General features: G+C 32.8%; 5 protein-coding genes and 1 pseudogene across 6 annotated transcripts in view; 2 read left to right on the plus strand and 4 right to left on the minus strand.

The window, feature by feature from the left end:
* Window positions 1–3,185: 3,185 nt before the first annotated feature.
* On the minus strand, window positions 3,186–9,825 carry LOC21388803 (KH domain-containing protein At4g18375). Of its 2 annotated transcripts, none has more exons than XM_024164001.1 (8): window positions 9,726–9,825; window positions 8,798–9,447; window positions 7,784–8,278; window positions 6,795–7,034; window positions 6,426–6,692; window positions 4,831–4,886; window positions 4,631–4,727; window positions 3,186–3,735 (listed from the first exon to the last, which is right to left on the minus strand). In XM_024164001.1, the coding sequence occupies exons 2-8, from the start codon at window positions 9,410–9,412 to the stop codon at window positions 3,604–3,606; spliced, it is 1,902 nt and encodes a 633-aa protein (XP_024019769.1). In that variant the 5' UTR covers window positions 9,413–9,447; window positions 9,726–9,825; the 3' UTR covers window positions 3,186–3,603. The 2 variants fall into 2 exon arrangements, with proteins under 2 accessions (XP_024019769.1, XP_010093903.1); XM_010095601.2 differs by having other exon boundaries at window positions 9,607–9,825.
* Window positions 9,826–23,881: 14,056 nt separating this feature from the next.
* LOC21388804 lies at window positions 23,882–26,075 on the minus strand (annotated as a pseudogene).
* A 5,570-nt stretch (window positions 26,076–31,645) lies between these two features.
* Window positions 31,646–32,476, plus strand: LOC21388806. Its single transcript, XM_010095604.2, has 2 exons — window positions 31,646–31,933; window positions 32,028–32,476. Exon 2 carries the CDS (start codon window positions 32,040–32,042, stop codon window positions 32,352–32,354), a length of 315 nt encoding a protein of 104 aa, XP_010093906.1. The 5' UTR covers window positions 31,646–31,933; window positions 32,028–32,039; the 3' UTR covers window positions 32,355–32,476.
* A 3,987-nt stretch (window positions 32,477–36,463) lies between these two features.
* On the plus strand, window positions 36,464–41,842 carry LOC21388808 (disease resistance protein RPS6). Its single transcript, XM_010095606.2, has 6 exons — window positions 36,464–36,936; window positions 37,396–38,503; window positions 38,681–38,980; window positions 39,086–40,276; window positions 40,351–41,287; window positions 41,531–41,842. The coding sequence occupies exons 1-6, from the start codon at window positions 36,464–36,466 to the stop codon at window positions 41,710–41,712; spliced, it is 4,191 nt and encodes a 1,396-aa protein (XP_010093908.1). The 3' UTR covers window positions 41,713–41,842.
* Window positions 41,843–44,061: 2,219 nt separating this feature from the next.
* On the minus strand, window positions 44,062–54,122 carry LOC21388810 (protease Do-like 5, chloroplastic). Its single transcript, XM_024164004.1, has 8 exons — window positions 53,776–54,122; window positions 52,450–52,599; window positions 52,152–52,214; window positions 51,911–52,000; window positions 51,366–51,488; window positions 51,196–51,283; window positions 44,572–44,646; window positions 44,062–44,235 (listed from the first exon to the last, which is right to left on the minus strand). The coding sequence occupies exons 1-8, from the start codon at window positions 54,046–54,048 to the stop codon at window positions 44,129–44,131; spliced, it is 969 nt and encodes a 322-aa protein (XP_024019772.1). The 5' UTR covers window positions 54,049–54,122; the 3' UTR covers window positions 44,062–44,128.
* A 17,919-nt stretch (window positions 54,123–72,041) lies between these two features.
* The window catches only part of LOC21388811, an 872-nt gene continuing 824 nt past the window's right edge, over window positions 72,042–72,089 (minus strand). Inside the window, exon 1 of the mRNA XM_010095609.2 lies at window positions 72,042–72,089. This exon is cut by the window's right edge and continues 824 nt beyond it. Coding sequence (XP_010093911.1) covers window positions 72,042–72,089 — 48 coding nt within the window.

The following is a 72,089-nucleotide window of genomic DNA, read 5'->3' on the forward strand; positions in this document are numbered from 1 at the left end:
CAAAGTTTAGCTCCATAAGATTACTAGTATTCATTAAAAAAAAAAAAAAAAAAAAAAAAGAATAGAAATGAATATGGTCCATTTTGATAAGTACGGAATTATTTTACTTTATCCTGTTCGTAGGGACTAAGGATAAGGTTGAGTACACGTATGAAATAAATTATAAATCCACAAGAGAACCAAACAGACAAGGGCTAGTTGCTGATCCCGCCGACTCCTTGAAGCAACAGAAACCCGCTTTTTCTTTTTTTCTTCTTTTTTTTTCTCCCTGGTATTTAGGGCCTAACAATTTTTCAGTATATGTCAGTTTGGCCAACATCTTTCCCGTCGGTTTTCAGGTCATATTTAGACTGAACAGAGCAATTTAGCCATAATATATAATGGATGGGATAATAAAAGGTTCTACTTTCTAGGCAGTACGCACAAACTTTCTCCTACTCTAATTCAGGCAAAAACGTTTGTGGACAGTCTCAGTCTCAGACTGTGACTCAGCCATTGCAGCTTTCCGCGTGCAAGTCATGTGATGCCTCGTGTGTGGACAAGTGCGAGCAAAGTGGCATTTTAAAATAAACTATTTTCTTTTGAATAGTTTTGGTGGCGCGCACATAAAAATAATTTTCTTTTTTCTCTAGATAAGAATATATTAAGACATGTTTAGTTCACTGATTTAAATTTTTAATTCGAATTGAGATGTAATTTTATATGATAATTTTTTACTGTAACAAAAAAAATTAAATGTGACTGTTTCTAAAAAAATTTTATACTGTAATAAAACTCAAATTCTAAACTCGAATCGATAAAATAAACGAGTCTTAATATTATTTAGTATTATTATGTTCATTCGAACAATAGTCCAATTAGATTAAACACATAATATCTCATTTGACATGATGATGATTATCATTCCAAATTCCACTTAATATCTTCTCTACAATACGCGGCACCGCTAGTTTTTGGACAATTATTTCTCTTCAGACTCCGGTACTTGTGCAAAAAATAAAAATAAAAATAAAAAAATAAATCGCTGCTTGAGCATTTGTTAATTGTTACTAATTACCATACTTGGCACAGGCACAAAGCATAAATCTCAACTGGGGCATCTGACCAAAGAACATATGCTGCTGGTAAATTACTTGCATAAAACAGAGAAGAAAATAAACTCCTTTTGCCTGGTTGTTTCCTAATTAAATAAATGTCTAATCCTTTGTGACATAATTGGTCAAAATCCATCCAGCAATCAGTAATACAAATTAGAATATTACTACCATCCATTAGCAAAACATAAAAGAAAAAGTCTTTACTATTTTCTTTTCTTCTTAAAGAACATATATAATTTGAGATAGAAATATCAAACATCAAAAGAGAGAGTTACCGTCTTAATCTCTGTTTTTCAATATATATTCGTAAAATTAACTTTTGTCAACTCATAATAAAATTCATGTACAAGTACAGGTTACACATAAACCAAGTAGAAGATGCTGCTATGTTAGATCATTTCACAGCTCCAACACCCCCCAAAAGAATAAAGAATAATCAACTATTCAACAGAAGCATATAGATCTTAAGGGTTTCTGTTTCAACACATGAAACTCGAATCAAATCATTGAACATACAGTGAATAGCTCGTACGATGTTCAATGCTGCTATAGATACCATGTGCGATTAAATCAACACATAATCCTATTGATCGCTGAACGATACTAACTGGTTGACCTTGCTACTACTGCAAATGGCTGGAATGCATGAAATCATGAAGAGTATACGCACAAGTTACTGGGAGAGGGAGGCTCGAGGAGAATAAAGGGAGGAAAAGAAACCTAACTAGCCAGGATCGAATAGAGGACACGTGGTAGAGAATTTGTATTCAACCAATATTATCTCTTCACTGTAAATAAGAAGCAGAAGAGAACTGAGAGTGAAGATGGTAAAAGAAGAATTATATTTTGGGTCAAGATACGAAGGTGCAAGCTGATTCAGTTGGTAAAGTCTAGCTACCGTATAAAAGCGTACAATTGGATCAAAAACTTCACCGGGATTGAGGAGGGTATCTAAGAAGAATACTAGTGCACAGGATTAAGTAGGGATTGGGTAGGGTATATAACCTATAAACACTTAAAAATTAGAAGTTTCAATGCGGTATATAACCTATAAACACTTAAAAATTAGAAGTTTCAATGCGGTAAGCACATAAGTGCCAGGTAAGCACATAAGCGCCAGGTGCGCGGATTCGTTCTGCCATCAAAATTTCAGGGTAAAAAGGAATTTTACGAGGAAATGACTCGATGGTTTTGAAAAAAACAAAACTGATGTCGTGGTTGTACTATAATAATTAGCTCTAACTATTAATTACACGTGTACTATTAAAGGATGCGATAGAATCACATTAAATATTTTGAATGCACAGATAATATTACTGTGCACCATCTATCGCCACAATTACTCATATCTAATCTAGCTGCAATAGGACTTGAAATCAAATACTGAGCTGTGATTGGGGTGCCTAATTGCTTAAGGGTCAAGATAGACAAAGCATATGATTCTTAGCTGCTGAATTTCATTCATCGGTGCCTATGTGATCAGGAAGTCAGTCTATCAGTAAAAGAGCTCTTCAAATAACTACCAAGGTTAGAGTATTGAGGAGATAAGTTGATGGAGGCACTATACAAATAACTACAAGGTTAGAGTATTGAGGAGATAAGTTGATGGAGGCACTATACAAATAACTACAAGGTTAGATTTTCACAAACGGGGCAATGCTTAATTCTGTTAGAAGAATGTTGTGAGATTTATAGCAATAAATGTTGCAGTTGGAATTCAAAGGTAAAATCAGATAAATATCTGTAGATGTAATTCCATGATTCAATTTTGTAATGATGTTTACTGCATGCAGAATAACATCATTACTCGGAATCAAGATAGAGGATACATAAATTTAGCCAAAAAATGACGGGTTATAGAATAAAGAGGCACGCATGGAGACGAACTACATGTTCCATTATAGGTCATAAAATTGCAAAAGATGATTTTCCCCTCGTTTTGAGCTGCACTGAAATTTTAAGTCAAGGAGATTCGCAAAAGAAGAGATCATAACCAATTGCATAGCACTTATACCATAATAGAGAAGATGCCTCTAGCAAGAAGCCGAAAGCAACACGATGAATGGACAGAGAAGTAGCACACAAATTATAAGATTTGACAAAATTATGGTCAATATTGAACTAATTTCTCCGGCACGAACGTCAAATCAGAGTATGCTAGCGTTGGAAATCTGAAGACCTACACTAGACAAGAAAACGAGCAGAAAAGCAAATATGCAAGGAAAGAAAGAACCCACTAAGTTCCTAAGTTCGATGGTATTGCAGATTAGAATAAGACAAAAGACAGAATCCTATACCCCATAAACATAAAATAGTAGTGAATCCTCCAGCATGATCTTGACGGTTGCCGCTATGGAAGGGTCAGGAGAAGCTCGATAAATATTTCTATAAAAGATTCCCTCTCCCAGAACCAAAACCTAAGGGAGCTATGGAGAGGAAACATGAGAGGGAATTGACCAGAATTTAACTTTTCACCTTCACAACACCAAGAAGCATCCTTAAAACTTTATGTGGCCATCATAAACGCCTGAATCAGGCTCTCTGCTGTACGCTTTTGTTCCGGTGTTCCAGATATATGAGCAATACGGTCTCCCCGAGAAGTTTTAGACTCAGAAATTTCTACCACTGCTCCAGAGATCTGAGATAGGAACAATTATGCATGAGAAATCCCTTTGAATCAAACCATTTGTTACATATTCAGAAAGGACAGAGTTAACTTTCAAATTTTAATCAACACAAAAGGAATTGAAATACATTTCAGATCCAAATGTAAAACCCCTAGAACTCGCTTAAGCTGGGTGAATAAACAAAATTTTCTTCCCTATGTAATAGCAAAACAAACACATGCCTACAATCATTGGAAAACAAAAAAGTGTCACAAGGACCAGAAAAGTAACAGAACGTAGCATACATTGGATAAAGCCTCAGTACAAGTACTTTATATAAGTCAAGCAACTTTACTTCAAAGTTCAAGAAAAATTATGAACTTCTCCCTCCTAAAAGTAGGAATTTCATAAGTTTGTATAGCAAATTTCATATGCAGTGACAGAGCCACGTTATATCCAGTGGAAATTTCAGTTTTTAATTTTTGTCTCTACATTTATAAATGTTTCAATTAAATCCTCATTTTACTCCCTTTAAATTTCCAATTGAAAAAGTGTCCCAAAGAAATTTTATACTTTTCAACTTTTACATTCAAATTTTATAAAATTGTGAATTGAACTATCATTTGCCCCACTGGAATGTTCTAAAGAAATTTATGTATATCCTTATTGTTCCAAACTAAAACCCTAATTATACCACGATATTTCTCAAAAGTTAAATCTAGCCATAACTTTTTGGGACCTTAAAAAGTTCAATTAAACTTTGATATATTTGGGAAAACAAAAAAAAGTGCCACGACTAAAATAAATTCCTGGCTCTCCTAGAATGGGTTCAATAAAGTTCAAAACACGATTTCAGACCACTGATAAAGCATAAACCCACAAACATAGAGAGAAATAGTACAGAATTACATTGAAGGATGGACACACCTTTCGAATGTTAGCTAAATTTGCCCCTCCTTTGCCCATAACTTTACCCACTGCATTAGCAGGGATCAGCATCTCAAGTGAAGAAGAAGGTGCCAACCTGCATGGCAGCATGGTATAAGAAAGCAGTCTCCAATTGATAGTAATAAAGCCAAAGGATATTATAAAACACCAGCCAGATCTTAAAAAGTGATAATACTGACCCTCCATAAAACTTGGATGAATAGGAAGACGTTGAGCCATAGCCATTTTCTCCCAGCTATCCAGAAAAAAATAAATAAATAAATAAAAGTAAATAAAAATGGGAACGAAAAAGGAAGCTTGATACTATCAGTGTCAAGAAGGAAACACACCATAATTGTTAGGGAAAACAAGGCAAATAAATTTCAAGCAGACAGAGGATAAGGCAGTCACATATCAAACATCACGCTGATCAAAATCAAAACCTTAAAGGCAACCGGAAAGAATGACATAAAATCTCTCTTCTCATCTTAAGTCCACAAAAATTCCAAGAAAATCACCATTATCGTGAATAAAAACAAATTTTCAAGTAATACTATTTTTTGATAAAATAAAAAGGGATCTTGGAGTCCGGAATTTTCTCTCTTTCTTTTTTTTTTTTTTTTTGAAACAGAAATTATGGGATCTTATTATTGACAAGAATTATGTAGAAAAGAAAAAGAGGAACAGGTTCCCTCACAAAAGTAGGAAAGTTATAAAAAGGAGCCACAATCCCTGACAAGATCGGAAAACAAAAGGCTACTAAGACCCTTCTCTGGATAGATCAATAAAGCAACACAAAATTAAATCTATCCCATATGAAAACACACTCCTCCTCAAGACTCTCAAAGATTCTACGGTTTCTTTCCATCCAGACTCCCAACAAGATTGCAAAAACAGCAACCTTCCCAACAAAGCTCCTTACAACTCCTAGGAATAACCCATTCAATTCCCAATTCTCTCAGCAAGAGAATTGAGAATTGAGGAGTCCGGATTTTCTTGAATATACAAGGCAACCGACAAATCAGGCCCTCAGTTACTTAAAGGTACAGTACAGAACAAATTTTAATCCACAAAGCAGTCTGTGCTAACCAAAATAATCACTAGCTAAGCATACAAAAGACTGAACAAAACACTACAAAATAAAAATCAATAATCTCTTCGTACCTTAGCACAAAGACAAACAAACACAACTAATAAAGGCTCATCAAGCAAAATTAAAGAGTTATGGACAAAGGTAGAACCAAACAACAAATAAAAAATTTGATGCCTTTGAAAGAAAGTTGCAATAAACCCAACTACCCCTTGTGCAGACACATCGCAGATAATCAAAGCCATGAGTTGAACGCACCACAGCAAAAATCTAGCTCAAGTAAGTTTTCCGCTCACAATTGGGAAAAATCTGTAGATCGTCTCACAAAAGGAATGAAAAAACAATCCTTATCGATCAATCTACTGCTTTCAAATCTATATTAACTGAACAACTTTGGCTAATTTGATTTGATGGATAGGTAAACTGGTGGCTCTTTACATTGTTCAAGCAAGATTGGTCAGGTTAGCCAACTTTTTTGTAGGTTAAAAATCTGCTTATGAGACTTTCTTATTGCCTCTACAATCAGGAAAATTTGGTTAATTTTCTGTTTTATGTCCTCTAGCCTCAATAATAGATCCTATTTAGAATGAGAATTTTGAAGCAACAACAACAATGATGGTGATTATTCTAAATTACAACAAAAGGATAGTAGTGATTTAGTTATGATTTCAAAAAACTGCAAAGCTTGTCCAAATATCTACATACCGACAAAGATCCATATCCATAGAGGCTGCTCGATGAAATCATGCCCAAGCCACTTCCACTTTCAGTCCTCTGATCATAACCTAAAGGAGCCACCTGGGAAACAGAAGGCAATACTGATGGCACTGAAAGACTAGTGCCACCTGAATATAGAGATTCAGTAGCGGCAGTGGGGTTACCCACACCATCTCTATCTCTCAATACATCATCTCGGAGCCTTAAAACAATCTGAATAAGTGCATCGTTTACATTACCAACTTCTCCTGATAACTGGACAAAAAAAAAAAAAGAAGTTAAATTACAAATGCAGTCAATGAGGTGAACAAAACCAAAATAAAAGGAAATGTTATTTTTTTTATTCTAAAAACACACCTCAACAAGTTCATCATTGATATCAGCACATCTAGGCTTATCACCCTTTGAGATACGCACATCAGCTTTTGTTCTCTTACGAATTTCGTTGATAATTGAACCACTTTTTCCAATGATACATCCGATAACTTTAGATGGAACAAGAAGTCGGATAGAAACTGTCTCATCATCTTCGTCATTTATCTTCCCTTGAAGCAATAAAACAGCTTCAACGGCCATAGACTTCAGGTCATCTGCTGACTATGAAACAAAATATATATATATATATATATACACACATTTTTTTGACAAAGAAACAAGGGAAAGATTATTAATGAATGGGAGAAAGATATATATGTATTATCAATGTCTACTATTACACTAAACATGCATGCAATATATTGATGCAGTGTCTCTCAGAATTGTAGTGGATGTACTACTACTAAATCATCTACAATTCAAGAGGTCCAAGTGCTATTTAATTATCGTTTTTCACGTTCTTAATGAAAGCACAGTAAAATATCCATTTGTTCAACAAAACAATTCACAAGATATTATGAATGTCGTTTTGGATCCGCAGATGATTCTCATATTGTCTATCTTCAAAAGACTTATAACCACGTAATTATAAGGCTCCAACTATTATCAAGCTAATTTTTTTTTTTTTTTTAAGAAATTCAAACAAGCAGGAAGAGGTGTGGAAGTGAGGCGGGATGGAAAATAACCACTTGTTTGTTTCATAGGTTTGAACAAAAAGTTATGGTTCAAACCTTTTTTTTTCTACAGTGTTTTCTCTCATAAGATTAAACAAATTTGAATTTATGTTCAAGCCTATGAACCAAATGGAAGCAACTGCACCAAAGTGCAACTTAGGTGAAGAAAGGGAGAGGATTCTATCACAGCCAAGGGCACAGGATCCCCTATCCCAACTTGTGCAGATATCCATTTAATAGGAAAAAAAATAATCTTATATGTGAAATGGACACAGCAGTTCTGAAGGGAGGCAATACCTCAGTTGAAGTTATGGTAATGATGCACTCATCACGACCATCCTTTGTATCGTCAACCTCAACACGAGCACCACTGGCCTGCCTTATACTTTTAATGGTACTCCCACCCTTGCCAATTACACGTCCAATCTTGTCAAAAGGACACAAAACCCTCACAACTAACTCCTCAGACCGAGAGGCGGCACTAAAGCCAGACACTACAGGAAGAGCAGATGAATAAAGAGACCATGTATTTCCAGCATCTGCATAACCCTGAATATCCGGTAAATGCGTAGTGCCTAAAATCGGAGGATAAGACCTAGGGGTGAGAATAGAATCTGTACTTCGATATATCCCACTTGGTGGATAAACTGGAACATCTGATGGGATAATTATGCTTGGCGGGGCTTCTGGCACAGTTGTCTCAAGAGATATCTCTTCCTTTGGAGAGAACTTGTACATAATTGAAGAAATTGCAAATAAGGCTTTTCTCACTCCATCTGATTCACCAGTAATCTGTTCATTAAAAAGCACAAATATAAATTACATTTCACGCACAACATACATTAAGGACTACAAAAAGTGGACATCAAACAAACATCAGTTTTATATTGTTGGTAGTTAAAAAGAAATGTATAGTAAGACTGACAAATATTTCAAGGCATAACCAAATCCTTCTGTTCAACAAATGTAACAATCCACATTATGTACCAATACAAAGTAAATTATCAAAAAATCAAGCTTTCTTCCATTTTGTATCCGAGCCACAATTTCATTTCAAATATGCACTGCTACAGTTTGTCCACATTAATATCCACAAAAAATATCAATATCTGCAACTAAGAACTAAATATCAAACACTAAAAAAGGATCAAAGTACCAAACTTATCCCAGTTTTATTTTTATAAAAAGAATTTTTGACATTTTATAATAGTTCTCCATCAATACCTACATTTTCGTGCTTAATAGGCATCAAAATCCCAAAAGAACTAAGTCAAACACTAAAAAAAAAATTGTTTCACAAAAGGTACTTACTTGAACAAAATTGTCAAACTCCATTGCACATGAATGCGTGGGGTCGCTAGGATCCTTGGAGCTAACTTTAATGCTCGTCCTCATCTTGCTTCTCAATCTCTTAATCGTCGCCCCGGCCTTACCAATCACATTCGCAGACTGGCTCGTCGGAACAAGAATCTGACATTCCTCCGCCTTATCCTTATCCCTATCCCTATCCCTCCGCTTCCTATCCGAATCCCCAACCGTAGCCACCGCATTTGCAATGGCGACATGGACTTTGAGAAGCGCGTCTTGCGCAGCGCAGAGAGGCCTCCGCTCACTGAACTCGTCCTCAATTTCAACCTCGTCCTTCTCCCTAACGTAGCAGTAGATCGTCAAAACCCGGTGGTTCGCACCGGGAAACGGATCGACGACCTTAATCTTTGCCCTAGTCTCTTGCCTAATGGAATTTATCACCTTCCCGCTCTTTCCAATGACACTTCCTATAACTCCGACTGGGCACAGAATCCGATACACAATCAGCTCCTGGCTTTGCCTTTCGTCTCTGCTATCGCTCGTTCGCCGCCTCTGGTTCTTGCCTTCGCCGTCATGGTGGTCTCTCTGCAACCGAAATCGCTTCCCAGTTTCCCCCATTACAGCAAAATTTCGAGCTTTTTTTTCCGCAGTTCCTGATAACGAGAAAGGCTGTTAAAGAACAATCAAAGAGAAACGTGTTGCTTGTAGAAAAAACGATTGAACGTGGAGTTTTCTTTGGAATTGGGGAAAGGATTTTACAGAGACGTGAAATTGAAGAGGCAAAGAAAGTGAAACTCAGTTGGAAGGCAAACCTTTTGGGCGAGTTCCGAGTTTTTTTTTTTCTTTTTGATAATTTGCAAGTTCCGAGTTGTTGTCGATTTAGATTATACAAAAGCCGATAATGAGAATGTAAATATTCAAGAAGACAAACCTCTTACTCGCAGAAACCCTAGAGAGAGAAAGAAAGAGAGAGAGAGGTTATGGAAACGAAAAGAGAGCAAGAGCGCCTTTGGATTATGCAGTAGGGTTAGAAATCGATGTAACGCAGCAGTCGGTAGTGCTACTAGATTCTTACCCGTGGAAATTCTTTTTTTTTTAATTTATTTTTTGTATGTTAAACCATATTACCTTATCCGGAGAGTGGAAAATGAATAATGAAAAAGAAGTAATAAAAATAATGATCTAACTATGCAGCGAAAATAAAAATAGCCAAAGATTTTTATAAAGCTGTTGCAACCCATCCACTTACTTCATTTTTTTTATTTTATTTCATTTTTATTTTTTGTAAATTTCTTTTATTTTTTTATTTTTTGTGTGTATTTTAAAAATGTATTGTTCCTCATTTTATTCTTATGAGAGTAATTTTCTTCACATGTGCTTCTATTTTATTTTTTATTGGTTAAAATAATTTTCTTTAAATGTGTCCTTACTTAAATTTTTAGTCAATCGTTATTTTTTATATATTCATTTCTAAGATAAATTTAAAAATTCTTAAATAGTTGTATAAATGAGTTTTGTATTATTTAATAAATAATAAACTTTTCAGGTGTCTCTTACATAACAATCTACACTTTTAAAATTAGTAAAAATAAATACAAATTATCTTTTCATTTGCCCTTTTATTCCTCCACTTTTATTAGTATTGTTGTACGGAGAGAGGATGTTTGGTAGAGGAATTCGTTTCCTGATTCGAATCATGATTCTTGATTTGTTATAGTATTTTCTCTCATAAAAAATACACGTAAATCGAAAATGGTTCGAATCACATGGTTTGAATCTTGCAACCAAACGTCCTCTCAATAAAAGGCTTAAAAGTCACTGAGAAGCTCATTAAAGCCTAAAGATAGCTCAGCCCTAATGTCACGTCATCAACTCAACAGCCAAGTGTCGAGACTTCGAGATACATTTACGAGTACGAGACTTCAATATCATTTACGAAGTTGAGATTACAAAAAAGAAAGAATATGCCGGGATTATTCTAAAAGTAATTATTTGTATTTTAAATATATAAATTTTAAATAAGAAAATAACTATTATTGTTGTTATCACGATCTTTTGAGAAATATCCCAAAAGATGAGGGATTATCTTTATGGAAACATCCAGAGGCGGTATTTGCAGTATAAATGGGGGCTTATGAGTCCGAAAAGTCTCTTAATTTCATTCGGAGAATTAATGTTTGTAATTTTTTTTAATATAGTGAATTTTTCTCCTCCTATTTATGGTGTGGATGTCACTATAATTCTATGTGTCATTGTTTATGTTGCTTTGATTTGTTCTTATAGCATTTATTTAGCCATAAATCGCATTAATTAGCTAAGAGGAATCGTAAATTTCTTGTTAACGAAGTCAACAAGTATTAATATTATTATTATTTGAGAAAAAAAAAAAAGACAAAAACCTCTTGAAATAGACACTCTTTGATATTGGGTTAAAATAGATCCATTAATTTCATGTACATTGCAGAGCGAGGCAAAACGATTTTGTATCGGTGACTTGATAAAGGAGGCATGGAAAAACAATGGTCACGTATCAACAGAAGAACTCAGACAAATAGATGTTTGTGAGCGTGAAGAATATAAAAAATTTACAGAATAATAATTGGGTTAAGTTTGTAAGTCAAAACAGAATATATTATCAAAAAAATTAACCGAAAATCATTAAAATATCACATGACTAAAATATCAAATAGGGATATCTCCAACATTACATGTGCCTTATTATTCAGAAGTAGGCATTTCTGTAATATTAGACATAAGTGAGTATTGTTTAGATGTAAGGCTATGAAAGTAAGTATTTTGTGTAATTAGTCAAAATTTTAAAAGGTAATCTATAAAACTACCACCGATAAGTTACTAGATGCCGCTAGAAGGCAATCTCTGGTCACAGACACTCATAAATGCGAAAGAGATTAGAGCTGTTAAATATAAAACTACATAGAGGACAATACTCATGGGAGATGAGGTGCGTCATATTGAAGAAAGCGGAAGTACTGATTTTTTATCTTAAAAGTGGAAATTTTAAAGCGTTGTGGACATTGTCATAAATTTCACCGAAATTTCAGAAATTTCAGTCGTACTTAAGGTCCGTTTAGTTTGTTAATTTGAGTTGATATGTAACTTTATGTGAGAGCTTTTTATTATAGCAAAAAAGTTAGATGCGACTGTTTCTGAAAGCTTTTTACTGTAACAAAACTCAAATTCTAAACTCGAATCGGCGAAATGAACGAGGCCTTAATATTTTGAAGATCTCGAAATTTTTTCACCACAAAACTTGGGATAATATAGGGAAAATATCGGCGAATATCGGTCAAGATATCAATATCAGTATGCATATAGTGTAATTTGGGTAAAATTTTGAGAGATTTTCTATAAGTTTCGGAAATAGGAATATGAGCTGTTTAAAAAAAAAATTTAACTTTTCTTATCATATCAATCAATAAATCTTTGCGTCACATGTTTATAACTACTAGGGGCGCGTGCATTTCTTGCCTTTTTTAAATATGAAAATCTTACCTTTCTTATAAAATTTAATTGTATTTATTTATTATTCTCCTAAAGTTGAGTTTAGAAAAAAAAAATAGCAGAGAACTTATTTATAATTATAAAGGAAAAAGTTAGGCAATAAATTATTTATGAGACACATATAAAAAATTTTGAGTTAAATTCATAAATAGTCCCTGGACTTTTTTCTCTTTCTATAATTAGTTCATGTAGTCAATTTTTTTTATGAACAGTCTCTGAACTCTAAAAGTATTTCATAAATAGTTCATCTGTTAAATTTTGGATGGAAACCTTTAACTTTGTCTCATAAAAGGTCCCTAAATTATTTTCTCTCTTTAAAAATAATTTTTATGTTAAAGAGAAACAATAACTATAATAAAAATCAAAATTACAAATCTTTCTCAAACTTCAAAACCCACTAACCCAATATATATATATATATATATTCCATAAGATATAGAAAAATAAAATAAAAAATCTAGATTTTTCAAATTCCCTCCCCCTCAAGATTTTTGTTGTCAGATCTGCCAACTGTCTCCTAACCTCGTGCTCGTCAGCCCCTCCCCTGCCATATGCTCGTCACCTCTATTGTTTCTCTTCCCTACCCTTGTCGCACACATGCGATCCATCGCCGCCGCTCCTTCCTTCTCCAGCCTCATTCGACTCTGGCGAGGCTTTTGGATTCGAACTCAAGAGGGTTACACATTTTGGAATGACACTTTTCGGCTTTATTGACGGCGGTTTGACCGGTGCTCAAGGCTTGAATGTTTGCTGCAGATATAGGCTTACCTTTTTTGCTCTTTAAATATTTTGTGTGTTTTTACACTAAGGAGAAATTTATGTGTTGTTGATCTTTTAAATTTAATTTCTTTATATTCATATTTTTAGTGGAGAATTTTAGATTTAATTTCTTTAGATTCATATTTTTGGTAGAGAAGATGACAACCTGTGTTGTTGTTATTTAGAGATTTTTATTTATTTTTATTTTTTATTGTTTTAGTTCTTTTTCTAATTTTATAAATTTTAAGATAATATGTTTTTTTTTTTTAAGTTTTGGGATTAAAATGACTACAAGGAAAATAATTTCGGATGAGGAGGAAAAAAAATGAAGGGCCAAATAATGTAAATAGAAAAGAAGGAGGGTAAAAAACTAAAGAATAAAATGAAAAGCAAGGAAATAAAGGGGGGAGGGAGGAAATTCGTTGAAAACGAATTGTTTTTTATATATACATTGATAATTATTAATTGCGTACATACAAAGAAAAATATATTTGAGATGATTTCATTAGGAAAAAAAATTAGACGAGGACATATATGAGAATGAATCATTTTAACATGATAATTAGGGAAAAATTATTTATGAGGATCATATTGAAAAAATAAGAAGAAAATAAAATGTAGTTGGAGAAAATGATAAGAATGAAAAAAGGGAGAAAGTAACAAAAACAATCTCTTGAGCAAAGTCAAATTAAACACAGTAAAAATAATTTAACAAAGTGGACATTAAAATGCACAAGATATTAGAGAGGTGAAAGCAACAAAAAAAGATGACGTTTGTTTTTTATATTTGGTAATGATTTAAATTATGATTCATGGTTCTCTATAGTATTTTCTCTCATAAAAAATACACATAAAATAAAAATAATTTTAAATTATGATTCTAAATACATAAATCAAACGTCATCGTAGTATAAAAATGAGGAGAAAAAATATGAAAAACCAAAAGATGTAAATAGAAAAGAAGCGGGGACAAAAAACTAAAACAAAAGGCTAAAAGGTATTAAAAAACGGAAAGAGGATATCCGTATAAAAATGGATTATTTTTCTTAAAAAAATGATTTTTTAATATATATGTTGAAGATATTTATTAGGTACGGTCACGGAGCAATCAATTTGAGCTGGTTTCATTAAAAAATGTTTAAATAAAGACATATATGTGAAAAAAAATTATTTTAAAAGGACAATTAGGGAAAAAAATTATTTTAAGAGGATAATTAGGAAACAAATATTTATGAGAATCACTTTTAAAAAAAGGGAAAAAATGATATAAGAATAGAAAACATGGACAAAAAACAAAAATAAAAGTCAAAAAAATTAGTTCACCAAGACAAATAGAGAAAAAATATTTATAAATGTCACACTTGAAGTAATAGAAAAATATATAGTGTGAAAAAATAATAAGATTTTATAAGAATAAAAGGAAAAATAAAAATGAGTGACTAATAAAGCAAAATAAGAAGGTCTCAAAAAAAAGAAAAGAAGAAAGGCTCGTTCATTTAATTAATTTTAAATTTTTATAATTAAAATTTTTTTAAAAATATCACATTTAATTTTTTATATTACAATTAATTTTTTTTAAAAAAATATAACACTTTAATTTAAATTAAAAACTCAATTCGAATGAGGTCGAAGAAAAAGGCGGGAAAAGAAAAAACAAAAAAAAAGGCAATAGTGCACTGCACCAAAATCGAAAAGAAGTAGAGGGGAAAGAGAGCGAATAGGGAAAAGAAAAGGAAAAAAATGCAAAAATAAAAATAAAAATATGAGTGCACTGCAGCAAGTGCAGTGCACGAAAACCAAAAAGGAGGGAGAGAGAGTGTGAGAGTGTGAGAGTGTGAGAGAGCGAATAGAAGAAAAAAACCAGGACCAAACGTTTCGTATTGTGAGAGGGCCAGGACGAAATGTTTCGTCAATAACGAAACGCTATAGCAGCATTTTGTGACTTTTAGATATGTTAATGATATTTCACAATATACAAATAATGTCATGTCTTGTTTGAATTAGATAAAATCTCAACCACGCTTGAGTGTTATATAACATTTTTTTAGTATTAAAAAGTATAACATATTTATGTATCTTTATTTATGTAAAATTTATTTATGTATGTATCTTTTTAATGTTTGTTAAAGTACTAAAAATATATTTAAATGTAAATTTTTGTAATTCTCTTAATTTTTTCTAGTATTACTGATATCGATATTTTCTCTAAAATTACAGTAAAGTTGGAGTAGTCGTGAATAGCTATATATATATATATATATTGCTGCACGTACAGAAGGATTAATGTAAAGGAAGCCATGCATATTTATAAGAAAAATATAAAGAGGCAAACTAATTAAACATCAGACATCCCACTCAGACTCATCTTGAGTCAGACGATCATCGAATAATCAAAAGTTTAAAATGATGGAAAGAAAATTTAAATTTCCTTTACAATGTCTTAAGCTTTTTTTTTAAATGAAACATTAGCCTTTGTTGATCATTATGCAATATCCAGTACCTTATTTCTTTCTTTCTTTTGTTAGTTTTTTTTTTTTTTTTTAAAGAAAAAAAGGGACTTTCAAGGTTTTTCAAGAATGCAAGAAAGCATTAAGAGATATCGGTATGCCAGAAAGCATTAATAGATATATTTTTAAGAATGCAAGAAAGCATTAACAAATATATTTTTAAGACGTTGGACATACAATTGTGTACGGGTATATGTGTACATACGTGTGGATTACGCATATATTGTAAGTAAATATATGCATACATAAATGAGATTTTAATGGTATATATAGTCCCTTTTCCTTGCCTTAAAGAATGGGGCATGGAATTGTATTATCTGTGTTTATTATTCCCGAGTTTGTTATCAAGTAGTTTACTATGAGCACAAACAAAAGTCTTGGACTCATTTAGTCGCGAAGTCTACAATTTTTACCGCCCATAGTTGGTCAAAGACATCGCTAAAAGTCTAATAAGGGCGCTAAAGTTGCTTTTTTACTGCCAATTTTTTGTTTACATGACGTTTAGTTTATGAATTTAGATTCATGATTTAAAATTATTCTTATTTTATAAATATTTTTTGTGAAAAAAAATATTATAACGAGTCACAAATTATAATTTAAATCATGACATAAATCTCATTTTTAAACGTCCTCTTAATCACGACACGGTTGTTGACCAATAACTAAAAATGTTTCTAGCACGTACGAAATTTACCCCACTTATAATTTTTTTTACTGGATTTGACATTTAGTGTCGTCACTAAAAGTGGGGCCCACTATATGAGAATGTCGGTTTTCATTTTTTTTTCAATAAAAACTACGGAGGCTGTTGATTATTACTGTTAAACAGGAAGATTCAGTTGCATTCAAATATAGTTAAATTTTAAGTTTAGAAAATATATAAACTTAAAAAAAGCGCAATTTGCACTGCAACTAAGACCTAAGTACAAGGCTGCACCGTTTTGTTAACACATAACAGAAATAATATGACTATGATTTTGGACTAGACTACTCAAAACTAATAGATCATGGAGTATCCTCCTAATCCCAAATATGTTTATCACTCCAAAAAAAAAATTCATAGCTGATCAGTCTCTCCTTCAGCACTCAAACACGAACTTCTTGTGGAATGTAGAAATATATTACCAAATCTTCCTTGTTTATAAACTTGTAACTGAGAAGAGCTGTTCTAAGACCTCCTTTACCACTACAAAGTGTGTGAGAAGCACTGGCGATAGTCAGTAATTGAATTCCTCAGCTGCTTTTCAACTAAACTTGCAAAGACTAGCTTGCTTCCTGATCTCTCAATCATGTCAATTACTCACACCGGGGGTTGTTAAGAAGTAAGAACTGAGAGGGACATTGCCTTCCTAACTAAGTGAGCCTACTGGAGCGGGATAGTGATCAGAGCCTATCCAAGTGTGAAGATGCTTCCCTCCTGCTCCGGCTGCTAAAAACAGCGGCGTCGGAGTTTTCTCCGATCACTACTACTTTGCTTGATTTAGATCTCTGTGATTGCTCCGAGAAATGGGGTTTCTATCTTTAAATGTAGTCCTGTATATGAACTCACTATTTTCTTAATTTCTGCCCACTTTGCTTACGTACTTTGGTGGTATCTTGCAAAGAGTTCTTATATGTTGATAATCAATTGGCTGAGGAACTCATCTCTTTTATGTAAAGATTCTAATTAATGTGAAAATCATATGAAGAATACAAATAGAACATGAAGTGAAGAACTAATCAGTTCTAACCAAGAACTCTCAGTTGTATTGTGTTAGTGATGCGGAACAAAGTCAAATCTCCAAACCTATTTTAGGTAGGGATAAAAACAAATAAATTCGGATTGATTCTTATTTAGTTTTCTTATTTAATTTCAGGAAAGTTTCTTGATTGTATGAATTTAGTTTTGTTTATTTAGGCTCCGTTCATTTCGCCGATTCGAGTTTAGAATTCGAGTTTTGCTACAATAAAAAGATCTTACAAACAGTCACATCTAATTTTTTTGCTACAGTAAAAAGTTATCACATAAAATTACATCTCAATTCAAATCAACGAACTAAATGGGCCCTTAATTTCCTGTTTAGCCTATAAATTGACTACATGTTACAGACAATGCAGACTATAAATGAATATTGAATTGCATTTCTCTGATTGTTTCACCTTTCCTCCAATTTCTACCCTTTTTCCCCCTAATTCTTTCTTTTTTCCTCTTTGAAAGCAAAATGGACTTTATTAATCAATTGCAATATCAGTAAGAACAAAAGAGCCAATAAAATCTGGCAAAAGAATCCAAACAAAGTCCCTAACTTGTGAATACGCAAAATTAGCCAAAAAGTGGGCTACTAAATTCCCTTGTCCGGGAATGTCGCAAACAGAGCCACTGTTGGGAATTAACCCCAGAAACCTTCAAACTCCAATTACCAATCAAGAACTCGATTTCCAGAGGAAAACCCAAATCACAAATTGCACAGAGAAAAGAAAATCACAATCAAGAACAGAGAAGAGAAAAAAACAATACACACACAATTTACCGAAGTTCGGCCAAAAGAACTTTGACCTACGTCCCCATTGAGAAGCAGCTTGCTCGATGGCTTCTTCACTATGATCGCAAGAATGGTTACAACAGATTACAAGAACTTTCTCTCTCTAAGTTCTCTCTCTCTCTCTCTCCAGTTACAGCAAAAAACAGGATAATGAATACATAGAATATCTAGAGAGTTCTTCTCGAATATCTCTTGTACATATATACATATATTAACCGGTTGTGCTATTATACAACACACCACACAGTAGACCCTTTGTAACTGCCACATTATCATGCTTGACCATTTTGAAGCCGCGTGGATTACTTGGGCAATTAATCAACAATTCTCCACCTTGTCCAAGTAATCTGAGAAACAGATATATAGCTGCTGCTCGATCACCCCTTTATCAGGGGTCATCCTGAGTCAATGTGAAGTAAGTTCAAGCAATGCTTGAACTTTGGTGATGCCAGTGCCTTAGTGATCATATCAGCTGGGTTTTCTTCAGTGGTGACCTTTTCCAACTGAATCTCACCATTTGACAAGATGTCCCGAATGAAATACAGCCTTACATCTATGTGCTTAGTCCTCTTGTGGTAGACCTGGTTCCTGCACAGATGAAGGGCACTCTGGCTATCACAGAAAATCTTCACACTATCTTGAGCCATTCCCAGTTCTTCAACAAATCCCTTTAACCATATAGCTTCTTTGGTTGCCTATGTCACAGCAATGAATTCAGCCTCTGTGGTTGAAAGAGCTACCACGTGCTGTAGATTTGCTTTCCAGCTAATTGTACAGCCATAGAATTGGAATGTATAGCCTATAAGTGACCTCCTGTTGTCCAAGTTTCCAGCATAATCTGAATCCACGAACCCAGATACTCCCTGTTTGTTCTTGCCATTTCTTCCATAGTGCAGGCCCACCTCTGATGTTCCTCTGAGGTATCTCAGAACCCATTTCACTGCTTCCCAGTGATCCTTGTCCGGATTAGACATGAATCTGCTGACTAAGCTTACTGAGTAAGCTAGATCAAGTCTTGCACAAACCATTGAGTACATTAAGCTTCCCACGGCATTGGAGTATGGCACCTTTTTCATATAGTTTTCTTCTTGCTCCGATGTTGGACAATTTGCTGATGATAATCTAAAATGCTGAGCCATAGGAGTAAGAACTGGTTTTGAGTCTGCCATGTTAAACCTTTCCAATACTTTCTTAATGTATCCCTTTTGTGAAAGGAATAATGTGCCTTCCTTCCTATTTCTGGTTATCTCCATACCTAGAATCTTTCTGGCTGGTCCTAGGTCCTTCATGTCGAATTCTCCCTTCAAAAGTCCCTTGACCTTTTGAATTTCTTCCATGTCCTGACAAGCTATTAACATATCATCTACGTATAGAAGTAAGTACATATATGTACCTGATTTCCCCTTCTTGAAGTAGACACAGTGGTCATGTTTGCTTATGCCGAATTTACTTGATAACATGAATTCATCAAAGCGCTTATACCATTGTCTTGGCGATTGCTTCAACCCGTACAATGATTTCTTGAGGAGACACACCTTGTCTTCATTTTTCTGTGCTATAAAACCTTGAGGTTGCTGCATGTATATTGTTTCTTCGAGCTCTCCATGTAGAAAATCAGTTTTAACGTCTAACTGCTCCAACTCTAAATCGAAGTGAGCTGTAAGAGCTAACAAAAATCTTATTGAACAATGTTTTACCACAGGTGAGAAGACTTCATTGTAGTTTATTCCTTCACGCTGTGTAAAACCCTTGGCCACTAACCTGGCCTTATACCTAGCTTGTTCCACTCCCTCGATACCTTATTTCTTCTTGAATACCCACTTACATCCCGAATATTTTGCTTTGCCGGTTTCTCCACCAAACCCAAGTGTTGTTCTTATGTAGTGATTCAAGTTCATCCTTCATAGCACTGATCCATTTATCTGACTCCTTGCCTTTTACTGCTTCATAATAGTTGGTAGGTTCTAAGTCAGCCATGCCTTCGGCAACACTATGGGCATAATGGGTGAGATCGGCATAACCAAATCTTTCAGGGGGTTTGGTTTGCCTTCTCACTCGGTCTCTTACAAGTGTATAGTCAGATAGAGGGTCTGGTTCTTCCACTTGATGTCCCTGTGTCTGTTTTTCTTCAACTTCGTTGTCGGCTGAGCTTTGTGGCTCCACCTCCAGTCCTAATCTTTCTTGAGGGCTGTGTTCCTCTGTGTTCGTTGTATTGAGTGTCTTGGCATTATACATTTCAGCTTCATTGAATACAATGTCTCTGTTGATTATTTCCTTCTTATATCCCGGTTTATTGCACCACAACCTGTAGCCTTTAACTCCATGTGGATACCCTAGAAACATGAATTTGACTGCCCTTGGATCCAGCTTTCCTTGCTTGCTGTGAGCATAAGCTGTGTAGCCAAATACTCTTAAGTGATCCAGCTTAGGAGGGTGGCCTGTCCATTTTTCCTGAGGAGTCTTATTGCCAATTACTCGGGAGGGACTCCTGTTGATTACATAGGTTGCTGTCTGTACCGCCTCTGCCCAAAAATTTTTTGGTAAGGATGCATTTGACAGCATGCATCTCACCCTCTCCATGATAGTCCTATTCATCCGTTCAGCCACTCCATTTTGTTGCGGAGTGTCTCTCACACTGTGGTGTCTATCAATTCCTTCTTTCCTGCAAAACAGATTAAATTCTTCTGCAACAAACTCAAGACCATTGTCAGTTCTAATTTTCTTTACTTTCTTTCCTAATTGGTTCTCTGTTAAGACCTTCCATTCTTTAAATTTATTAAAAGCATCATTTTTATTTTTGAGAATATAAGTCCAAACTTTTCTACTAAAATCATCAATGATAGAAAGATAATATCTAGAACCATTATGAGAAGATACTGTAGAAAGACCCCACAAATCAGAATGAATATAATCTAAAGGAGCTTTAGTGCAATGAATACCTGTATTGAACCTTACCCTGCATTTCTTACCATATATGCAGTGTTTGCACATGCCCAACTTTGAGATTTTGGCCCCGTTGAGTAGTCCCTGTCTGTGCAACTCTTCTAGGCCTTTTTCACTGATGTGAGCAAGTCTCATGTGCCACAATTTAGTTACTGATGATGAATCTTGTGATGCAGCAGCTGCTTCACCTACGACAATTTTGCCTTCCAGGATGTATAGGCCATTCTTGAGAATCCCTTTCATAACTATGAGAGATCCCTTAATGACTTTGAGTACTCCTTTCTCAGATTTGAAACCGAAACCCTGAGCATCCAACATCCCCAATGATATCAGATTTCTCTTTAATTCCGGGACATATCTGACATTAGTAAGAGTTTTCTCCATGCCATTTGTCAGCTTCAATCTGATGTCGCCGATGCCCTCCACCTTACAAGCCTTGTCATTCCCAAGTAGGACCTGCCCTCCTTCTTGCTTCTTGAATGAGATAAAGTTTGACTTGTTGGGACACATATGGAAAGAGCATCCTGAATCGAGAATCCACTCACCTTCAGGCTTGTTTTCTGACAGCAACAGTAATTCCGAACTGTATACCCATCTGTAACCAAATCTACATTACCCGTCTCTTTTGACTTCTCAACCCTTTTCTTCTTTCTCTCTGGACACTCCTTCTTGAAATGTCCTTCCTTATGAAATATAAAGCATTTTCTTTTTCCCTTGGATTTGGATCTTGGCCTACTTTTTGATATGTTGTCTCTCCTTTCAAGCCTTCCCCGGGCTGTAAGGCCTTCTCTTCCTGCTTCCTCCTTAACACCATGTTTCTTCTTCAGTTCCTTAGAATTTAGAGCCGCCTTTACCTTTTCCAAGGTAATGGAGTCTCTTCCAAATAACATGGTATCTGCAAGATTCTCGAAGGAGCTTGGCAATGAACTCAATAACAAAATAGATTGATCCTCATCCTCAATGGTGATATCAATGCTTTTCAGATCCAAGATTAGACGATTAAAGTCATCTAAGTGTTTCTTCAAAGAACCACATTCCTCCAGAGTCAAAGTATAAAGGGCCTTTTTCAAGAAAAGCCTATTAGCTAAAGATTTAGTCATGTACCTGCTTTCCAGTTTCATCCATACCCCTGCCACTGTTGATTCGCATGAGACCTCGCGTAAGACCTCGTCACCAAGACTGAGAATTATCACGTTGTGTGCCTTGGACAGAATGTCCTTCTTCTCTTTGAGACCTCGCGTAAGACCTCGTCACCAAGACTGAGAATTATCATGCTGTGTGCCTTGGACATAATGTCCTTCTTCTCTTTGTCGGAGAGCAAACCCGGCATATGATCCTTTCCCAGAAGCGCATCATCGAGCCCCTGATGTACCAGTAGTGCTCTCATCTTAACCCTCCAGAGATTGAAATCATTTTCTCCCGTGAATTTTTTGACATCGAATCAAGTTGTCCCCATGATTGCTTTGCCCTAGCCTTTGAAGATTAGGGCTCTGATACCAATTGTTGGGAACTAACCCCAGAAACCTTCAAACTCCAATTACCAATCAAGAACTCGATTTCCAGAGGAAAACCCAAATCACAGATTGCACAGAGAAAAGAAATCACAATCAAGAACAGAGAAGAGAAAAAATAATGCACACACGATTTACCGAGGTTCGGCCAAAAGAACTTTGACCTACATCCCCGTTGAGCAGTAGCTTGCTCGATGGCTTCTTCACTATGATCGCAAGAATTGTTACAATAGATTACAAGAACTTTCTCTCTCTAAGTTCTCTCTCTCTACAATTACAGCAAAAAACAGGATAATGAATACAGAGAATATCTAGAGAGTTCTTCTCGAATATCTCTTGTACATATATACATATATTAACCGATTGTACTATTATACAACACACCACACAGTAGACCCTTTGTAACTGCCACATCATCATGCTTGACCATTCTGAAGTCACGTGAATTACTTGGGCAATTAATCAACAAAATCAACCCAAACAAAGTCCCTAACTTGTGAATACGCAAAATTAGCCAAAAAGTGGGCTACTAAATTCCCTTGTCGGGGAATGTAGCAAACAGAGCCACTATTAGTTGGGAAATAGCATCACAAACATCACTCTTCCCTCTAATTTCTACCCTTTCTCTTCACTCTTCCCGTTCTCCCCCTAATTCTGCATCAGTTAGATTGTTCAAAACAAAAGGAATTAAGCCTTCAAAACTATTCGCTTGCATAGTTTTAATGAACCCTTAAAAAAGGGGAAAAAAATAACGGCTTTTATGAAAAAGAAACTTGTTTCCATCTCTATGAAAAAAAAAAAAAAAAAAAAAAAAAAAAAAAAGAATTCACCAAAAAAAAAAAAAAAAAAAAACTAAGGCATTCCCGTGAACTTGTTGCTGCTAATCATAGTATACAAATGACCAAACACAAAACATAACTATCTGATACAACCCCACAAATTTTACTAATAAGATCATCTTAAAGTTATTTTTGTAAATAAGGAACACCTAGCTTGATTTGATCAGATTAGAGGAAGCAAAAGGGCAATTTTCCAGTGAGTTTATTGGCACTACGTATGAAAGCTACACTTATTCATGTGAAAGACAACATTCATTATAACATGTTAGGTTGAAATTATATAAACAAATCAAAAATAGTTTTTTTTTTCTTTAAAAAAAGAAAAGTTACAATCAGAATGTGAATTAAATGAGCAAGAAAAAGAATGCTACAAACGTTTAGTGTTCTGTAAATAAAAAAGAAAAACACAAGAATAAAAGACTTCAAATCAACTCAAAAACTACAATTCCTTAACTTGAGACGTCCTAGATAATCACAATCTGTGTCAAGCAATATACTTAAACGTGTTTGGATCATCCTTGTCTCTCTCCAGATAATCACGTGTGATGAGATCCTCAGTCCTCTTCTTAATTGCTCTAATATCAGGCTTAAACATCGGACTTAAGTGCTTAACACACTCGATCAACAGCTCCTGATACTTCAAAACTTTCCGGCTCTTCATGATCCTCACTATCGCGGCATCTATAGCGTAACGCCTGTCCTTGTCTACTTCTTCCACCACCTTCTTCCTTTCCTCGGCCACAGCCACCAGCGACGGGGGAGCGATCCTAATCCTCCTCATCTTGTCTGTGAACTTTGAGTTGAACTCGAAAGTATCATTCGGCGAGACGACTGCCGTGTTTGGTGTCTTCTTCAGGATCTTGTACTTTGAGCAAGACAGAGAGTGTAGTAGTGCGACCAACTCTTGGCCGTTTATGGTCAGCTGTATCGATATCTCCGAATAGCTTAATCTCTCAGCCGAATTGAATAGGAGTAGCAGAGCGGCCTGACACGTTGTCACAACTAGTTCAATGGTTTTGGCCTCAAACCTGCCATGAATGTTGCAAGTGCCTTGAGAGTTAACCCATGTGAGTTTTCTGTTCTGTGTTTTCATGTTGTAGAACCCCTTGAAGGCTTCAATACACTTCAGCATCTCGTGAGGGAGGGTCAGATCAGTAGACTTGAAGTTTGGCCATGATGTAGTAGTGAGAACTGTGACATTCAGATCAATCCCAAGTGTATTTACATCTGGGTGGTTATCTTGAAGATATTTCTTGAAGTTCTTTTGACTCTCCTTTGATAGTTTGATATCGGTGACCATCGCCTCCATTCTCGAAGTGAACTGAGCACCGAATTGTTGTTTTAGCTTTGTCAAGATGAGATCTTCGTTTTCTTGACTGGCACTCTTGCCGAAAAGGAGGCGGCGGGAGAGTGTTTTCTTGTAGAACTTGGTGAAAAGATCTCTGTCACTTGCGTACACAAGCAGTTTCAATGCATTCTCCAGGTTTTCTTCTATGGTCTCATCACTCAACTTCTCACAAGCCCCACCCTTTTTAAGCATGTCATCACAAAACATGGAAAGCAGTTCGGCAAATGACGTGCCCGCCACATCTTTATTGCAGAGCTCCTCGAAAGCCTCCCTTAGAGCCCTATGGAAAAAAGCATGGTTCTTGAAACAACCATCGACATACTCCATGTACCTGTCATGAAGCCTAATTATGTTTGCGACTAGGCTTGAGGATGCATCTTCAACCTCTTGGACCAACATTGTGCCTTCGCTAGTGATGTGTTGTTCAAAAATATTTGCGCCAAATTCGAGGCCTTCAGGGATTTCAATGTACAGGTTAAACATTCTTGAAAGGTCCTCGACCTTATCATTCCAAATCAAAGCCCGAAAACCCGAATCCTCATTCTCCAAGAGTTGTGCCTTGTAAACGACTAACAACTCGTGTTTGATTCTGGCCACTAGTTTATGTTCAGTGCTTGAATGCACGTAACGGGCGACTGTTTCCCTCTCACTTTTCAAGCACTTTTCGACCTTAACCATGTAATCAGGACACGAATCCTCAACAAGCGTCGGGAATAGTGCTTACCACTATCTTCTAGCATTGCAGCCTCGAAATCCTGCTGGTAGCACTTCAATTCTCCTCTTACATCCATCTCAACAAATACATCCACAACCTTCTTCAAGAGACCCCTGTCAACTTGCTCTCCCTCGCGGTCTCTCTCTATTAGACCGATCATAATATCGATGGCCTTAGCATTCAACTCTGCATACACCGTGTCCCTAAAGCAGATAATCCCCCAACTTCATGGGGTGTGGGAACTATTCTTTGTTTGACATAGGCAGGGTTGAGATAATGAAACAAACGGGAAAGCCATCTTGTCATCACCTTGTGATTTTCCCTTCTCTTCACGAGCTCTCTCAACAAGAACTCGCCATGCTTTTCTCTAAGCGAAGGCAGGACCGTCGAGGCAATGTACTCTTCGTACACCTCGCGGTATTTGTTGTAAAGGCGTTCGATATTGGCGTCGCATGGAGGTGAGCCGGTGCAGATGTCATAGACACATGTGTGGACTGTCATGTATTCTTCTGAGCTAATAGTAAGATCTGGCAATCCTTCTATAATCCTCTTCAGCATCATTACCTTGTAAATCTCAGCCCATTTTTCATCAAAACTGATGGGTTTGGAACCCATCCTGCAAAAGGAAAATCAAACTATTGTGTGAGGGAGGAGACAGTTATGATTACACCTTTTCATGTTGAAAAGCATAATACATATGAAATATTAGATATGCACAGTAGATTGTGTGTGTAGAAGACGTACAACACTCGGAGAAACAATTTTTTTATTTTTATTTTTATTTTTTTTTATAATAAGAAACGTAAAGAAATAAAATAGTTTTCAACAGAAACCCGACTTAACAGCAAGGTAAATTCAATACTTCACAGATCTAAAAGAATTTGCAAAGTTTTTCCGTTTTTCTTTTCCCCCCAAAAAAAAAAAAAAAAACTACAAGATTTAATACGGACAAAAAAAAAAAGATACATACGGGATTATAATAAGTATTCATTAAAACAAAAAGTGAGATAATTTTTGTAATTCAAAATTAATATGAGGAGATCACAATCTGTTACTTCTTTCATCATATGGTTCCATAAATTTATCCTTAATTAAAGGTCGGTGTCTATTTAATGGGTATATATTGCTTGCATCGAATTGAGTTTATAAATTGAAACATTAATGTACAACTATTATTAAAAAAAATAAAAGTTGCGTCTATTGACACCTCTCATTTTATTTTTATGTGCACATTTTTAATTTACTACATTTTACTTGTTACATCCCTATTAAAATTTCAAAAAAAGTCCCTATAATTAAATCACTCCACATTCTACTTTTCACACACACGTTCTTAAGTCACCTCTTATTTTTCTTGTTACACCCCTCTTAATTTTTTTTTTTTTAAAAAACTTCCAATTGTAGGATTACAGCACGTTCACGCGATTATCCCTTATAATGCTATAGTATGCCGTTTCATCCTTAGCAGCAAAAGAATGGCAATTTACTAAAGAAGAGTATAAAACTAATTTACTAAAGAAGAGTATAAAACTCCTTCATAGAAAAATCGTATTGAGTTGAACAGAAGATTTATTACCCACATTATGGTTTTCATCACAGAAACAGTATTTAGTTGCTAAAATCCATAACTTCTCTTTCAAAGGAAAAAAAAAAGAAAAAAAAAACTTCACACGAGACATACCAGAAAACATCCTCAACTAAATCATACTCAGAGACACAAATACATAACTATATTTGCATCATAATCTTGGGACTTAAGAACTAACAGAAAATTTCCCAGAACTCAAATCTATCAGAAAATTGCATATTAGGAAGGTCCCTAAATTTTAGCTTTATCTACCAACGGGTAGCAACAAAACAAGAATGCAGAAGATAACTAAAAATTGAAAATTAAATTATTTTTATTTTTTTGTTTACAGAATTTGGCCTTACAAGTCGTTGATCCAAGGTTTGAAACTCTCTTTTGAACTAAACCCTGCTTAGAAACTCCATTCATTCACTACTCCCAGATTTTAAAGCAACCAACAATTCAATAGAGTTCACTCAAAAAACCAAAATCTGGCCAATTTTTTAAAATTGATTAATCAGTTATTTACTCAATATATCAATTATTAATTTATTTTAGGAAGAGTAAAGTGGCAATTAAGGAGCTATATAAAGATTAGCTTTATAGATGAAATGATCTATAGAAAATTCGTATTAATTATGTTTAAAAAAATAATAGTTTTTTTTAAGGTGAGGTGTGTAATGAGTAATTTTTTTATAAATATTATTGTTCTTAAGAGTAATTTTATTAATGGGTAATTTAATAATAATAAAATATATTAAAAATGGGTGTGTAAAAAGTAAAAAAAAGGGTGTCTATATTTAAAGGAATTCACATAACCGTATTAAAAGGAATTATTTTATTTTCTGAAAAAATTAAAAACTCTATCAGATCAAACATGTCTTAAAGTACTTTCTACGGACTATAACTATGTTATGAAGACCTAGCTAATAATTAAACACTAACGAATAGACGGCATTTAACAGATATTAGCCCCCCAAAAAAAAACCCCCTATATAGATGCAGTAGCTAAACATTTTTACCAGAAAGAAATCAAGAAAAAAATCGGGTAATAAAAAATAACTTTTTTCTTAAACAAGATTATGTGTACTAAGCAAAACGACATCTCAAGGACTAATACGAGAAAACTAAGGAGAAAAGAAAGAGTAAAACGACATTGTATGGATGGAACAAAAGGCCTGCAAAACATAATTTTACAATAAATAAATAAATAAATTTTGTGATGTTTGGTTGTGTAAGCGAATCAGATGGCGCCTAGTTGAACGTAGGAAAGAAAATGATATTTTCTAGTGAGTGTGATTTCTAGAGAGATCGCTCATCGCTATTTAGTATTTATTGACAAGTGCTAATTCGAGTCCTAGTCTAGCTTATACGTCAGTTAGACTTTGATACGAATTAGAACTGAAGTAAATATTTATATTTATAGATAAATATTTACAAGTGTTAAGTTTGGTCGTTGTCCAGTTTATATATTAAGACCTCATTTATTTTACCGATTTGAGTTTTTAATTTTAATTTTATTACAATTAAAAGTTCTCACAAAAGTCACATCTAACTTTTTTTGCTACCGTCAAAATTTTTTACATAAAATTACATCTCAACTCGAATTAAAAACTTGAATCAGGGAACTGAACGATGCCTAGATTTTGATATGAATTAGAAATAAACCAAATATCTATTAGGAAAGTTTCTTTTTTTTAATGGTAAATATCTATTAGGAAAGTTACCTTTATTATGGTTATAAATTTATTTGTATTTATTTTCATGTTAAGAATTCTTTACATTTGACGGTTTGATTAACTTACCTGTTTATATTCTTATAATGTGTATTAACTATATAGAGCCAATAGTGCTATTTATTAATGAGTTTCCTCTTTTTATTATTGATTTATAAATATACACATATTTTCGAATCACCTTAAATCTCTTTTTCTCCTTTTGTTTCTTTTATTTTTCTTATTTCGTTATTAAGGGAAAAAGTAAAAGAAATCCTGAAAATAGTGGGCAGCCGGCGTGAAACATTTCTCTTATTACTTTTATCACATTTATGTTGCCTTACGTTATTATTGTCAATTATCACCTTTTAATTATTTTTTGTTTAAATTATACTACGCGTATTGTGTTTAACTGTTTACCATATCTGGAGCACCAAATCTCCTATAGAAAGAATTACAATTATAACATTATATGAAAGTACAATACAAATTAAAATATTTACAATTAATTACATATCACGTTAAAAGAAAATCACACATTTATTTATTAAGAAGTGTGTCTAATAATACCACTAGTTCTACTTTTCATACATCTTTAATAAAATTTCTTATTATTAAACTATCCATTAATAATTTATTTTTAAAAATAAAAATAATTTTAAAAAATACTCATTACATACCCCAACTTAAATAGTTCTTATTTGTTAATGATGGACAAAAATGATTCTTATGATGTTGACATTTTAAGATCTTGAAATTTTGAATCACTAATATAAATGTTTTGACAAAAATAAATCTCATGATCTTATATTATAAGGCTTTTTTCATATAAATAAAAAGTGTGGTAACTTCAACTGGAATAATAAATGATTAAATTTTCTACGTAGCTACCCGTTCAATTTGCTTAACTGTTGCAACTAACCCCATTTCACTAACTGCTTTTAAGTTTATAATGGAATAGTTCTTATGTATCATTTCATGTAGTAAAAAGGAATGAAGTTTATTTTACCCTAAAAAAACTAGAGATAAACGGTTGGAAAAAATGGTAAGTTTGGTTGTGGGTGGAAAGGAAAAACCAAAAAATTTAATTGTAGGCACATTTTTTAAATTTTAAGAGAGGAAATTTAAAATTTAATCATAGGTAATTTAATAAAATGTGTAAGAAAAGTAGAATGAAGGGATAGCAATAAGCCCATTCTTATTTATTAATTTATTTAGTATAATTATTTGAAATAACTTGTAAAACCCACCTTTAAGTTAAGAATTATAATTTTTTTTTAAAACTCCAGTACTGTCGATTTATGGCATGTTCACTTCGCTGATTCGAGTTTGTAATTCGAGTTGAGATGTGATTTTATGTGAGAGCTTTTTACTGTAGCAAAAAAGTTAGATGTGACTGTTTCTGAGAATTTTTTACTATAGCAAAACTCAAATTCTAAACTCAAATTGGTGAAGTGAACGGGCTTTAGAATGTTTGAATTAGGTCATTTAGTAGGATTTACTTATGGATCACGATTTTGCTCTTTCTTTAAGGCTTTTGTCGTCGATCTGTCCCTCATTTTTGTGTCTTATGTTTTTGTGCGTTTCTATAAAACAAAAAAGTAGTATAACTATATTTAGAGCAGTAAATTCAAGTAGCCTTGAATTCAACTTTGAGGAACGTAGATCATTATTATAAGAGATTTTTAACATATTATAAGATTTTCTTTCTTGAAAATCTGCACTTTATATGATTCAGGCTGACCCATTTGAAAATATGGCTGGCTCAACCTAGCACGAAAGTTGCATGGGCCGGGTCAACCTTCTTTTTTATTTTTATTTTTTTTTATAAGAAAATATTTAAAATTCCAAATCAGGGTCCGCCATATTGTGTTTTGGACTAAGCATTTGGACTTGACTTGATCCGGAGGCTCATGGCAGACTCGACCAGGTTTTGGAGGATCTATTCTATTAGACCCAAATTGACACCTTTAATTGTTACATTCTATCAAAAAAGTATGTGCAATAATCTCCCTTCTAGATTATATATATATTTACCAAAACGAAATTGTGCGAGGAAAAAAAAAAGGAAAAATGAAACCTTTTACCAAAAAAAAAAACAAAGCAAAAGTGAAATTGAAAAATAAAACCATAGGTAGACTTTTTTTGTTTTCCTTTTGTTGAGAAGAAAACTCCTAGGAAGCAAACCCATAGTTTTTGCCTATCATACCGCCTCTATGCTCGCATAATTTAAGAAGAGATCGGGAATTTCTTATTGGAGGAACTATTTTGATATCTTACCTATTTATACATTAAGAAATAAGAGTTAAAAAAAATCTTATAACATCATTAAAGCCAAAGCAATTTTCATTAAATTGATTATAAAATATAATAATATAGTCACCAATATCTCATAAAAATAAACTAAAAATGAAATTTAAATTCCAACAATTCATAAATTAAATTTGTAAAATAAATCAAAACATTAAAATATTAAGGGTAAATTGCACGAATGGTCTCCAAACTCTTTAAAAGATGACAGTTTGGTCTCTAAATTTTTTTTTGACGAAACGAACTCTAAACTATTTAAAAGGGTGCAATGTAGTCCTTTTCGTCATATGTCGTCAAAAAAGTAGCATAATAACCTAAAAGGGTGACATTATGATCCCTTACTTCTTTATAAGGTGATTTTTTAGTCTCAATCGACTTTAATAGGTTAGGATTTGGTCCATATTTTTGAACGATATTTAACAGAAAGGACGCCATTACACCATTTTAAATAGTTTAGGACTCATTTCGTAAAAAAAATTTAAAAAAATTGTCACATTTTAATAAGTTTAAAGATCATTCGTGTCAATTATCTAAATATTAAATATAGCACATACATATTACATAATATGTATAAAACAATACTACATGTAAAATGGGCGCGTGGGTGGAGAAGCCTCTCCATCTATGACTACCCGCTCCCATCCTAAATATACCTGTCATATTAGAGGCGGGTGCCGGCAAAGATTGCCATCCCTAAAAACTACGAAAATTCGACAAAGTAAGGGAGGGGAGACATAACTAAAACTTCAGCACAAAGGAAGGCATAACTGATTCCCTCTTAAGCCCTGGATGGGACTCTGATCCTTAGTCCAAACAATCGCTCTTCTTAGTGGCTGATAATTCCTTTCCAATCATCCAACACACAAAAAAAAAAAAAAATCGTATTTCTCTTTGGTTTACTTTTACGTTTCATTGTCCGAAAGCATCTCTCCTGTTTCTTGTTTACTATTATTACTGAACTATCATTTTCTGCAGACCAAGTGTTCGATGGAAGGCCAAGCCGAGAAATCTTCTAGCGAAGGCGAGAAATCGGAAGCATTGAGCAGAGTGAGCAAGCTGGTGCATAGGCGGATGCTGGTGGGGATCAAAGACGGGCGGTTTTTCATGGGAAACTTCCACTGCTTAGACAAGCAAGGCAACATTATTCTCCAAGACGCCGTCGAGTATCGAAGCACTCGTCGTTCGTCGCCTTCTCCGATGGAGCAGCGCTGCCTCGGCCTCATTCTCATCCCGTCGTCTTGCCGCTCGTCGTGTCATGTCGACTGCTCCGTTGAGGAGCAATTGTCTCTCCTCTCCATTTGATTTCTGATCAGATAACCGAGGTTTCTGTATTTTGATTCAATTCTGAATTTTTGTATTTTTTTTGTGTGGTTCTTGTGAATTATCAAGGAAAAGTTTACAATGTTTTGTATTTCGTCATGAATTTTGTGCATGTTTCTTGGATGCTATCAATGATTAGTGAATTAAGAAAAACTAGATTGAGCATAATTCAATTTCAAAGAAAGTTTTCGCTTTCGTTTGTGACGTCTTATTTTTTGATCCCCATTTTGCTTTTCTGGTGTATACCCTCAAAGGGATGTCTTTATGGGTGTGGTTTTATTGGTTAATAGGTATTATTATTTTATCCATAAGATATTAATACGGCGGTTGTAATAAATTGGATAATTGGCTAAAAATTTTATGTCAGTTAATAAAACTGGATTCTTATCATGACACGTCATCAAATTTTTATATTTAATGTGTAACCACGATAGGAACGTAACTATTAAAAACTCGTCCATATATATACACACATATTATTACTAAATAAACTAGTGGATATAGATGATGAGTTATGAACTAGTCTTACACTTTCATGATCGGAAAGAAGTTGGTTTTGGTATTTCTCGTAGGCCCTGTTCTTGAGTGACCTTGTTTCTCTTCTCTAAAACTCAACAATCATTTGGAGCAGAATATATTTATGTACAGAAGTCTAGCATATGAACTTGCCTTGATCTTGCTTCAAAGATGAGTGTCAGAAGCAGTAATGCCAGGGTGGTTGATTTCTGGGTCCAATGGCTTTGGAATTGGGAGTAAGGTATCAAAATATGAGTACAAGAGATAAGATCTTAGGATTCCTCAGAGAAGTCGGCTGATTCTTGAAGTGAATCCAGTAATAAAATTTGTGATCAGTAAAGGAAGATCCATTCGTGATTCAGCTGTTCTACTTTATTATACCGATGATCTGAGCTTACTTGAAATTGTCAATGTTGTAGTGGAAACTGATGTCTGTGTGCAGCTTTTTGGCACTCAAAGAAAATTCTTGCAGAGGTGAAGCCAAAAAAGAAGGCAATAAAGAGTTGATATCGGTTCTGAAGCTTTTGGAGGACATATTGGGAGACAAATTGTACTTTGGACTTTGGAGTCCATGATTTTAGATTCTTGGACAAAGATTTTATCCCATTCTAAATCATATTTCACGGATACGGGAGTCATGGGATTGGGAACTTCCACTTGCAGGGTTATAAGCCCAAAATTTTCAGCTTGGGTCAAGAGATGCATAGCAAGAGAAAGCCTTACCAAGAGACGGTGTCCAAACTTGGGGAGAAATCCAGGGCTACCCAGCACTGCAAAGAGAAAAGAAGTATTAGTTTGGTCGGTTATAATATCTCTTCTGGTTTTACCAACTCAAGTAACTTTCTAAGATACTACAATGCGTCTTTTCGCGGTCACCTCGTTGTGTTAGTTTTGTTTGTTGCTTGTCTGGTGTTTGATTCATGAGGACACCTTGTTTTCTTTACCTGTACTATTGCTGATATTCAATGAAGTTAAGTTCTTTGTTTCGTATCATTAAAAAAAAAAAAAAAGCATCATTCATTTCATTCCTAGAAACAATCTTCACTTTTCAATGATCAAAAATCTGTTTTTCAGAAGTAGTTTATTGACAAGAAAAATTTCTTGCATTGGTAGGACATCATCTGGACACAAATTTGTAAGCAGCTAAGTTTATTTTATCTTACCCTTGTAATTTCCGTATCAGAATAACTAGAATTCAGTGTCGTAGACGTACTCTGTGTATTCTGTTTCAGATCTTGGGTTGGGTTAATAGCAAAGACCTGTTGAATCCATTTGAGTATCTAGTGGGAAGTGGACAGTGGTTTGTGAATATTTTTTGCTTTTCATTTACCTATTGTCAATTTCAATGTCTTGTTAGCGGTGGACCGCATTACATGGTGCTGTCTTCTGCCTTTTACTCTTTGCCTTCCAGAAATTTCGTAGTAGATCATTACTACATATTATAGTTTGGATTAATTTTAAAATTCTCACTGCCTTTAACATTTTATCTCTTAAATTTTAACATTCGATCCTCGGAATTTTATTCCGTTAATAATTTTGTCCATTCAGTTACACTAAGTGACGGAATTCGCCACGTGTCCATTATTCGTGAGATTTGAAAATAGAATTATGCTTATACCCATCTTCGTTCAGAATTACTAGTAACGGAAGGGGCATTATTGCATCAGTTTATCCAAAACTATATCTCATGATTCCTCTCAGAGATCATATTCTAAGGGAGAGATCTTAAAAATTTCCAAAACGTTTCAAACCATTTCCACCTCCTCCAGTACCGCCATCGCCGACTTTGAGTTTGCTCTCAGATCATGTGGAGCTGGCGTGAGCAATGGCGAACGTGAATGGTCTGGGCACCAATGTCGAAGCCATAGCAGTCAACTTCTTCGGCGGCACCACTCACAAAAGGTCGACGTGCGTTCGATGAGACCCCAATATTCAGATTTTTTTTTTCTTTGTCATCATCAACATTATTAAGTTGAACTATTATTTATGGGTTTCATGTATTATCTGTAAGTTGAACTATGTGCAATGTAAAATATGAATCCATTAATAGATCTAAAATTCAACTATTCAAAAAGAAAGTACCCAGCCAATCTCTTCAAAGGAAGAGATGAGTTTTTTTTTCTCTCTTTTTTCTTTTTGTTTTCTTTAATTTTTCCCTTAAATGGTGACTTTGTTCAAGCAAATCTAGAAGAAATGCCCAAAGCTAATACAAAACCCAAGAATGGATGAAAAGTGAGGAAAAAAAATGAAGTCAAGACGCAAGACAACTTTTATTTATTGATTCTTTCTGCTAATTAGGAGAAATGTATATTTGTCGATTATTTAATATTCAGTTCGAAATGTTTTTGGAGCAAATCTGGGCTTGTTTTTTTTTAAGTTTAACTTGAGTATAATTATTGAGTTGAATTTGAGTTATAATTTGAGTTAAAATTGTAACTTAAGTTTGTGTTTGGTTGTGTACATTTGAGTTATGGTTTGAGATAAGAATCTTTTTGAGTTTGTGTTTGAGTGAGTCAAAACTTGAATTTGTATTTAAATAGTATTTTAATAAAAACTCAATGCTGATGAAAAATTTTAATAGGGTATATGGATGTGGTTTTATTCGTCTTTTCATTGTCAACGCATAGAAAAAAAATCATCTCAATAAGAATTAAAACGAAAAAGTTATAGCATTTTTAAGAATATAAAAAATATTGTTCATTAATTTGAATTCGAGTTGCTGAACTCGAGTTGAAGGAAAAACTTGAACTCGAGTTTTAGTCTTAAACTCGAGTTCAAACTTGAGTTCAAACTTAAAAGAACATAAATTCGAATAAAGTTGTAACTCGAGTTATTTTTTTTGAGTTTTTTTGAGTTGGCAAACAGCTCCTTAATTTTTTTAATAACATGATAAATTGATGCATTTTAATCCTTTTTTAATAGCCTGGAGTTTTTACATGATATTTTATGATATTATCCTCTTCAGATGGGTTAAATAATGAACATGTGATAAATTTCGTGACTCTTGTAACAGAATGAGTAAAATTATTAACAGAATAAGTTCGAGAGAGCGGATATAAACAAAGTGTTAGATGAATCATAATTGAGGGAAAATTTTTAAAATTAATCCTTATAGTTTATCCTTGTACGTTAGATAAATTAGGACTTGCACTTGGTAAATAGAAGTCATACTTAACAATTTCTGTCATTTTCTTTTTCCTTGTGTACTTTTATTAATAATCATCTTTCCTTCCCTTTGCCTTTATCTTTGACTCTGTTGTTTCTCTTAGTTTTAGATTCTTTCACGCGTCTCTTCTTCTCTTGTTTCTTCCTATAATTATTTGAATGCTTCGACGGTGCTTCCCGAAAGTGAAAGGCAATTTGCGCTTTTTTTTTTTTTTCTCAAGAAAAATTGTCTGCAATATTTTTCCTGTTATGCAACTCCCAGTAGTTTCCCGTGTTTTCCATATATTGTTAGTTATAAGTATAGTTTACCCTGTTCTTTTAATCTCTTCCCACCATTTTCAGGAGCAAGCAATTTCTTAAGATATTGTTCTGAGCTGTCATTTGGATATGTAGACATTTGACGAGCAAATATGGCTTCTTCTTCATCTTCCATCGGCTCAAAGAAGCACGATGTCTTCCTCAGTTTTAGAGGTGAGGACACTCGTCATAATTTTACAAGCCATCTTTATGCCGCTTTAATTCGAAAAAAAGTCCACACCTACATAGACAACGACCTCAATAGAGGAGAGGAGATTTCATATGGACTTTTGAAAGCAATAGAAGACTCGAAACTCTCAGTCATCATTATCTCACAAAACTATGCTTCTTCCTCGTGGTGCTTAAATGAACTCTTGCATATTCTCCAATGCAAGGAGAGATACGGGCAAAGAGTTATCCCCGTTTTCTACCATGTAGAACCATCATTTGTGCGGAAACACAAGGGTAGATTCAAACAAGCATTTGATGAGCTTAGGAAACGCAATGACCAGGACCAAATTCACAAATGGAGGGTTGCTTTGACGGAGGCAGCCAATCTATCTGGTTGGCTCATACAGGACAACAGGTAATTAATCTATGATTGGTGCTCATGGACCATATTTATTTAATTTTCTCATGTAATTTTTTTGAATTGCTGTATAAGCAAAAGTTGATTATAGACTTCATTGCATTTGCTCAAATTCTCATACTTTGCAAGTCTAACCTAAGATTGACAGAAAGTACCTCTCTTTTAGTCCTATTTTCTTAGCTCTTAATAAAAGTCCTATTTTCAAGCTATCCTGCAAGATCTTTATTATTATTATTATTATTATTCTTATTATCGTTCATCTTTGATCTTTTTTAAACCCTTGACGTGCAATGGAAACAAAATGAAATCCCGAAAGGGGAATTTATAAATGTTCTCTTATAAATGCAAAATAACATTAACAGGATCACCACTATATGAAGTCCATAATCAATTTATTCATTTACATTTTAGTTTGGTCCCTTTTTACTAGATAATTGCCTGCCCCTTATATGCTAGGTCTGAGTCAGAACTAGTTGAAGCAATTGTGGAAGATGTTCTCAAGAAATTAAATGACATATCATCACCAAGTTATGATTTCAAGGAGCAACTGGTGGGAATTAATCGGCCCGTTGAGAAAATTCGATCCTTGCTACAAGTTGGCTTATTAGATGTCCGCATCATTGGAATTTGGGGAATGGGCGGTATTGGCAAGACTACCCTTGCTGCTGTCATATTCAAGAAAATTTGTCATCAATTTGAAGGTCATTACTTTCTTGAAAATGTTAGGGAAAACTGGGATAAACGCCGTCAAAAGTGTCGTAATAAGCTTTTTTCAGAATTGCTTGACGAAAAGGATGTGAATATATGCGTCCCATTTGTAGGGTCAACGTTCTCTGAGGTTAGGCTCAGTCGTAAAAAAGTTCTCATTGTACTTGATGATGTGAATGATCAAGAGCAATTAGAATATTTTGTTGGAAGTCCTAATTATTTGGTGGGTCCTGGAAGTAGGATAATTGTTACGAGTAGAGATAGACAGTCATTTGGGAATCAGGTTAGTGCAATATACAAAGTCGAGGGACTAGATTATGATGAAGCTCGTCAACTATTTTGTTTGAATGCTTCTAGGAGAAGCTCTCCAGTACCATATTCTAAAGAGCTATTAGAAAGAGTGGTAAAGCATGCTAATGGCATTCCATTAGCTCTTAAAGCTTTGGGTTCCTTTTTTGGTACTAGGGGCAGAGATAAATGGGGTCGTCTACTAGCTAAGCTAGAAACTTCTCCGAAGATTGGAAAAATTCAAAGCATATTGATGATAAGTTATAATGATGGATTAGATGATGATCAGAAAGATGTATTTCTTGATATCGCATGTTTCTTCAAGGGTTATAAAAGATATGATGTAGAAAGAATACTAGAAGGTTCTGATCTCTTTGTGGATATGATAATAGACGATCTTGTTGACAAGTCTCTTCTAACCATCGATGACAAAAACAGACTTTGCATGCACGATTTGATACAAGAAATGGGTCAAGAAATTGTACATCAACAATCCATCAAGGAGCCAGGAAAGCGTAGCAGATTGTGGAAAGCTCAAGATGTCTATCATGTTTTAAGAAATAATACAGTAAGTAGTATAAAGTATCACGTATTTCTTTCTTCTTCTTGTTGCTAGGATACTAATTCCAAATTGCCAATGTTTTTAACTAATTGTGTCATAATGCACTTTTTTTTGCAAGTTTCATTGACGTGCTAGGATACTAATTCCAAATTGCCAATGTTTTTAATGATTTTTAATCTCTAGGCAACAGCAAAGGTTGAAGGAATATTTCTAGATTTATCCGAGATCAAAGAAGTACACTTGAGTCCTGCAATTTTCCAAGAGACATATAATCTAAGACTGCTCAAAATTTATAGTTCAGGAGACATTAAGAAGTGCAAAGTACATCTCCCTCAAGGTCTCCACTCTCTTCCTAATACACTAAAATATTTTTACTGGGCTGAGTACCCTTTGAAGTCCTTGCCATCAGATTTTATTGCTGAGAATCTTGTTGAGCTTTCCATGGTCAATTGCCAAGTTAAACTACTTTGGGAGGGAGTCCAGGTATATAACATATGTGTATATATTTATATTTCAAATCTTTTTGTTCGGTTTAGTCTGTTCAAAAGTTAATGTTAATTTATTCTACCTATTTTTCTCTTGTTTCAGAATTTGTGCAACTTAAAGATCATCAATTTTCGTTACTGCAAGTACTTGATTAAAATGCCAGATCTGTCTTGTGCTTGGAATCTTGAGCGGATAGATGTTAGAAGTTGTGTGAATCTGTTTGGACTGCCATCAGACAATTCTCAAAATCTTGAAAGACTTGCTTATCTGAATGTGAGCAATTGCAAAAAGCTTGGGAATCTTCCAGATTATGTTTGCTCAAAGTCTCTTGTACGTCTTGATTTAAGTGGCACTGAAATAGAAGAAATGCCTGCATCAATCGGGTCTCTCGACAAACTTGAAAAATTGAGACTTGAAAACTGTGAAAGCCTTAAAAATCTTCCAAGCAGCATTTGTAAATTGAAGTCATTGAAGAATTTGAATTTGAATGGGACATCAATAGAAGAAATTCCTTCAACAATTGAACTTCTTTATGATCTCAAGGTATTTAATATTCAAGATTGCAAAAGGCTTCAGACTCTCCCGACCAGTATCTGTAAGTTGAAATCACTAGAGTATCTTTACCTCTGCGGTTGTTCAAAATTTGTGAGCTTCCCAGAAATCATCGAGCGTATAAATCTAAAAAGTCTTAATTTGTCTAGAACGAAAATCAAAGAGCTACCTTCATCGATTGAGAATCTAGTTAAACTTCAATTATTAGATTTGCAACTCTGTGAAAATCTTAAATTTGTGCCGAGCAACATTTATAACTTAAAGCAGCTTTTCCAGATCATGCTTTCTTGGTGTTCTGATCTCTTAAAGTGGCCTCCTAGGAAAGTCGGTCTTTCATGGGGCTTGTCTGAGCTTTGTTGGATGGATAGTGATGCATTTGAGATCCTTGATCGGCTCTGTTCCTCCTCGATTACACATTTACATCTGAGGGGAAAATATATTGATAAAATACCTGCAAACATAAGACGCTTTTCTAATTTGCAACACCTTTGTGTAAGAGATTGGAAGAATCTTCGATCTTTACCAGAGCTTCCATCCAGTCTATGTACTTTGGATGCGAGCGGTTGCACATTGCTGGAAACAATGCCAAGTAGCACATGGATCCACGAACAGGGGACATACTCCAATAGAAAACATCGAATGCGCTTCTTTAATTGCTTGCAATTGGATCAGGATGCATACAGCAATGTGATAGCTGACGCACAGTTTAGAATTTGGCATATGGCAATTAATATATTTACGGTACATCCCTTCCTTCTAATTTTTAATGTAATTTTAGTAAATTATAAAAATCGTGATTCCTATTCATGGTGCAGGGTTTTCCACAGAATGATGTTTGTGTTTGTTACCCAGGAAATGACATTCCGAAATGGTTCAAATTCCAAGCAATAGGTTCTTCAATAAATCTCAATCCTCCTTCAGATTGGCTTAATTCTGATTTCATAGGTTTTTCCGTTTGCTTTGTGGCTGCATTCGAGGATTACAACTATGCTAATCCACGGTTGGATTTTGAATTTGAAGTCCATTTGAAGACCAAAAATGGTGGAAGTTACAAATCAAAATATTCTTTTCTTGCCTATGTTGGTGGTTGCTGCCGGTTGGCTGCTGGGACAACACCCACAATCATCAATTCAGATCACGTGTTCCTGTTCTATGAGCCAGGCAGCTTTAATGCTTGTAAACAAGTAGAAGACATTGTCACTGAGGTGGCATTTCACTTCTACCCTGTATACGAATCCTGGGACCCAATTTATAAACGTTTTCAGCAATCGAATGCTGAGTTCTGTCAAGTGAAAATATGTGGAATCTGCCTATTATATCGCCAAGAGGCAGAGGAACTCGGTTTCTCTATTTCTGATAAGTCTGATATAGATGAGGAAGACGACAAAAAACCAATTGGAGCTGAAATAACTGAGTCTGCAACGGGAAAAGAGGAAGCCGACAGACTGATTAGCAAAAGTGAAATTGTAGAGGAACTCAGTTTGGCAAATGATCCTAACCTTGAAGAAGATGGTGCTGTAAGCTACAAATCTGAACGTTGTGGTGAAACAGCAAGTGTTTTTTATTCTGATATGAAAGAGAACGTGGAAGAACCAAAGGAGGATGAAATAGTTGAATCTGTCGCAGAGGAAAGTGAAGATGAAAATCCGAGCGAAAGGAGAATTCCTATTGAATCTACTGCGGCGAAGTATGAGGAGGAGGAACCTAAATCAATCTCATGTGGTTGCTTACTGTTTCTCTCCTATATTAGAGGTCAGAAAATATAAACATATTACACTGTCATTGTTGTTGTTTGTTTATGCACAAACTTTGAACTTTACACCCGTGAAAAATCACAATCAGGGCTACAAAATTTTTCCATATTTTCATTAAAATTACTCTTATGGCTTTTGTTATAGTGGAGTATTATTTTCTGAAGAATTTTCTTAGTATTTCTTCATAAACTCATGTTATCGCGGTATGCGTTCAATGATATTCCACAACTATGGAACGCAGCAATGTTCGAGGATGTTCTTGGGAAGAAATATGAGACCGAGTTCGATCTGTATCTTGACTCGTCCACTCCTAGACTCTTACCTCCTTCTATGGCGGTTCAAGAGCAACTTCAGGCAAAGGATGAAGCTATAAAATATCTTCAATCAGATATCATGAAGTTGCAAGATCAGATGAAGGTCTAACACAATGAATGCTCTTCCTCATCAACTCAATTTCCTACTTCTGCACTACTTGATTCCTAGCTGAACATTAGAAGCTGGTAAACTTCAACAGGACCTATTATTGATTTCTTGTTAATATTTCCTTTTTATCTTTGTTATTCTTTTAAGATTTTTTATTATTATTTTTTTTTAATATAGATACGTCTGGTCTGTTAATATTCAACAGGATATTATATATATATATATATATATGTGCATATATATTCATACTTCATATGGTGGCAAACTGAGAACTCGTCATAATTGTAGAATATAACAGATATTAGGGAGTTCAAAAAATGTGTACTTAGATGGAGTTCAACCTAGTCAAAGTTTTTGAAATACCAAAAATAACCTCAGTAATTACTATTTAAGTATTATTTTAACTTAATCATATACAATTTTTAAAACAAATTTTAGAACTAAATAAAACTAAGAAAAAAAAGAGCAATATTTAAATCATATACAAATTTTGCCTTTTTTCTTTAAATATAATTTCTTAGTTATTAATATTTAAGATAATGTTTAAATATTGATTATGAAGGATATTTATGTCATTTTCAACAATTTGACTACTGAAAGGATTATATTTTACGTCATTTAAAAAACTTAAGAATAAATTTGGGATAGTTAAATATTTTTTGGATTACCAAAAACATAGGGGCAAATGTAGGATTTACCTAAAATTGAGCGTTTACTCTATGGATTTTCTGATTTTCACAGAAGTTTCTATTCTTTTATTATTGTTAGATATTTTGCTTGCCTTCATAAATTTGCTTGAAGGCTTTATAAAGTATATGAGAACATTTTTTCTTGATTAAAAATTCAAAAGCCCACACCCCCAGGCTTTGAACCTGAAATCTATTATTCTAATCTAAACTCCCTTCATACCATCTGTGCTCAGAACATTTTTCAGATTTGGGTTTATAATTTGAACGTAGGGCAAAAACAAAAAAATACCACTCAAGATGTAAAATAAGATGTAAAATATATTATTTATGTTACTTCACTTAAAAATAAATAATTATCATTTAATTAATAAAGAGAGAATAAAAACCTAAGACGTCTTAGGCTTAATTTGGTTCAAAAATCAGTGTAATAGCGTTTGATAAATTATGAAGTTAATTTGTTATATATAGTTAAAAATTATATTATATTATATTATATTATACTATAATATAATATATATTTATTATTATATTTTATATAATAAAAAACTATTATTATATAATATATTATATATTATATTATAGTATAATATAATATAATCGTTACTTTTAATTATTTCAGTTATTATTATAATTATATTATAATTATATAATATATTATATATTATATTATAGTATAATATAATATAATCGTTACTTTTAATTATTTCAGTTATTATTATAATTATATTATAATTATATAATATATTATATATTATATTATAGTATAATATAATATAATCGTTACTTTTAATTATTTCAGTTATTATTATAATTATATTATAATTATATAATATATTATATATTATATTATAGTATAATATAATATAATCGTTACTTTTAATTATTTCAGTTATTATTATAATTATATTATAATTATATAATATATTATATATTATATTATAGTATAATATAATATAATCGTTACTTTTAATTATTTCAGTTATTATTATAATTATATTATAATTATATAATATATTATATAATTATAATATCATATTATATGATCAAATAATAATATTAGAGTTATTAATATAATTATGATATTATTTGTTACAATATAATATTATATTATATTATATTACGAGTCTGAATTTTAAATTGAAAATTTTAAATTTCATTAGGGGTATTATGGGTATTATGAAAGTTTCATTAATTGTACTATGTCGATTCCTACACAATCTAAAAGTTAAAATTGTGTTTAGGCTACTTTTGATTTTGGTTGTGGATTTTTAAAAAATTCTTCAAAAAACACTTTTAAAAAGATTTACCAAACATTAAAATAAGCTTCTGATACAAGCAGGAACTGATTTTAGGAAAGAAAAGTAATACCAAACTAAGCCATAGTCCAGTGGCAGGGGGTTTGGGGAGTAGAGTGGGGTTAAGTGGGGGTTACTGGTTTAACCTTGTGTTGTATCAAAATAAAGAGAGAACAAAAGGTCGCGATGGCTTATTGAATTTCACTCTTCATGAATCGATTAACATTAGTAATTGCAAAATAAGGGGACAAAAAAATCTCGTTCAAATTCAAATTTGTGCTATCGGAAAATGAATTGGGTTCCCCAGTGAAACTTTTAAGATCTGGTTCTTCACAAATATAGGACAGAAGCGAACACCTAAAATATTTTTGAACCACTAGAAGCATTGTGAGAGGTATCCTTTTATTGATGCACTACATAGAAAAAAGATTATCAAAACCTGTTACTGTAAGGGGTTCCATAAACAATAAGATAAGGTACAGTCCTCACAACAGTGTCGATTGGGATCGCAAAGTTGACACCCGATGATACTCCCGTGCCTGCGAAACATAGGAATATCAGATTCTTGGGGAAAATCGGTCATCAGTTTCCAATGTTTTCAAGCTGAGTTCTTAAAGTCTACCATTATTCTGAATTTATCATTTTTCTCTCATGAAATCTTTGTATGTATTGGGGACTCAAGATTGATAACATTTTTTTGATTTTTTCAGCATTTGAGAAAGTACGTTTCCTAACATTTAGCGAGAAGAAGATCAGCATTATTCTATAAATTATTTGAGTTCACAAATAGAAAAAGCTTAAGCAGCAGATTTTTTGTTTCTCAAAAGCTTGTCCAAAAGTACACATAAGAAATACAACTGAACATAGATACTTACCTTTACGTGTGAAGGTTGCAGTATTAACTCCAATGACATGGCCATATGAATCAATCAAGGGCCCACCGGAATTCCCTATACGTGTACCATTCATTAAAAGCTAGTAAATAAAGAAACCTACAAATTCAGTCACAGTACGCTAATGGCCGTGAAAAGATGTCGATCAAAAATCATAATTTGACAAGGATGAACAATGTGTGAAATTATAAACTTCTTATAGTTTCAAAAAGCTTCAACTATTTCAGTTGGACAAATGGAAAGACTTTTTATCAAGATCACTTTTGTTTTTTGGGGCATAAAAGATGGAATTTCACTCATGTAGCTCTTCGATCCTTCTGGAGCAACTTTAAGAGTTAGACAAGTCTCATGAGGTTTTTCCTTTTTCTAAGGTGATGTACTCTTGACTTTTGAGGATTCATTTTACGAGATGAAGCGCAACTACAACCAAGGATGAAATATTGATATTTACGAAAATATTGATACTTAAATTCTACAAAAATATCGATAGAAATATCAACATCGGTTTTTCACAGTGTTGCCCTTGTTGACTTTAGCTTTACTAATTATTAAATTTGCTTCGTTGAAGCGCATATTGTGATTAGCATTTGCTGCTGCAGAATAAACCAATTTTAAAATTGGATAACATGCTCGATACGGCATGAGTTCTAGTATAATAAGCGTTTCCGCATATGAACGTCCACGAATTTGATAAAAATTAACGGAAAAAATAAAAAAATCATACTAAAACACTATATTTTTAAATTAGACTTTAAAAATTTTAAAATAGATAATAATACATTAATTAGATGAAACTCTCAATCAAAATATCAATTATTTGATAAATATGCAAGATAAAGTGTGATCATAATACCATAAATACTAAGCACGCGTTCACAAATTAAGTAAAATAGTTGAAAGTCAACGTAATGCATATATCATACATATATGGTTTGATACATGATATTGAATTATCAATACTAAAAAGGAGCTTCTATGAGGTTGGAGAGTATTTTGAACACATTATTAGTTTAAACAATATTAATACCAAGACATAGAGTTTGAATAGTTCGTTATATAATTTTGAACATGTCATATTTTTTAGATTTTTTTTGAAAAGTAAAATAAAAAATATATATAAGGTTGCAGAAATCTCTTTAGAAATTTACCGATATTTCTATAAAATTTTCACGATACTCAGTCATTTAACACTATTTTATCCGGAAATGGAATTTCCGTGAAAATATTGATATTTATGAAAATATCCATGAAAATTTTAAGAAATTATGTGGAAAAAATACTATACCTCTATATTTTTATATTGGTACTTTCAAATTATGGAAATTTCCACGAAAATATCAGTAAAAATGTCGATATTTTCATCCTTGACTACAACTAGCTAAGGAAGTGTTGTGATATGGCTGCAAATTCATCTGGTGACGTGGCAAGCAAGTGGTTGACTCAGTCTACATAACAGGAGAGTTTTAGTGAGCATGCCTACAGAGAATCAAGAATTTAGATAAGGCCGTTAGGTGTATATATTAGATAGGTTTAGAGATTAGTTTTTATCTTCTCTGTTCTTTTATTCTTTTCTTCTGAGTGATAATGCTTGTAGAGAGAAATATTCTTGTGTACAGTGAGATTGAGATTGAGAGAGATCTTTCTTGAGGGTGTAAAGACTTGAGAAAGGGTTTTGTTGTCAATAAAATTCCAGTTGAATTGTCCAGTATTCTCATTCTTTCTTTGTATGTTCTTTCTGCGTATTTGTTCTTTGGTTTCTGGTGTTCTTGGTTTCGGTTCTTGGTCCAAATTCCTCACAATTTGGTATCAGAGCTTCTGGTGGAGATTCAGAATGGGGCTGTCGAAATTCGAGATCGAGAAATTCACAGGGAAGAATGATTTTGCGCTATGGAGGTTGAAGATAAGGGCATTGCTGGTTCAACAAGGATTGGAGGAGGCTCTCAGCGGTGAGATGAACTTGCCGACAACGTTATCGACGAAGGAGAAAAAGGATCTCCTTGACAAAGCCCACATCGTTTTGATTCTCAGCTTAGGTGATAAGGTTCTTCGAGAAGTCTCCAAAGAGAAGACAGCAGCGACATTGTGGCTCAAACTCGAAAACCTATACATGACCAAATCTTTGGCCAATAGGTTGTATCTCAAGCAAAGGCTGTACACGTTGAAGATGCCTCTTGGGAAGTCTTTGGAAGATCACATGGATGACTTTAACAAGATAATCTTGGATCTCAAGAACATTGAGATCAAGATTGAAGATGAAGATCAAGCTCTGCTTCTGTTAAGGTCCTTACTCAGTGAGTTTGAAAATCTTTCAGATACCCTTATTTTTGGGCGTGATTCACTTTCTTTAGAAGATGTTCAATCGGCTTTGTTTTCAAAAGAATTGAAAAAGAAGACTGAAGGAAAAGAAGACAATGTAGCCGAGGGCCTAAATGTTTAGGGAAGACCTGAGAAATGTGATTTTAAGAACAAAAATAGGCCAAGATCGAAATCTAAGTATAAAAGAAAGTGCTTTGTATGCCACAAGGAGGGTCATTTGAAGAAAGAATGTCCAGAAAGAAATAAACAGGGAAGTGACAAACACAAAGATACAGTAGATGCAAATGTAGCCTCGGATGGTTATGAAAGTTCTGAGCTACTATGTGTTACAGCAGAGAATACCAGTTTGGAGTGGGTTATGGACTTCGGATGTTCATTTCACATGAGTCCTCACAAGTCTTGGTTCTAGAATTACAGGGTGTGCAATAGTGGACGAGTATTGCTAGGTAATAACAAGGCCTAAAACGTTATGGGAATAGGAGACATAAGGTTGAGGTTGGCAGATGGTGTGGAAAGAATTTTAACTGGTGTAAGGCATGTTCCAGACTTAAGGAGAAATTTAATTTCTCTGGGCATAATGAACTCACAAGAATACTGTATCAAGCTTGAAGGAGGGGTAAGGTCATTAAAGGATCTATGATTGTAATGAAAGGATCCCTTGAAAATGGCCTATATCTGCTTCAAGGAAGAACGGTTGTGGGAGTTGTAGCACTAGCCGAAGGGATTGAAATTTCAAAAACACAACTTTGGCATATGAGGCTGGCTCACATCAGTGAAAAAGGTTTGAAGGAGCTGGAAAAGCAGGGTCTTCTAGGAGAGAGTAAGCTACAAGATCTGCCCTTCAGTGAGCACTGCGTTTATGGGAAGGTTAGCAGGGTAAAGTTCTTAAGGGCAGTGCACCACACAAAGGCAATCTTGGATTATGTTCATTCAGATCTTTGGGGACCATCTACAGTTCCATCTCACTCTGGAGCAAGGTATTTTCTGTCTATAATTGATGACTATTCCAGAAAATTGCGGGTCTATATTCTCAAGAATAAAAGTGATGCTCTAGAAAAGTTCAAGGAATGGAAGACTCTAGTAGAGAACCAAACTGGTAGGAAACTTAAACATTTGAGAATTGATAATGGCTTGGAGTATTGTGGGAATGAGTTCACTCAATTCTGTAAAGATCAAGGAGTAGCAAGGCATCATATTGTGAAAAAGACCCCCCAACAAAATGGTCTTGCTGAAAGAATGAATAAGACCATTCTTGAAAGGGTTAGGTGCTTACTTTCGAATGCCAATCTTTCAAAAGTTTTTTGGGCAGAGGCTATTATGACTGCAGCACATTTGATTAATAAAAGTCCATCAATAGCTATTGTTCTCAAAACACCAGAAGAAAAATGGTCTGGTCATCCTCCGAAGTTGGAAAGCTTAAAGGTGTTTGGATGTACAGCTTTTGCCCACATAAACCAAGGAAAATTAGAGCCTAGAGCACTCAGGTGTATGTTTCTGGGGTATCCCGAAGGTGTGAAAGGATATAGGCTCTAGTGTGTACCAAAGGGGCATCCAAAGGTGTTCAATAGCAGAGATGTCACTTTTGGAGAAACTGAAATGTATTACTCCAAGCCAGACAAGAGTGAGACCCAGCCAAGGAAAAGTGACAACAGTCAACAAGCAGAAAAAGTGCAGCTTAAGTTAGAGACTTCACAGCAATTAGGCAACCATGTTGGCTTTAGTGAAGATCAGGCAGATGATGATGACGGGACAAAATTAGAATTCACTGATTAGGTTGCAGATGAAGACTTGACAAGGTCAAGAAGCTTAAATCAGATGCAAAACTATTCATTGGCTCGGGACAGACAGAGAAGACAAGTAAAACCACCAGAGCGGTTCGGATATGCAGAGTTGATAGCATTTGCCTTGACTGTAGCTTCAGAAGTTGAGGATTTTGAACCAAAATCCTTTCAAGAAGCAATAAAGACATTGCAATCAATGGATGGCAGCAATGGAAGAAGAATTGAAGTCTTTACACAAGAATCAAACGTGGAAGCTGGTTCAAAGGCCTCCAAAACAGAAGCTTATTGGAAGTAAATGGGTGTATGAGTTCAAAAAAGGCATTCCTGGTGTGGAGACACCTCGGTTTAAGGCAAGATTGGTTGCTAAAGAGTTCTCCCAAAGAGAAGGAATAGATTATAATGAGGTTTTCTCACCGGTTGTGAAGCATAGTTCCATAAGAATCCTCTTGTCATTGGTTGCAAAAGATGATTTGGAGTTGGAGCAATTAGATGTGAAAACAGCCTTCTTACATGGTGAACTTGAAGAAGACATTTACATGGCTCAATCTGAGGGATTCTTGGAGAAAGGTAAAGAAAGTTTGGTTTGTCTATTGAAGAAGTCCTTATATGGACATAAACAGTCTCCAAGGCAATAGTATAAACGTTTTGACTCCTTTATGACTCAAAACAACTTCAATAGATGTGAATTTGATAATTGTGTGTACAGTAACTCGGGGTTAGGGGGAGATATTATATATCTTCTCCTATATGTTGATGATATGCTTTTAGCATGCAAGAACAAGTCTGATCTTGACCGGGTGAGGCAACAGCTGAAGAAAGAGTTTGACATGAAAGACATGGGTCCTGCCAAGAGGATTTTGGGTATGGATATTGTCAGAGACAAGCACAAAGGAACCTTGTTTGTTTCTCAGAAAGGTTACGTAGAGAAAGTGCTTAAAAGGTTCAAAATGCAGGAATGTAAACCAGTTTTGACACCTTTGAGTCAGCATTTCAAGCTCTCACAACAGGATTCACCATCATGTGAAGAAGAAGCAGCTTATATGGAGAAAATACCTTATGCCAATGCAGTGGGAAGCTTAATGTATGCAATGGTCTGTATAAGACCAGACCTTGCATATGTAGTGAGTGTGGTTAGCAGGTATATGGCCAAACCAAGGAAGGCTCATTGGGAGGCTGTGAAGTGGCTTTTCAAGTATCTAAAAGGAACGCCAGGAGTTGGGTTGTTGTACAAAAAATATGGCAAGAATTTGGAGACTGTTGTTGGATTTGTGGATTCAGACTATGCAGGGTGTGTTGATAATAGAAGGTCACTTACAGGATATGTGTTCAAGGTTTGTGGTAATGCTGTTAGTTGGAAAGCTAACTTGCAGCAGGTGGTGTCACTTTCAACAACTGAAGCTGAATTCATGGCATTAATTGAAGCTATAAAAGAAGCTAAATGGTTAAAAGGAATTACAACAAAGTTAGGAGTGAAACAGGTGTTTGCCAAAGTGTATTGTGACAGTCAAAGTGCAATACATTTGGCTAAAAATCAAGTTTATCATGAAAGGACCAAACACATAGATGTGAGGTTCTATTTTATCAGAGAAGTCATAGCTAAGAAGGAGGTTATTCTGGAGAAAGTTTCTACAGATGAAAATCCGGCTGACATGATAACTAAAGCTTTGTTTTCACCAAAGTTCAAACATTGTCTAGATTTGCTGGAAGTTAAGGATATCAATGCAGGTGTTGTCTGAATGTGAGCAAAGTGTTCTGAAAATTGCAGCCAGGTGGAGAATTGTTGTGATATGGCTGCAAATTCATCTGGTGATGTGGCAAGCAAATGGTTAACTCGTCTTACATAACAGGAGAGTTTTAGTGAGCATGCCTATAGAGAATCAAGAATGTAGATAAGGCCGTTAGGTGTATATATTAGATAGGTTCAGAGATTAGTTTTTATCTTCTCTGTTCTTTTATTCTTTTCTTCTGAGTGATATGCTTGTAGAGAGAAACATTCTTGTGTACAGTGAGATTGAGATTGAGAGAGATCTTTCTTGAGGGTGTAAAGATTTGAGAAAGGGTTTTGCTGTCAATAAAATTCCAGTTGAATTGTCCAGTATTCTCATTCTTTCTTTGTATGTTCTTTCTGCGTATTTGTTCTTTGGTTTCTGGTGTTCTTGGTTTCGGTTCTTGGTCCAAATTCCTCACAGGAAGCATAACTTGCTCGGTAGTTTTTTCATTTTTTTTTAAATAAAAGTTCAGGAAGGAGGCATTAGCGTATCCCCTAGAGCGCTACTGAAAGAGTTGTCTAAGACGCTAATAGAAATGTTTGCTGAAGGGCCTAATTTACAGGGTAGTTACGCTTGACACAATAGCCCCCATCTGATAACAAGTGATGACTCTAGCTAGAATTGGAGAATAATTCTTTGCCCGTATAGTATGAACATCAGAAAGCAAAGAAAAAAAGAACGACAATTATGAGTCTTGTATAAAGGCTATATAAAACTAAAAAACAAAATTGTGTTCTTACCAGCATTAATGGCTGCATCTGTTTGAATTGCGCCTCGAATGGCGCTTCCATTTGGTGAGGGTATCTCCCTCCCTAACCCACTGACCACCTGCATTGTTTTAGTACTCAAAAAAACTGAATAAGATTCTGACTGAAACATTGTCCAAAAAGAAATCACTAAGAAAAAGTACCCCAGTTGTTAGTGTATTCTCATATCCGTAAGGATTTCCAATCGCAAAGCAGCTCTGGCCCACATGTAAATCCCGTGAAGTACCAAGGACGACCGGCTTTAATTCATATCCTGCAACATCAACCTGGAAATGATATATGAATCATAACTTTGCAAGCAACAGAAATGTCGTGATCATCCCTTCGTATGAAGGGGTTGCATTATTAGACATCAAAAAATCTTAAAAAAATATGACGGACAGACATTCAAAGATAAACAGAATAAGGACAAATATGGCTGATTTATCGTCGTAAAATTAATTTCGATCTTGCTATTAATACTTCTTGACAAGATATTTGGACATGTGTATAACACTCTTCACGACCAACAAAATTTAATGCCGGTCTCTACTGGACAGTGAATCAACAATATTTACGACGATACTCTCAGAGCATTTACAGAATATGTTCCATGTTTTCCACTAAACTTGCTTAAATTGTAATCTGCGTTAAAAAAGGAAAAAAAAAAAAAATCCAAGACAAGAGAAAATGGTATGCAAGACCAAACCTTAAGAACCGCTAGATCATATGCTGGATCATAGCCAACAATCTTGCCTTCCCTGTAAAATCCATTTCCCTTTACATCTCCCAGATATACCTGCCAAGAAAAGTCCAAAATTCAGCTGCCACTCAACCAAATTCCAACTCTAAATAGGAAACTTCATATATTGGCTCACCATTTTACCTGGTACAAACAAGAAGCAAATCACAATACGAAGAATTTAACAAGTTGAATTAAAGGAAAAAACCTTACAACGGTGTAATCCACTTGTATCCGTGACCAATTTAGACACCACATGGTAATTTGTGACCTGTTGTACACAAAGGCATTACTAGTTTCAATAGGATGAGAAGGACAATACTGATAATCGTAATTTAAGTAAAGATGTTTAATCATTACTTTAAACTAAGAAATCTCTCTCCTTTTTCGTGTTGTTTTCCCCCTCGTATTTCATGTATTGAATGTTAACACCAACGCAGAAAGACATAAAATGCAGTATTTAAAGTTGAAATACAAGGCTAAAAGGAGGATTTTGTATGGCTTACAATGTGACCAAATTTGTCCCAGATGAAGCCAGAACCTGTCCCTTCAATTTTTGTATTATTATCCTCTCTAAGCATGACTTCTTCAGCAGAGGTCTTGAGGCTTTTGTCTATTTCAAGGTCTTTGATAAACACAACAGACGGAGATGTTTCCTACAGTTACAATTTATTTATTTATTTTTATAAATGTCAATGTCAAAAAAGGATAAATGGAACATTGAGACATAACAGAAAAAGAATTCGTTGGTAGGATATGAAAATGTACTCTATACCAATAAGACGTTCTTTTCATTTTGATGCAATTTTGGTCACATTCAATATTCAAAATTTGGAGAATTGTCTGGTAGGGCATAGTTCTAATTCGTCAAATTTTCATTAACTTCAGTTAAATTGTCATGCTTTTGGAATTTAATATAATTTTGATTTGATCTAATGATTCAAAATTATGTTCTACGAGAAGGGTACGCATTTTTTCATACCCTACCACAAAAATTTCCTTAGAACTTTTGCGCCTATATAAAAATTAAAAGAAAAATAAGAAAAATTCATAAGAATTAGGAAAGCAATTTTGTAAAGGGTTTTTTACATTCGAGGTCCTAAACTTTTTGACCTTTGGCGTTGGGATCCCCATTTGAAATTTGGTCAATTCGGTCGTCAAACTCCCATTTTCTTAGCACTTATGTTCCCATTTTGAGTATCTCCCGAATATTTATATGATTAATATTTTAATATTTTTGAAATATTTATTTTATTATTGTTCAAAAATTTCAAAATGAAGACCCAAGTGCCAAGAGAATGGAAGTTTGAGGACTCACTACTTAGTTATCCAAATTTTTAAAATAAGGACCCCAACTATCAAGAAATTAAAAGAGTTTGGGCGATCTAGCTGTCTAAATTTTTAAAGTAGGAATCCAAAAGCCAAATGTCTAAAAGGTTGAGGACCTTAAGTGCAAGGAAAAAACAAAAAAAAAAAACCAAACTAGTTTCTTGTAAAATATCAACATAAAAAAGTTCCATCTCTGTTTTCTCTTTTTATATCGTCCACACCTCATAGACCAGAAATCTATGGCTTTTATCCCTACACAGATTATCCAGACCCTGACGCTCAATACACAACAATGAAAAAGTAATAAAAATAATAATAATAATATGAAAAAAAGGCTCTGAAGAGTACCACTCTTCTTAGAAATCACGTTATCCAAGATGGGTCAAATTAGTAGAATCAAAGACGTGAAAAGGTATCAATTATTCGATTTCACAGCTTTACCCTGCCCAAAAGGTTGAAACAAAAACAGAGAGTAAGAGAGAGAGAGAGAGAGAGAGAGAGACCTCAAAGAGATGCACAATTCGGTCTTCTTCTTGCTGAAGATCATCTTGTTGTTGTTGTTGGGCAATTGCAAGGCGAAACGAAGGAGCTGAGAGAATTGGGTTACACAACTCAAGTAAAGAAGTCACTACAAGACTTTGTCCCAGTAGTATTGTCCTTCTTCTTGTGAAAATACCATTTTGTGTTGATCTTAAACATGAACAAGAAGAAGAAGAAGTTGTTGTTGTTAAAACTGGAGAGGGGTTAAGTTGGCAAAGTGAACCCAACACCACCATCTTCCTCTCTTTCCCGGGTCATCACACAACTGAATATTTCCCAGTAGTATTGTCCTTCTCCATGTTTTATTGGTTTATTATTGCAGCTTCAGGATAAGGATATAAAGTGTACACGATAGTAATGGGCTTGTAAATCGGAATGGACTAACGTTTCAGAGTTTTTTTTTTTTTTTTTGAGAAATAAAATAGAATATTATTATTTTGTACGTTTGATTTATGTATTTAGAATTATGATTTAAAATTCTCGTTTATGTGTGTTTTTTATGAAAAAAAAATACTGTAAAAAACCATAAATCATAATTTGATTTATGTATTTAGAATTATGATTTAAAATTCTCGTTCATGTGTGTTTTTTATGAAAAAAAAATACTGTAAAAAACCATAAATCATAATTTAAAATCAGAGACAAATACATGAAACAAACATCTCTTAAATCATAATAAGATATTAGATGACGTTGATGTAAAGTTGTTAAATTTTGATGGCATAATACGTAAGTTTCTCTCTCTTTCTCTCACATATAGCATAATCTTTCTAGTTATGTTAAAATATAACAAAAGAATTTTGAATAATTTACATATAACGATATGAATTTTCATACTAAGCTTATTTAAATATACTTAATTCAACTTTATGCTTGATTATAAACAAATTTCTAATTACTAAAATTTCAGAGATTTTTTTTTTAAGAAAACATAAATCTTCTATCGTCTTAATTTTAGACTTCGACTTGACTAGGAAAAAGGGGGTTTTCAAAACACGTTTTGTTTATAGATTCAGAATTATGATTCATAATAATTCTCAATTTACGTGTATTTTTTTGTGAGAGAAAACACTATAACGAGCCACGAATCATGATCCGAACTATGACACAAATTCTTACTCCAAACGCAGTATAAGTTGAAACATATTTTTCTTTATTGTATAAAAGTGTACTAATTAGACTATTGTTTAGAAGTGACTTAATTACTTGCGTGACCATAACTTGAAAAGTTAATTTCGTATACATGTAAATCTACGACAATTACATCAATATTTTACAAATTAATAGTTATTTAACTTCACAATTTCAATCATTTTAAAAATAAATATTATATGTAATAAACTTAAGGTTACCCGATTAATAAGTCACTTTCTAATTCCCCTATAGGAATAACTTAACCTTTAAAAACATATACATATTTCTCAATGAGACATTTATAATCTAACTAAATTACTTAAACTTTAAACTTTCTAACAATTAACATAAATCATAGTTCGGAAATACTCTTAATGGGGAAATCATGCACAATGGTATCTAATATCCTTACCCCCATTGCCCTGCAGCCAATCCTGCAGCCAATCCTTTGAAACATCTGAGTTGTGGGATTTAACCCGTTATACTTATAATATGAATAACTTAGTGAACTAAAGCTCAGTAAGTATAAATATCTCACAAAATATTTTTCAAATATAACAACACAGTAGAGAATGCATGACCATTTATGCTTTATTATGAAAGTCCAATTATTCTTCTTTAGGTCCTTGTGCACGTATCGATAGCGCGTGATCAATGAGATACCAGTGGAGCGACCCAAACATTTAGTTTGACAACACTCAAGGTCACAATTATTACTTCATTACTTATATCTCCCTCGTGGAACTTCGTTACCTCCCCCTCGTGGAGGGTGGTACGACACTTAACTTTACTTCTTTTATCTTAGCCTCTTATTTAAGTAAACATGAGATTATAATCATGTCACATAAATATTATAAACATAACTTAGCTGAAAAGGCAACATACTTTAAAACATCATCATCCGTAATATACTCATGATCATCATCATCATTCATCAATCATAAATAACATATACACAAAGACAAATAATTTAGCAAGCACATCTTTTAAAACTATTCATGTTGTAGGTGAGATTTGTACTCACTTAAATAATTTGCACTCAACGTCTTTTCAAGTCAAACCATTCCTTTAGTGTAGTCGGTTTTGTGTACAATTTAAGTCGACACCCGACTATTACTTTATTCTATAACTTTAAATTTCACTTTGCATAAATTTTACAAGTTTAAGTTTTAGTGGCATCATTGTAATTAATTAGTTTAATTTAATTATCCCGTTTCTAAAATTTCGTGATACTTTCTGATAGATTAAATAATTAAATAATTATTTTCATTAATTAATTAACTAATTAATTTTGAGACTTGATTAGTTAATCTTATGAGAAATAGTAGGAAATAGGCCAATATGAAAAGCTTAAGAAAGTATATAGGTCATTTTTTAGTTATAGAAATTAATAGACCATAACTTGTCAAGTTATGGTTCATAACCAGATAAGTTATGGACAAACTTGTCAAGTTATGGTTCATAACTAGATAAGTTATGGACAATAACTTGTCAAGTTATGGTTCATAACCGGACAAGTTATGGACAAAAATAATAATTTGGCTTATTTATTAACTCACGTAAACTATTGGCCTATTAATTTTAATTCATATCAAATCTTGGCATATTTTTCTCTTTCTCCCTAATCTTATTAACTTTTAAACCCAATTAATTTATTCCTACCTCAGAGATCTCCTTTTTAGGGATTGTGTCTGGTCATAAAGTTTTTGGGTGCGTTTGGAATTGGTTCCAAAATGTTTTTGTTTTCTGTATGAAAATAGAAATGAAAATGTTTTCATTTTCATTTTGAAATTATTTCTGAAATGCGTTTGGTAGTTTTATTCAGAGATTGATTTCATTTGGTGGTTTAATTTTTGAAAACATGTAATAATATATTAAATAATAATATATTAAATAAATAATATATTAAATATATTAAATAAATATATTAAATAAACATCATTATATAAGACAAAAACAGTTTCAGAAAAGAGAGAGAAGAAAATGAAAAAAAAAAATGAAATCCGTTTTCAGAAAACGAAACGAGAAAATGAAAATACATTTTTTTCGTTTTCAATTTTTCACAAAAGACAAAAACGGTTTTGTTTTTATTTTTAAAAAATTTTTAGGCCAAACGCATTTTCTGTTTTCGTTTTCATTTTTTAATCTCGAAAAACGTGAAAAATGGAAATGAAAACGGAAACAAACAGGGCCTTTGGGTCTCAATTGACGGTTTCACTTATGGAGAAAATTACTATTTTATCCCTAACGGGTTTTGACCATTTAAATCACATGAATCAGGAGACCTTTAGTTCATAGATTAGAATCGTGAGATTAAAATTATTTTTGATTTATGTGTATTTTTTGTGAGAGAAAATACTATAACAAACCATAAATTATGATTCAAATCAGGGTACAAATTCTCCAACTAAACAACCCATATTTTTTATGAAAAATATGATGCCCTCAAGGACTATGAGCTGGAACACGAAGCTCAATGTGTGCTTGACTCAGTTACCCTTTTGATAGAAAATGACCGTTTTGCCCCCAACGAGTTTCCTAGGCAACGAGTTACCTTACTGTCCTGAATAGGTTGTGAGACCCTTTTTGTAGGTTGGTCCTTATAATTTCCTGATTTTTCATTTTGACCTGATATAAAAAATTATGACATTTTTGCCCCTTAGGCCAAACTAAAACCTTAGGCTAATTCTAAGCATCTAATCATTAGTTCCTTAGTCAAAGTTTTGGTAGAAATCTTGCACCCTAAATAACTTGAATTCTAAAGGGAATATATAACTTTCTTCATGAAAGTTTCTTATTTTAATATAATCTACAACTTCTATGTTGATCACTTAAACTGATTCCGCCATCTACTTGTACTTTTGATAGTGGCTGAATATTGCATGGGGTATAACTCTATCTTAGGGTTCGCATTTGAAGAGACTTTCTGTTCTATTCTTTGTGATATAAAACCTTTATGTTTGATAAAAAGCTAATGCAGACTTCTATCCAGTAATTTGGGCATAAACATGTTTTGGGTAAAAAAATGGGCCTTTTTGTCAAGTTTTTGTTCTCTTGGGATTTTTTTTTAACCAGGCTTTTCAACCCATAAAAATAAGTATACAACCAGTAATTAGCCCATACAATCAAGCTAAATCATTTCATTTTCATGCCAAACTAAAACCTTCATTTAAAATTCCTATTTTTATCATAAACTTTTCTTAAACCACATCAAAATAAAAACTTTACGATTTCCTTTAAACTATGTATCAAATTTAACATATAACACCATAACAACATAACACTTAGGCATGCTTCTAGCTCACATTCTCAATAATACGGGCTAAAATAATACTCTCAACCATAAACTTCATTTTTCTATACTTTGTGTAAGGGAATCCAAACTTGATTTTCAACCATGGTAAAGGACTTTACCTCGTCTTGATATTATTTTTCTTAATCTTCTAGCTCCCTTCAACATGCTCTATTTTCTAAGAGAAAGAAAGTAAACTTAGCTTTTAAAGCATAATCAAAACTTAAAGAAAATCAATAGACTAACCAAAACCCCTACCAAAATAGATTCTTCTACTTGGTCTTGCTTTTGAAGTGAGATTTCTAGACCTTCATGTGAACAATATATATATATATATATATATATTTTGAGAGATAGTGGAGGGAGTATCACGGCAGATGTAGGAATTAAAAGGGAGGGGGTTTAACTTCTTGAAATCAGTAGAAATGGAAGAGGAAAAGCGGACTTTTTACCCCACCAATGAGTATATATCCATTCAATGATTCGAGGGCCTGATAATTTTCTTTGGGCTGATTTTCGAGAAGGAATTCGGCAGCTTCTAAGAAAGGGGGCTGATTTCAATTCTATTAATCCGTTTAGTTTACTGATTTTAATTTTTAATTCAAGTTAAGATATTATTTTATGTGAAACTTTTTTATCGTAGTAAAAAAATTAAATGTAACTGTTTCTTTTTATTGTAACAAAACATAAATTTTAAATTTGAATCAATAAAATGAACGGAAGGCGGCTCAAATTTGGCAACACTTGCAGAGAAAGATGCAGCCGATACCATATAGCACGACCTAAAGGTCAGAACATTAAACAGATCTTGCAAAATTATTTATAGGTAACTCGATTAGTTCTTATTAGTCTCAAACTTTGCTCTCTCTCTCTCTCTCTTTTTTGTTTTGTTTTTTTTAGCATATTGAAAACAAACTCTGATTGGAGATGCAAATGGAGATTAATAGCAAGAGGATGTCTAAAAAGTTGGTAAGTTAATAATTAGAATTAATGTCCATGACTTGTTCATATACACTTAGACATGAGAGAAACACTTATGGCTACGATGGACGCTGTACACGGAAGATAACTTTGGAAACGGCCAAAAATTAGAAAAAGAAAGGATGCAATAATAAACTATGCTGATTACTGAGGCGCGTATAAAAATATGCAAAAGCACACGAGATAAGGATAATAGGTAAATATGGCAAAGAAATTTTTGTTGTAATTATATTGCTTAAGAGGGCAGAAAGTTTAGGTCCTTTTGTTGGGCATGTGACTAATAAACCTTTTTTCTTTTTCTTTTTTTTTTTTGTTGAAAAATTCTCTGAAAATAAAACTAAATTTAATCAAAATTATTCTTTAAAGACAAAGTTCAAAAGCAAAATTATATATATATATATATGTATAAACAGAAAGCGACATTTTGTTATCACAATTCTGTAAAACTGTAACTAAATACGAACCAATTCTACGTATTTATATACTTATATTATAGATCACAATACACCTTTATGTTTACACTTCTATAAGCACCTAATGTAGACATATGTTGACACACACCTCCCCCCTACCCCTAGAACTACATTTATTATATATATATATATAAAAGCAATCGAACTTGAAATGGCACTAACGTGGCTGCCTTGGGATGCCAAAACTGATTAAAGAAATTTAGACTTAGGTTCGCACGTGCCTTTTTTTTTTTTTTCTGTAATAAGCACGTGCTTAATAGAAAAGCCTGAAGAAAGATTTGTAAGGCGATCAATTAGATCAAAGAGAAGAAGGGTAATAATACTTGTTTTAAAAAATGAATTGAGAAAAAAGAAAAAAAAAAGCCTGTTACGGTGTCCTTAAACGACAATATAACGATTCTAATACACAATTGTAACGTTTGTAAAATCAACGTGTAATACTAAGGCAACACATGTGCAACACATCTGATTGTGCATAACACTAAAGGCAACACAGATGAGGCCCTGGCTATAGAGCCAGACTTTCTAGCTTGTGGTATATGAGATCTTTACGCATAATTCATGAGTGAGTTTCGCTTATTAAGTGTCATTTTACACTTAATTTTTAGTTGGTTTTTGAGGTTTTTATTAGTTTTTATGTGTATTTTTGTTCTTTGTTTAAATGTTAGGTGAAAATCTATGATTTGGAGACTTTTAATGGAAAAAGACAGAAAACACAGCGTTTAGGCGCCAATTTATAGCGTTTTGACATTGATTTTGAGGTTCCAGCACGTTTTGGACAGAACCGATAGTGTTTTGGCTCCCATTGGCAGCACTGCAACGCTCCAAAACTAATCTGTTTTTGCACAGCCAGCGCCCCAGCGTTAGGAAATCAGCGCCGTGGCGCTACGACGTGAGAAAAGGCGCGTTTTGAAGGCAAATCTTGAGGAAACTTACCCGTTTTGTCCCAAGGCTTCAAAACCTATAAATAGATGATTTTAGGGCAATTAAAAGGGACTTTTGGACTGCAAAAACTTTGGAGACTGTAGACTTTTGGGAGAAGATTGAAGAGAAGAAAGGATAATTGAATACGGAGAAGAACAACGGCTAAAATCTGGAGATGGAGACGCTTCAATTCTACTCTAAATTAGTTTTTTTCTTTCCTTTCCAATGATTAAGAGTTTGTTTAGAAATTTATTTTGTTTAGAGATGAACTAATTTCCTTTTCTAAGGCTACGATGTAGCCGGATTATAAATGTTCAGATTCTTAATTTCCTTTTAAGTAAATGATGTTTAATCTATATATGCTGAGTATTTCAACTTATTCTTAATGCTTGTGATTGATTGGCCAACTATTACGGCCTCGTTCATTTCACCAATTCGAGTTTACAGTTCTAGGTTTTTACAGTAAAATGCTATCAGAAAATGTCACATCTAACTTTTTTTGCTACAGTAAAAAGCTCTCAGAAAATGTCACATCTCAACTCGAATCTGGGAAGTGAACGAGGCCTATATGATTTTGTATTTGATTTGAGACCAAGAGATGATAATAAAATAAGCTCTTAATTGAAATACCATGAGTTGTTCATAGGATAGAGATATCTATGATACTTGTGCAGTTCTTTTGAATTTCTTGCACTTAGTGATTTTTAGCAGGTTTAGAAGTTTGATAGATGTAGAGTTTGCTTGTTGGATTAAAATTATTGTTGCTTGAGAAAGAATAATAATTGCCTTAGAGAAATTACTATCAGATTGAATGTTAATTTTCTTGAATTATGGGAATTTGAACATAATTAATCTTGGTGAAATCAGAAACTCTAGAGTCTTAATCTATTAAATTTTATTCCATTGCTTAGCATTATTTTATTTACTTAATTGTTTTAGTTTTACTTTACTTAATTTTATAAACTCTCTTTTTGATTATTCAAATAAAATTAGAGTTAATATAATTTCAGTAAATAATAAACAACAATCCTCATGAAACGATACTCTTATTCACTATTATATTACTTATCTGTAATAACATGTACTTATGTTACAATTTTTCGCAACAATAATGAGGTAGAGGTAAGTAAGGAAGGTTTTTTTTACTCCCTCCTTTACTTCCTCCTACAACTAAATAGTATTCAACTTAGGTTGAATTATATGATTAGTACCTTATCATAAATGCAGCCTTTTTTTTTTATTAATTACAACACATGGTTTATTCTTTCTTGTTCTTTAGATAGAAAAGGTTATTCTGTTGTTGGATTTTTGTTCCCACTAATTGTATCTGTTTTCTTAGATGGATAATTTCTTTCTACTTAAAAAAAAAAAAATCCAACTGTGTATAGAAAATGCATCATATGTTTGACCCCGGTGTAACACTAAGGCAAAATGTGTGTAACATCTCTGATTGTGTATAAAAAGTCCTATCATGTATTGGCAACATCCCCAAGTTTTTTTTTTTTTTTTTTTTTTTTTTTTTTTTTTTTTTTTTTAGCAAAATACTAGATCAATGTCACGAAGGATATGTTTGTACGATAATGTGGAATGGAGGCATAGACAAAAACTTCTAATGTGATATGAAAACTCAAAATTGTATCCTGCCGATAAAAAAACACCCTACCATGAAAAAAATCCACTTATCAAGTGTGCATACTATCAAGTTTTCATAGATTTATTTATTTATTTATTCACTTCATATTTGTGTATTTCTTGTTTTACTTATTTCTGTCTTTGGCTAATATATTCTTAATTTACGCAAGAAATTGATATTACTCTGCTACCTTACTCGTCATTGTAACCATGCATAATTGATGATTGTAGCTGAACAACTTTTCAATTGCTTGAATACAAATTGCCAAAATTACCCTTTCAATTTGGAAAGCAATCTCCTATTTTTTGTTGTGGTACATATTAAAGTTCAAAAACTATCAAATGTCTTTTTTGCTGATTTAAAACTTATCAAATGTTTGATAAGCGGGAATTTATCTCATTGCTGACCGTACGTCTTTTCACCTTTTTTTTTTTTTTTTTTTTTTTTTTTCAAGGAAGAAGCTATCTGCTCCACCCAATAGTTTGAAAGAAGAACAGAGAGATTTTAAGACACAGAGAGACCTCAAAGAGATGCACAATTCGGTCTTCTTCGAGTCTTCTGGTTAAAGATCATCTTGTTTCTGTTGTTGCTGGGCAATTTGAATATTTCATGTTCTATTGGTTTGTTGCAGCCTCAGGATAAGTATACTCTATAGTAATGGGCCTGTAAATTAGACTGGCCCAATGGGCTCAAGCCCAACGTTTTGATTTTATTTTTATGAAAATTTCAAGTTTAACCATTATTTTTTTTAACTCTATTATTTATATCATTACACAAAATTTTAATGTCGCTACATAAATTAACATATAGGATACAAAAAAATAACCTATAGGTTATTTAAAAAACATGCAGGTTATAAAAAGATAACTTGTAGGTTATTTGTAGCATTAGATAAATTTAACAACAGTGCTAGAAATAAAATAATGTCAATTCATTGATGACATTTTTTGAAATTCCCCTTTATTTTTCTCATTCTTTCTTCTGTTAGATGATAATCATAGGGATATTTATCTTTTTATACCATATGTTTTGAGTTTATTTAAAAATTACACTTTCAATTTTTTATCTCATCAAATATATATCTTCAAGTTAGATTTAATATCCATATTTATATATTCTCACAGTCAACTCTCTATTTAACCATTAAAATATCTAAATACCCTTGAATAAAAATGAAAAAAAGAAAAAAAAAACTAAAAAAAATCAAAGTTATGATTTTGACCTCAAGAATCTATAGAATACCATTGAAATGGTTTTTTTTTTTTTCGTGTGTTCTTAATTTTTATTTTTTATAATATGGGAAAGTTTTAGGTTTTTTTCTCTTTTTCTTCAGGATAGTGTGATCATTTTAAAATTTTAAATTAATTATTTACTAAGATAAGGCATAAATTTATTATATTAAATCTAATTTAAAAGTATACATTTGATGAGATTATATACTGAAAATATAAATTTTGAATAAGCTCAAGTATTTTGGTATAAAAATATAAATATCCCATAACCATATAATAATTTTACCTAAAATATAACAAAAAAGAATTCTAAATATTTCACAAATAACAAAATTTAAAACTATTATAATAATCAGCACACAATTTTTTATACTCTAAACTTATCATTATTTAATTTTTGCAGCCTTAACTTTTAATTTTGTTATTTACCATACTAAACTTTACAATTATTGCCAATAGTTCCAATTAATAACGGACGCCGATTAATGGATTGCCGTTTGAAATTCAAAAATGAAAAAAAAAAAAAAAAAAAAACAAATCTAACTTAGAAGAGTTTCTCCCCTTTTAGTGTATAGGTTCCAGGCCTTGGAAGTTGCCATACGTTGACCATCAGGATGGGGGAGAGAAAAGAAAAATAATAATAATAAGGAGCAACTTTGGTATTTGGGTATGGTTGTAGTGGATGGGCCAACGAGACTTTTTAGATTTTTGTGGTAATGAATTTTTGGTAATAAAAATTAGGTTCGGATAATTTGTATTATTTTTGTTTAATTTCTTCTATAACCCATGTTATCCTAATTTCTCATGCATCAAGTGCGTGGAAGGTCTAACTGGACCAAATAAAATAAACTCATTTACGTTACTTGACTTACCAAACCACGACCCACATAGTGGTTCCCGATGCGTGTCTTGGGTCAACATACCATACCTTGAGTTATCACGGGATTTGGGCTCAATCCATATCACGCAAAATTTTGAGTATGAACACATATCATACGAAGTGGAGGGGTGGGCCGTTACATTTATAATAAATAATTGAAATAAATAACAGATTTTAAAACTATTTGAAGTAAATAGTAGAAAATTAAAAATTAAAAATTACATGGTAAAAAATCTTTTTACCACGTAAATCCAATCTTAAAAGTAATTAAAGTAAATTAAAAATTTACGTGGGTCGTTACATTTATAGTAAATAATTGAAGTAAATAGTAGATTTTAAAACCATTTTAAGTAAATAATAGAAAATTAAAAATTTACGTGGTAAAAAATCTTTTTTCCACGTAAATCCGGTCTTAAAAAGAAAATTTACATGGTAAAATTTTTTTTACCATGTAAATCCAGTCGTAAATAAAAAATTTATGAGGAAAAAAATCTTTTTAATGTCATTTATCTCAAATATTTTAAAATATGTTATTTTCTTAATTTAGTTTCAAAATTTTGTTATTTACTATAATTTTTGTTTTAATTCTTGAAAAATTTACAAGAATAACTATTGTTTCTCATCATCTTAAATATTTTAGTAGAATATAAAACTTATTTTGATAGAATATAAAAAATATCTTGCCAAAAAGAAATATTCTGATAAAATATGAAAGATATCCTATCACATATTTATAGTATAGATGATAAATTTAAAATTAATGAAAGAGAAAAAAATTATTATTTTGATGGCATTCTTTGAAAATTTCCCTCAATTCTTTGCCATTTCTATTTTACATGCTTTTGTTTGATACCGAAATGTCCCTAACATTGTCATGTCAAGATACCGACAATAGCCGTTGGTGATGGACGCTTTTCTACTGTAATGCTTGAGGAATCCGTTTGTGGTCCTAAAAGTTATGGCACCCACTTGATTATTCTAGTGGCAGTAGCCTACTGTGCTACCACCAGTTCTCTCAACGGAATCGTAAATTCTTTTTTAATTAAAAAAAACAGAGAACAAACAAAAAACACATACGACAACCTGATCTCGGCCGCTATACGAGGGGTGGCAATTTGTCACGCTACCTGTCTACAGCACACTTGAATTGATATGATTAATTTAATATTTTATTTAGTGTATGTTTAGTATATAAATTTTGTTACGGTATAAATTTATAATTTTAATTATGATATATCATAATTGAGAATTTAATTTAAACTGGAGCTATTATACTAAATGGACCCTTACAATCAAATTAAGTATGATTTAATAAAAAGGTTTATATGATTTATTATATAAAAATAATATGAGGTTGGAATTTAATGATTAAATTTTATTTATTTTCCTTAAAAGAATAAATAAAGCGATCAAGGCAAATACATATCATGATATTATGTAAGAAACAAAACCATATATATTAAATTCTATTCTACAGTTTAAACTATAAGGTTGCATGATCAATCAAATATTTTAACTTTAATGCACATATACCTACTTTACTTTCTCTCTTTATTCATTAGAGAGTTTATCTGACAGTCTTTTATTTTTCAGCCGTCAAATCTGTATCAGAATAATCTGCTTTACATCTTTTTTAATTTGATGTGATTTTAATTAGATTCAATAGTTAAAAATTGAGACTATCTGTAGGATGGCCTATCGGAAAAATTCTCATCTCTTTAAAATTTATTTTTTTGAAAAAGAAAGACTTTTATTCATAACGAATCTAGTAAAATTATGATCGAATTAGTCTGAAATAAATGAAGGGAATTGAAATAACATTTAACTAATAAGGGGGCTACATTGTTCCTGTCGCGAGAGACATAGCAAACATCAAATGTCTACAATGACATTGGGTTCCGGGGCTCGACAATCCGAAACATGAACCACATTCTACTCATTTTTCAAATCTGTTTCAATACTCCAAACATCATACCCCCTGGGCAAGTGCAAACCAAGCCCCCTCCCGAACCGCGACGCATTCTCCTGCGTCATTTACCAATGCGTCCACATTAAGCTTTAATATCATTTTTCTGGCGGCTTCCACACGTTGCAACACCGTACAAACCACCGGATCTCCTAAAGTTTGCTTCACACGATTTGTGATAATTATGTACAGATGGCAATTGCAGTGTTATTATAGTCAAGTTTTGAATTAAGTAAAACCAAACTTATCAATTGACGCATCTAATAACTGGTGTAATAATTGGGATTCGTTTGAATTATATTTCTAAATCAGACTAATTGGTGATATAAATATAGTTGTACAATAACCGAACTTTTCGTCGGATATGTTCCACAATGGACCGTGTGTCTAACCTTCAAATTAAATTTCAAATTGCAAAGATAAGTCACCTAAAGTGGCAAGCAAACGGATCAATCAAATGTGATAACTATTCAAAATTTTGAATAAGAACTTATCTCTTGGAGTATAAATACACTGAATGGCCAAAAAGTAAGCCTACAACTCGTCTGAGTTACACAGAGTATTCACGCTTTATTTATTTATTTATTATTATTTTTAACTGTGAGCGGGGAATTTGAATTCTGGAAAAAACCACAATCAATATATAAAGGTTAATGAAATGATCCTGAGTTTTATATTATATCCCACTTTATTTTTAACTTTTAAAATATTACACAGCTAATTTTTGAGGTTTTACTTTATTTCAATTTTCAATCTTTATGTTTAAGAGATGTTAAATATTTGACAAAATTTATAAAAATTAGGAACTAAATTGAAAATATTTACAGTTTACGGACTAAACAATATAAAAATAAAATTTAATTTTAGTCTCAAGTTTAGATACTTCACATTAATTTAACACCTAATTAACAGAATGATTAAAATTAGAATAAAATGAAATTTTAAAGTCTAATTATGTGATGTTTTAAAAGTGAGATTATAAAAAATTAATTTAGTATATAAACCTTAGAAACTATTTATGAGATTAATTTAGTATATAAAAAAAATTAAAAAAATCAATTTACTAACAGTTTTGGGTTGGAAGTGAGGTGTTACAATGTCAAATCACTTTTGCCACTTATTATTGTTTTTTTTTTTTTTTATGAAAAAACTTTCAATTTTTTGTCCTTTGTTAAATGAAAAAAATGTAACGTCTTCGAAACAACCTCTTTGACACTAATTATTGGTGTCCTCAATTATTTGATGCACGTTTCTTATTAAAAAATTTGATATGCATGGTTTATAAAAGGGACAAAAAGATATCCCGCCGACCAGTTTAATTTAGGTCTTATCATACGTCTAACTTTTTCTTCCTCCAAATTTCCCAGTCCTTCATTTTTTTTTTTTTTTTTTTTTTTCTGGAAAAGGGATGGGGAAAAGTTTTTTAACACCTAATGTTTAGCTCAACTAGAGTAAACTTGTTGAAAGAAAGGAAATAAAAATTCCTCACTGCTCAAATGTAAAGTGAAAATTAACCAAAGAGCTGAGGGTTATTGCTAAGATGGCTAGATCTTCTTTCTTATTATGCATTCTATTTAGTTCTAAAATCACAGATTTAGACATGTATTCCGAGTCCTGAATCAAATAGAAAGTGAACCCCAAATAGTAACATTCGAAAATGAAAGATATCAACAATTTAATTGGCAAAGTTTTTAATTAAAAATAACAATAATAAAAGAACATAAAAATTTTATGTATTTTGATATGTGTCCATGTCCAGGCCAACAATGAACTTAAATTTAAATAAAGTACATTAGATATCCATAATCAAACTAGATTAGTCACAATCCGGACGGAAACCAAATCAAACTAAAGGAGAAAGTTCTCAGTATTGTCATCGTTCGTAGAAAGTCAAATGGCATAACTCTAGCCAAAGCAATTTTTTTTCCTCTCTCATTCTTGATATCAAATCAAGTACTCTTGCATCCAAGTTTCCGAATCAACCGTGCATGGGTGTATTATTAATCCTTATTGAAAATTTATGGTTTTCATATATGTGAAATAGCGTTCTGAGACCGAGTTTTTTTTTTTTTTTTTTCCAAATATATATTACCCATTGACAGATCAAAAGACATAATATATAACTTTGAGTCAACCAATCACTCAGAAATATTTAAATACATCTGTAAATTGGAAGTCGAATATAAATACAATATAAGTTTTTTTATGATTAATGACATGTTTAATTATCAAGATTGGTGAATGTGAGTCAATTCCGTGTTTACTTGTTTTTTATTTATTTTGAATTAAGAGTGAAATTGGTCGACTCCACTCAAATTTGGAATTGAGAAATGGATGACAATCCAATGCCCCTTTTTGAATTGGGACTGTCGTTCCTAATATTAATATTAAATTATTACCTTACCTTAATTTATTTAAAATATAATAAAAAATAAAATTCAAAAAATAATAATTATAACTTATATTTATCATTTTATTTGCCTAATATTATAATATGAACCTAATTATTATTATCTTTACTATAATATATATGTACTTTATTATGATTATTAAAATAAAAAATATATTATAATTTTTAACACGTTTTATTTTTTGTTTTATTTATTTTATTCAAATTTTGACAATTTATTTTCATATTTTAAATAATATGCAACTTATATTTATTATTTCATCACCCTATTATTATAATAAATATATTAATTATGATTGATTTTAATATAATAACTACAAAATTCATTTTTAAATTGAAAATATAAAATTTACTTAAAGGGTATATTAGTACTTTTACATCAGTTCATTACAATTCTGGTTGTAAGTAAAAGTATGAATGAGATTTGAATCATGTTACTAAATAAATAATTTATTCTGACTCTTTCCTCACTATAAATCTTACTCACTATGAATCTTGTCCATTTCAATTCATGGTCATTCTGATTATGCATAAATAAACATGCCATAAATGTATTTACTTAAAAAAACTAATTTTATCTCAGTCTAAAGTATTCCCAGCAGTATCTTTATTGTAATCAACATTATAACGATCCAAATAAGATCATTCCTTCAATCGGCTAAAAGACAAGCTACAATTTGGGTAAATAGAGAAAGTAGGTAAGTTATTATTTTCAGTTTTTGAACAAGAGTTATTAGGAATTTATAAATAAGTGCTTTGTATAAAGTTTTATGTGTCCTCAGAGAAAAATATAGAGACAGAGTGTCTTCTTTTGTGAGAGAGAGAAAAGTGATGAGAGAGATAGGTAAGGGTGTAAGGGGTTTTGGGTAGAGAGAGAAAGTGAGAAATTTTGTTGAGTGTGTAATTCTGAAACTGTTAGTGAATTTTTCTCTCTTTTATAAACGTAAGAAATTTTTCTGAACCACCTAAATATTTGTCTTCTCTATTTTTTTGTTAGTTTTATTCAGTTTATTTTTTTGTTGCATGAACGTAGAGGTGTGTTTTTTCCTAACAATAAGAAACACAAACAATTAGCCCCATATAATTACAATTTACAAGCATTACTTGATTTTTCAAGGAAATTGTGCGCACCAATTTAAAAGAGCGCTTTCTCAAGGAAATTTGTAGCAATAAATTCGTTACCAGCATCATTTTTTTTTTTTTTGCCCGAGGTAGTAGCAAATGATCAATTTCTGTCTTTGCTCTCTGGCTTGTTAGCTTGAGGTCGATAATTATTTATCAGTTTTCTGGATTATTTTTATATATTATTATTATTTGCGTTTGACATTTATCGATATGTCTAACTAAGACATTGGTCCGTGGATAGTGATATATTGACAAAATAATATATGTTTAAACGAAAGTATTTTTCAAACTCTGCTTATTTCTTCCTCATTACAATAATTTCTGAGAAACCAACGAATTCTAAATAGACAGAAAGCTCTTTCAAAATTAATTATTCATAATCAGTACAATAATTGTCAATAATAATTATTAATTAATTTTTTTGCTGCAAATTAATTATTATTATTATTATTAGCTTTCACGTATTGATCTCTATACGTAATACTGTACAAATTTTCATTTTGATCAATTAGTTGCCACTAAAAGGTGTATCTATGTTAATGGGTTTATTATAAAGTACCGTATATGTCTACGCTCAACAAAAGTACTATCCTTTATCGTAATATGAGATGTAGTACTAATATATATACAATTGTATATAGTATAAATAACTTTATAATTTTGACATGCGCCAAAATTATCCAACTCAAATAGAGATGACTATATTCATGCCACCCAGATCACCTTATAAGGACATAACTATATGACTTATCATGTCATAAGTTATACATCTTGATCATCAGGCCAGTTGTTTTAAGTTTTTTAATTGAGAAAATTACATAATTTATTTTTAAGAGTATATGAGTCTGAACTTTTACTTCTTATTTTTGATAAATACCCTTTTATTAGTGTAATTATTTAGTAAAAAAGGTTATGAATTAAGAATAAAAAATAAAAATCATCGACTCATACATTTTCAAGAGGTATTTGTCAATATTACTTTTTTTAATTTGAAGTACTTGAAAGCTACTGACACTAGATTTGATAATTCAAATGCAATACTACTGTAAATACAGAAAAGCTAAATTATGGATGTGTCTGCTTTTTTTTTTTTTTGGTAAGGAAAATTATTCAGTTAGACCAGAACTCTCTTCAGTCTTTTTTGTCTTTTTTTTTTGGTAAGCTAAGTTATTCCCATTTTGTCCTCTAATTGTTTTTGTTTTTATAAAAAAAAAAACCTACATTTGGTCCTCTCAAATTTAAATTTGTCTCACTTAATCCATCATGTTCAAATTTTGTCCAAAACAAACCAAAAAAGACTACATAACATCACTTAACTCTCCTCTTTTTTAACTAGAGGAGAAGTGGGATTAATTCAAAGTTTAAAGAGTAAAGTAGGAGTATTTAGAATTTAAGGGACAAAGTGAGAATGAACCTAAAATTAAAAGAGAAAATACTAAGGACACCAACTTAAATTCTAACTTTTGTGTACCAATTGATGTGGTATGTGAGTTGTCATTTTTCTATTAACGGGTGTTTAAAACACTGTCATGTCAATTAATGAAAGAGATTGTATCTACTAATAAAAAGATGACAATTCACGTGTCACATTAATTAATATACAAAAATTAAAATTTGAATTGGGGTCTCTAGCATTACTCATGCATTGGCCAGAATCATCCTTATATTTACCAAATCCCATAAATTAAATAGTAGTACTGCATTAGAGGTGATCCGGTCACTTTGTGATATCTATCAATCATCCCCCCTTTTGAGTGATCTCTATCTAATTAGGAACTAGGAAGGGATATGATTCAAGTTTTGGAATCGCACAGAAATGATTATATATATGCATGCAAGAGTACTAATGTATTGGTCTATTTATTAACAGTACTGCTACATGCATGAGGAGTGTCACCATAATTATTGTAGAATTATTTGATGTGAGCCCTGGCTAGCTATACACCTACTATCGAGAAAAAGTCCATCTCTAGAGAGAGGAAAATTTGTCAATGGAAATAGACAGCTCTTTATTTGGTTTTGCTAGCAGTACTAGTCCAAAGCATTTACACTAATATTAATTGAAGAGTAACAAAGTTGATTGAAAAAAAAAAAAAAAAAAAAAAAAAAAAAAAGGAAAATGTAGAAGACAACAAAACTTTGTGGAACATTTCTCTGTAAACTTGGACGGAAGTAATTTCTAATTATCATAATATTCCCGCGCTTGAAGCCGAATTTGTCTATTAAA

This window comes from Morus notabilis, unplaced genomic scaffold (assembly GCF_000414095.1).
Source record: "Morus notabilis unplaced genomic scaffold, ASM41409v2 Scaffold211, whole genome shotgun sequence".
Classification (NCBI taxonomy): domain Eukaryota; kingdom Viridiplantae; phylum Streptophyta; class Magnoliopsida; order Rosales; family Moraceae; genus Morus; species Morus notabilis.

Coding starts and splice junctions, on each gene's coding strand:
- LOC21388803 (XM_024164001.1), bottom strand. CDS start 9,412: ATGGGGGAAACTGGGAAGCGATTTCGGTTGCAGAGAGACCACCATGAC. Junction 7,035..7,783: donor TTACCATAACTTCAACTGAG/GTATTGCCTCCC, acceptor TTTGTTTCATAG/TCAGCAGATGACCTGAAGTC. Junction 3,736..4,630: donor ATTTAGCTAACATTCGAAAG/GTGTGTCCATCC, acceptor TTCCTATCTCAG/ATCTCTGGAGCAGTGGTAGA.
- LOC21388806 (XM_010095604.2), top strand. CDS start 32,040: ATGGAAGGCCAAGCCGAGAAATCTTCTAGCGAAGGCGAGAAATCGGAA.
- LOC21388808 (XM_010095606.2), top strand. CDS start 36,464: ATGGCTTCTTCTTCATCTTCCATCGGCTCAAAGAAGCACGATGTCTTC. Junction 38,504..38,680: donor ATGTTTTAAGAAATAATACA/GTAAGTAGTATA, acceptor TTTAATCTCTAG/GCAACAGCAAAGGTTGAAGG. Junction 41,288..41,530: donor GTTTCTCTCCTATATTAGAG/GTCAGAAAATAT, acceptor TATGGAACGCAG/CAATGTTCGAGGATGTTCTT.
- LOC21388810 (XM_024164004.1), bottom strand. CDS start 54,048: ATGGTGGTGTTGGGTTCACTTTGCCAACTTAACCCCTCTCCAGTTTTA. Junction 51,284..51,365: donor AGAATACACTAACAACTGGG/GTACTTTTTCTT, acceptor AAAACAATGCAG/GTGGTCAGTGGGTTAGGGAG. Junction 44,236..44,571: donor TGCAACCTTCACACGTAAAG/GTAAGTATCTAT, acceptor TATGTTTCGCAG/GCACGGGAGTATCATCGGGT.